This window comes from Pongo abelii, chromosome 2 (genome assembly GCF_028885655.2).
Source record: "Pongo abelii isolate AG06213 chromosome 2, NHGRI_mPonAbe1-v2.0_pri, whole genome shotgun sequence".
Classification (NCBI taxonomy): Eukaryota; Metazoa; Chordata; class Mammalia; order Primates; family Hominidae; genus Pongo; species Pongo abelii.
This window is the reverse complement of record NC_085928.1, coordinates 10,270,181-10,342,056: the sequence shown is the minus strand read 5'-3', so window position 1 is coordinate 10,342,056 and position 71,876 is coordinate 10,270,181. Positions and strand designations below refer to the sequence as shown.

The 71,876-nt window shown below is 47.0% G+C and overlaps 1 protein-coding gene across 22 annotated transcripts; it reads right to left on the bottom strand.

Moving 5' to 3' along the window:
• Nucleotides 1–30,421: 30,421 nt before the first annotated feature.
• On the bottom strand, nucleotides 30,422–59,982 carry LOC129058437 (uncharacterized). 22 transcript variants are annotated; one of them, XR_008523530.2, is made up of 6 exons: nucleotides 59,775–59,940; nucleotides 58,615–58,734; nucleotides 56,433–56,535; nucleotides 55,707–55,828; nucleotides 54,936–55,050; nucleotides 49,901–50,866 (listed from the first exon to the last, which is right to left on the bottom strand). XR_008523530.2 is itself a non-coding variant. In XM_054551303.2 (3 exons), the coding sequence occupies exons 1-3, from the start codon at nucleotides 59,426–59,428 to the stop codon at nucleotides 48,120–48,122; spliced, it is 1,017 nt and encodes a 338-aa protein (XP_054407278.2). In that variant the 5' UTR covers nucleotides 59,429–59,741; the 3' UTR covers nucleotides 46,754–48,119. The 22 variants fall into 22 exon arrangements, 2 of the variants coding, with proteins under 2 accessions (XP_054407278.2, XP_054407277.2); XR_010139121.1 differs by lacking the exon at nucleotides 58,615–58,734 and adding an exon at nucleotides 57,316–57,691; XR_008523527.2 differs by lacking the exons at nucleotides 49,901–50,866; nucleotides 54,936–55,050; nucleotides 55,707–55,828; nucleotides 58,615–58,734 and adding exons at nucleotides 30,422–30,842; nucleotides 46,523–46,747; nucleotides 48,017–48,219.
• Between the last annotated feature and the right edge of the window lie 11,894 nt (nucleotides 59,983–71,876).

Below are 71,876 nucleotides of genomic sequence, written 5' to 3'. Positions count from 1 at the left end.
TCCGGACCAGCGCAGCTTCACTGGAAAGGAGAAACGTCATGAAGATGAAGAAAAATAGCCTGAAACGGCATGTTTCAGCAAGGAATCAAAGGCAGAGAGAGCATGGAAGGTGCCTGGCGACACCACGCTGGTGCAGGGTGAGACGAGGAGCTGCCGGGGGCAGCTGGTGGGCCCGAGGGAGCCTTCTCCTGAGGTTAGGAGGGCGCAGGATGACAGAGCCCGACAGGGAGTTCAGAAGGGGAGCACGTAGCTCAGGCCTCCATGTCAAGTGGACAAAACATGAGAAAGGGAATGTGACAGTGGGAAGGACTCTGTGTGTGCATGCGTGTGCATGTGCGTGTGTGTGTGTGTTTAATTTAAACTTGAACAAAGGAAAGCAGGGATGGCAGCGCTAACATCAGACGAGGCCAACACAGTAAGTGTGGTCCAGGGGCTCACTGTATTATGACACCAACAAACACTAAAACAGCAGCACCAGTATTCAGCTCTCGAGCATTTTCTGCGAGCCAGGCACTGTGCTTCCTGTGCCCCACGTGTGCGCTTATCTCCTGACAAGAGCCCCCTTGGTGAACACGGCTCCAAGCCCCATTGTAGAGACAAGGAAACTGAGGCAGGGAAGCTCCACAGCAGCCCTGAGTGGGACGGGGGACCCCAGCAGCCCAGCTCCAGAGGCCACACTCAGGTCATCAAAGAAAGGCTCAGTGAATCCTGGTGTTCCTTTTCCTCACACTTCATAGACCAAAGCACAAAACTCATTTTTAAATGTTAGAGATAAAAGGAGAGAAGACATGACATTTTAATTTACTAATACTCATTTATGGAATATTAAGTAAGCAAAAAATAAGCACAGAGGATATGAACTACATCATTGAGAAGACAGAATTAATATGTGAGCATTTATCATTTTACCCAACAAACAGAGAATGTGCCATTCTCTGTTCAAGGAACAGAAGGTTCAGGGAACATCTTTAAAAGCTGATCATATCATCAGTCCCAGTGAATATGTCAAAAACATTTTTTGAACAGATCTTTTAGAGACCACAGTCTTGACCACAATATAATAAAGCTAGAAATACTTTCTAAAAATAGAAAGAAAAGTGGAGATTTAAAACTACTCTCCTAAATAACATCTAGGTCAAGGAGGGAATCAAGTACACAGTAACAGATAACCCAGAAACAATGAAAATCAAACCTACATATCAAAACCCGCAGGACGGTCCTCACCAGCCTCAGAGGCTCGCCCATAACTTTAAATGTGTTTATTGTCAAACCAGCTCACACACGCAAAGAGAACATGAACAGATGAGGCTTTCAACCTCGGATTTTTAAGAAAAGAACAAACCCAAAGGAAAATAGGAGAAAGAAAATCATAAAGATAAAAGCAGATAAATAAATTAGAGAACATGAAAGCAGTGAAAATAACAAATAAATAGCAGACCTGGTTCTTTGAAAAAAAACTAATAAAATAGAAAAACTTCCTGCAAATCTAATGAAAAAACTGTAAGTGTGAAGGTCTTTCCGCTTAAAATTCAGGGCTCTTTAATTTTTTAAACGCAGACAGACTATTATAATAAGAGAAAAAAATCTCCAGGTAGAACGTGGGGAGTGGAAGGGGGGCCAACCCACACCGCAGATGTACCTCTCCCTCTCCCTCTCCCGGTGGCATCTGCAGAACTGGGAACGTGAAGTTCTCAGATTCTCCTCTTTGGGATCTTAGGAGTCTGCTGCATGAAGGGGAGGGAGCACCCTTACTCTTAGGAGACATCTGGGGCTAGACCGTCCTTCAAGAGGTCCCGAGCATGTGGAATGGGCAGTCCTAGTGGCCTCCTGGGCCCATTTCACAGAAATGAATCTCAGGCTCAGCCAAGCTAAGGGCTACAGAAAGGCTCTCTGCGTTGGCCACCTGGTGGCCATGCTCACATGGTTCTCTCCCCCTAGAATGGCCTCCCACCCATCTTCCATGTCATCTCTGTTCTTAATTTTCTTTTCTGATGAATCTTTCTAAGCAGGGGGCAGAGGTCTTAGTGGATTCAGGTAAACCACCGGCAACTTTTATTATTGACAAAACACTCCAAGCTCCCTGGTGGCAACTTCCTTGGCAGTCGCGGAGGCCTGAATGTGAGGAGCCCCACCCAGGCCGCTGCCCTTGCCAGAGCCTGTACCCCGCTGACCCCTCAGAACTCCTGTCTCCACTGGGGCCACTTCCCCCCACATCCTCACCAACACAGCTCTTCTCACAAAGTAAATGAGGACTGTGTCATTCACCATCGGTGGGCTCTATAGATTAGGTGAGTTCACAGCCCATGGTTACCACAATAACATGCAAAGTAACTAAGTGGAGAGCTTACTCTAATGGCCAAGTTTGTTTTAATGCTTCCACAAATTACTTTAGTCTTGAACTGATCACCTCATTAATTTAACATTTTTACATAACTGAGGACATTATTCAGGGGAATCAGTTGCTAAGATCACGTCATTTACAACTTGCGAGCGACAAGAACCCAACTCAAACTGGTTTCGCAAAACAAAAAGTAGTGAATCCCTTCCCGTGGGGCCTGGCTGGCCCCGGCTGCCGCCAATTGGTTCTGCTTTCCTGAGTGTGGCCACAACCCCAGGCGGGTCCCCCTCACACTTGCAAGACAGGCAGCTCTGACCCACATGCAGCCAGCTGGGAACCTCGCCACTTCCAGCAGCGTCCTGAGGTCAGCTGGCACTGGGCCACTGAGCCTGCCAGGCCTAGGGGACGCAGGTGTCATCCCCCACACGCCACACAGACTGACTTTGTTCTCCAAAGGAAAGCTGAAGGGGATTGTGCTGCTGGCAAAACAACAGACGCCCAGGACAGCATGTTTGCAAAATTTGGAGATTCATGAAGGTCTCCGGGTGATCAAAACACGCTCTTCAAAGAAGCAGGCTGCAGGATTTAGGGTGTCCCCTTGTGATGTCTGTTACTTACTTTCAAAGAGTTCTGCACAGAGAAAATGCATAAAGAGAGGAAAAGAGATGAAGCAACTACACAAAAATTTTAACTATTATTGAATCCAGGTGCAAGTCATTCCGATTTCTTCCAATTAGTCCTTCCATTTTTCTCTGTTTTAAATGTTTTCATAAGCAAAATGGCAGAATAGTTACCAGCTAAATTGTTTTCGAACAATAAGAAAATAATGCACATTTTGCTGATAAATGTAAGATTTATTTGTGTCAACCCAAGGCCCCCTTCCCCTGGGTGGTGAGAAAGTGTCCTCTTGCTGGAGCTTGCTACACTGAGTGTCCTGGCAGATAGGCCCCTCAGAAGACAGCCCGGCTAAGAAATCCTCTGGGCTGGGCCCTGGGACCGTCCCCGAACTGGGAGATCTTTGTACACCAGCCAACCTCTGAATGGCATAGACTCAGCTCAGAGCAGACCCAGCCTGGTCTGGGGGCTCAAGGCATCTCCGCCTTCGGCCTGCAGCACCTGGTCCCCTGGAAGCCAGGCCTACACAAGAAGCATCTCCAGGAAGAGGACAAAGCCTCACAGCTGCCGTGCTCTACTCCCACTGTACCCGCCAGGGTCCAGGCCCGACTCTCCCACCCTCAATGGTCAGCCAGACAAGGGAGGAGTTCTCTTCTGGGTATTTACATCAGCCCGGGAAGCCGGAAGGAAAAGACCTCTTCACAATGAAACAAGCCCCTTCTAACAACAGAAAATGGGTGTGGAGGGGACTTCTACAGTCCAGGAAATGAAGAACAATATGAATGACATATAAAGTAGTATATTTTGAGCTGACCCATAAACACTCAGATTCTGCCAATGCTTCTTTTGATAAAGAAGGGCCAGGCATCAAAAGGAAGCAGCGTGCAGATAACACTGGGGACAACTCCCAGCCGCACAGTCTTCACTGGGTGATCTCAAATAATCATATAACTTCCTTTTGCCTCCATGTGCTCATCCATACAATGGGAATAATAGTATCTCCCAACAGGGTTGTTGTCATGATTCTACACTTCTTCAAGGGTCCGCAAGTTAGAGAATGGACTGTAGACCACAGTTCAATAAACTGCACCTCTGTTGGAAACCACGGGCCAACGGCATCCTATGCCAGTCCCAGCCCCTGTCCACTGGAACAATTCTGTATCCCCTCTGAGACTGAGGCTGTTCCCTGCAGCCTCACTCCTGGAACTCGCGGGTGTGTTTGTTGAGCGAGCTCTTTGGGGTTCCTGGGAAGAGACACATCCAGGTGACCTAGAGAGAGCTCTGTGCAGTGTCACATGGAGCCCCTTGGAGCCCAAGACATAATGACCCCAGGGTGCACGGTATGGCCAATGTCATGCAGAACCAGGCCTGGACTAACACCATTGCAGAATCATCTGCTGCTCAGAAAGCCCTAGTTAGGGCAGGCAAGTTCAAGCTAAAATTCCCTGCAGTGGGAAAGGACACACACACACACACACACACACGGACACACACACACACTCACACACACACACACACAGAGAGAAACAAAAACCACAGCGGAACTTTAAGAAACGTAATACCTGCTCATATCCATAAGGTATTTTACTGTCTTTCGAGCCCCTGCATGGCCATGGTCTTATCTGAGTCTCACACCAGTCCTGTGGGGCCTCCCCACTTTACCGCTGAGAAATGGGTCTAGCTCCAGCTCCCCACTGTCACCAGGAAGCACAAATGATTTCCGAATCTCCCCACACATGCTTTTCATCAGGGGACTTTTAATCAGTTCAGAAATGCCCTCCCCCTGCCACCCGCTGTGGCTGCTGTATCTTAGACCCTGCAGAGGCTCCCAGCTCTCTTCTGCAGGTATCTTGTGCCTCTGCCTGCAGCCTGGAGGCTCCAGGAAACTACAGGGTGGCCCGAGAGATGCTGAAGCTCTGAGCTCTATGTTTCAGGGGTCAGCAAACTGCCACCCACAGGCTAAATGCCCCACCACTGATTCCTGTACAGCATACAAGCTAAGAATGGGTTTTCCTTTTTTCTTTAAGTTGAAAAAAAGTCAGGCCGGGCACAATGGCTCATACCTGTAATCCCAGCACTTCGGGAGGCTGAGGCAGGTGGATCACGAGGTCAGGAGACGGAGATAATCATGGTGAAACCCGTCTCTACTAAAAATACAAAAAAATTCGCTGGGTGTGATAGCATGTGCCTGTAGTCCCAGCTACTCGGGAGGCTGAGGCAGGAGACTCGCTTTAACCCAGGAGGCGGAGGTTGCAGTGAGCTGAGATCACACCACTGCACTCCAGCCTGGGTGACAGAGTGAGACTCCGTCTCAAAAAAAAAAAAAAAAAATCAAAAAAAGAATAGTATTTTGTGGCCCAAGACAATTATATTGAATCCAAATTTTGATGTCCATAAATAAACTGTTCTTGGCACCCAGCCACACCTGTTTGCTCACATGATGTCTACAGTTGCTTCCACACTACCACTACCACAGCAGGGCTGAATCGCCGAGACAGCAACCATATGGCCTGCACCGCCAAAATTGCTATCTGTCCCTTTACGGAAAAGCTTGGCAGACCTCAGCTTTAGTGCCCCCGTCCTTCACCCCTCTTTATATCGCCTGGAGGCAGAGCACATTTTCTACCCACTCAAGGCTAGATTTGCCTTGCTTTGGCCAAAGGTGCATCAGCAGACATGAATGTGAGCAGAAGCCCTAAACATGCGTGTCTGGCTGACTCTGCTCTTATGCATGAGACAAACATGCCTCCGAAGCCACTGCTCTAAGGAAGATCAAAGACAGAAAGCTGCGGGTGCGGCCCCAAGCTCAAGTGTTGGGGTCCAGCCCCACCGAGCCCAGCCTCAGCCCCTGAACGCCTGCTGACCGGGCAAATGTGAGAGAAGAATAAACGCCATTGTTGTAGGCCACCGAGTCTCATGGTGTTTGTTAAACAGCGTTATTGTGGCAATAGCTTGCTGAGGCCATGTCCAACAAGGGTGACTCATAAACATTTGCAACATTTGTTAGTTTTCAAGACTTTTGCATCCATTTTATCAAGAGATCCCTGCTTTATGAATAACGAGACCACAAGAGACAGCAGCAATAGTGGCAGGCTCCCACCCAGGGCCCTGGCCCTGCAGCTCCCTTTGTCTGGAATGTTCTTCCCTAAGTATCCACAGAGCACTCCTCGGCTCTGGCGTCTCTGCTCAGCTCTTCCTGCTCAGCGAGGCCCTGCCCCACCACCTACTCTCCAGGGAAGCCCCCTCCCCCTGGGCACTCCCGACTCCCATTCCCTGCTTTATCACCTTTTTCCATGCTGTGTCATGTTCTTTTTATTTCATTTCTTCTCTCTCTTCCCCTCTAGACTGTGAACTCTATGGGCCAGGCATTTGTGTGTTCCGTTCACTGCCAAGCCGTTTCCCATCCTGTGTCTCCTGTCCTTCCCAGCACACTCAGTGCACTCAGCCCTGCCTGGCCTGTCCAGCCCCACCTGTGACCTCTCAGCCCTCCTGGCCCCACCCCGGCCCTGCTCCCTGTGCTTCTGCCACACTGGTCTCCTCGCTGTTCCTCAACAGGCGCGGCAGGCCCAGGCCTTTGCATCGGCGGTTCCCTTGGCTGAAATGCCTGAAACACCTTTCCCCTAGATTGCCCCAAGCCTCGACTCCTTACCTTCCTACCTTCCTCAGCACCTTATTTTAGACTGCAGCTCTTCCTGCCCCCACCCCATGGTGCCTGTCCCTCCCCAGCTCCATTTTTCTCCTTAGCTCTTGGTGCCTTCTCGCACACCCTGCATCCACCTGCGTCTGCCTTGGCCCTGGCATGCCAGCTCCTGAGGGCAGGGATTGTGTCTGCCTTATTCACTGCTGTGCCCCCAGACCTTGAACAATGCCTGACACACAGTAGGTGCTCAGTAAAAACTCACTGAGTCAAGAGGAGGGAGGGAGGAAGAGGGGCCCGGGAAAAGGTGCATGGATTGCTGGGAGCCTGCATGAAGAAGGTAAACACTCAGGAGCTGGGATTTAGGAAACTGCACCCCAGAGGCTCAGGCTCTTCTGGGCCCCTAACGAGCCTATGCTTCAGGATTCGGCTTTAGCACTCCACTGGGCCTTATCTCCCCACACGGAAACATTCTGAGGCCTCCACTGACTAAGCTCAGCTGCAGGGGCTTTTGTTCCACCAGAGCAGAAATGAGAAAGCTCTGTGGGTTTTGCACGCCAGTGACAGACTCCAGCACCTCAGGCCTGCGGTGTGCATGTGCTGGGGGAGGGAGGAGGCTAGGCCTTGTGGGGAAGTCAGGAACCGAGGTTGCTGGGGGGACCTTGCCACAGCCCACAGCCCGCAGCCCGCAAGGTGTGGTCCCTGAGACCCCCAAACCGCTCCCTATCAGAAACTCTCATGGAGATGAAAGGTGGAGTGGCAGGAGGGGCAGGCACCCGACTTTCCCTCTGAGCCTCCATTTCCTCATCTGTAACACAGGACAATGAAGAGCCAGGAGGACTCCGTGGGAGCGAAACCCAGCTAACACCCGGGGCTGCTGCCCTGCATGGCTCTGAATGCTTTCTGTACATCACTCGCCCAGGGCCCAGCAACCCTGTGAGGAAAGTAGTGTTAGTGCCCTCCACAGACAAGGAAGCTGAGGCACAGAGAGATCTAGTGACCTGCCCAAGGCCCCACAGTTAGGATGCAGAGCTGGTCCAGGGTCCTGTCTTCTCCAGTCTGCTGTGCACCATCCCTGCTATGTAAGTCGAGCCCCTAGAACACAGGGATGAAAGCAAGAGAAGGAGTATGGCCCAGTCACAGAGAGGATGCCAGGGGGACTTCCGCCCCTGCTGAGGACCAGCTCTGGCTTGTGCCTGGCTCAGCCAAGCTCTGACGCTATTCTGAGCACAGGCCTGGACTTCTGGACACCTGAGAAAACAAAGCAGGCACAGAGTCCCACTTCGCCCATCTGAGAGTCTTGTGGGTCAGTTCATCAGCCCCCTGAGCCCTGGTGGCAGAGATTAGCTAATTGTTCAGCAACTCACTGTCCTTTCCTCTGGGGCCAGGAGGAATACCTGGGCATCATTCCCAGCCCTCCTTGCCCTGGGGTATGGCCATGTGGCTGAGTTCTGTCCAGCCAATGAATGTGGTGAAAGTGATGCTCACACACTCGGAACTGGATCATGAAGCCTCCGGTGTGATCCTCCACACGTTTTCTTCCCATATCTGCCAGTCAGATGTTAATACCTAGAGTGACTTATAAGCCCCATGTTGACAGTGGCAAAACCTCCATCATCCTGGATCTCTGAATGACTGCATGGAGCCCCTATCTTAGTCACAATGAAACTACATGAGTGAGAAATAGCATCATCTATTGTGTGACGCCACTGAGATTTGGGGTTGTCTTTTTTCTGCAGCCACTAGGGCTGCTCTACCACACTTATGTTCCTTATCTTTAACATACGGATAATAATTTGGATCTTCAAGTTGTTAGGTGGGTTAAATTAAATGTGATAAAGTGTCGGGATACAGGGAATACTCAGCAACATTGACTTAGAGTTTGCTGAATGTTTGGGCGAGCCCATGGGTGTTTGGCTAGTGTATTAGGTAGGATTGCTTTTGGCTATAAATGACAAGATGCTGGGTGAACAGTTGTTTAAACCACAAGGATGTGTGTGGCTTACTCAGCAGGCCCTCTGGAAGTAGGCAGTCTGGAGTTCCTTCCTTGGCCCAGTAATGACAGGTCCTTCCCTCCAATGCCCTTGGCCACTTTCAGCATGCCAGCCTCTTACTCCTGCACTTGTCCCTCTGTGGTCCTTGAAGCTGCAGGCACAAAGAAGGGAAGCACCAGAGGGAAATGCTTTCTCCTTGAAAGGCTCCATCTCTTTCTCCATCTGAAAGCAAACTTTTCCCCAAAGCCCCCAGGCGAGACGGCCTTTCCTCGTATTAGCCAGCAGTAGGTCCCTTGTCCATTTCACCTGCAAGGGAACATGAATTCGCTCCTGGTGGGCAACTGAAGCATCTGCCAGAGTTGGGAAAGAACATGGAAGGTGGCCAGGGCCCAGATAGTAGCCGCAGACATCAGGGATAAAAAACTGAGCAACTCTGACTAGGAAGGGGCAGCAGCTACTGAGATAAGGGAGCCCTGGGCCCAGGAAAGACTGGGGCCGATGGAGGGGTGGGGACCAGGCAAGAGGCCAAGTTCACATGCATGGCCAGGGCACCCACAGCAGTGGCGGAGCTGCAGGAGGGGACGTCAGTGACCACGAAGGCCCCAGTTCATCCATCAAGCATGGTGCAGGGTTTTCTTTGTGCATCGGTCTGAATTATTTCCATTGCAAACAACAGACTCCCACTCAAACTGGTCTGAGCCTTAAAGATGATGAGTGGTCTCAAAAACTGAAAATCTGCAGCAGATCTGACAGAGCTGGACCCAGGGCTTGGGATGTCCTCAGGGCTCAGCCTCTCTGTGTGTCTGCTCTGATTTCCTCTAAGCTGGCACCACCTCATAAAAACCTTTCCCCTGGGGAGGGGGCAAAGACAACTTCCAGCAGCTCCAAGCTCCCTTCCTTAGCTTCGTGACCCCATGGGAAAAGAGGACTCTTCCCAGTGGTTTCAGCAAAAATCCTGGGGTTTACTCTGATTGGCCCATGTGGTCACGTGTGCAGCTCTGAGGTGTGGGCGGCATCAGTGTCTAGCTGGAAAATAACCATTTAATCACAGGCTTCGGGAGCCAGGACCCTGTGCCCATCCCGCCCATGCCAGGCCCCAGGGACCTCAGAGCCTCCACTGAGGCACCTCAGAGAGGTGAGTGTGCAGGGGACATTAAGGCCTCTCTTGAGCCAGGACTGGCTGGAGCTCACAGGCCAGTGGACTGAGTGGCAGGGAAGCCATGGCAAAGGGCTGGCTCCTGCCACAGGCAATAGCATCTGTGCAGGAGACGAGGTCAGACACAGTGGGGGCTATAGGCCAGCAGTTCTGGTCTGCAGACCCCACATGGAAGGATAAAAAGCTGGACCTCTCAGTATCCTGTCGTCAGACCTGCCTGGGAGCCCCTTGTGCAATGGATGACCACAGCCACCAGCCTTACCTTGATCTCTTCCAAAGGAGGGAGGCTCACTACCTCTTCTCTGCGTTACCATAACTACTGATTTAGATGGTATCTCAAGCAATGTGGAGACACTCAACGGCTGACCTTCCCCCAACATCAGCTCCTCTGAGACGTCCCCATTTCAGTATATACTAATTCCATTCTTCCAGCCGCTGAGATCAGTCTCTCTCTCTCTCTCTGTTTCTCTCTCACAAACACACACACACACCCCTAACCCATACACAAATCTTGTTGGCTCCACTTCCAGATCCATGCAGACTCCATCCAGAATTCTCCCCACCCTCCTGCTGCAACCGTGACTGCAGTCACCGCTCCTCCAGCCTGGACAATTGTAGCAGCCACCCCTCTGGTCTCCCTGCCGCCATTCCTGACCTTCCTACCAACAACCAGAGCGAGACTTCTACATGCCTGTCAGACGGTATCTCTGCTCAGCCCCCATCATGTCTCCCCATCTCACACGTAATTCAACAGCCAAAAGGATCCTATGTGACCTGAACCAAACCCCTCCATTGACCTCCTCCACACAGATTTCTGTGGTATTTCTCGAATGTGCCACAAACACTCTTTCCCCCAGGACCCTTGCACCTTCTGCCTGACTGCTCTGCCACGCCACTCCTTCACCTCTGCGTAGCTGGCTCCTTTTTGGCACCCAGTGCCCCCCGCTGCCCTCCCCTCACATCTCCCCTCGCTTGCCACCAGAGAGCACACAGGATTGACTTCCACAATCACAGGGACTTCAAGGAAGGGAATGAAAGGGGGAAATTGAAAGACTGAGCATGTACCCAATATAGTCAGACATACACACACCCATACACATGAGTACAAACACACACACACGAGTACACACACAGGAGTACACACACAAAGTACACACACAAACACACATGAGTACACACACACAAGTATACACACATGAGTATAAACACACACAAGTACACACTCACACAACACACATGAGTACACACACACACATAAGTATACACACACACAGCAGAGTAGGCACGTGTGGGGAAATCGGATCTGTTTTGGAGAAAGAAGGCTTGTGTGTCTGAGCTGTAATGCCAGTAAGTCTGTGATTTTGCTTCAAATGCTTCCATTTCCCTGGCCACCTACTCATGTGAGGGCACCGGGGTGTTGCAAGCAAGGCAATTGCGCAGGAGACCCAAGGCATGCTGCCTCCTTGCTCTGGCCTCAAGAGTCCTCAACTGCCCGCTCTGCTGTTGTCAGCAATTATGTGTCACATGCACTGTGCCAGAGATATCAGACAAGGTCCCTGTCCTCAGTGGGCTTACACTCCAAGTGATAAGTAAGTAGAAGTAGACACAAATAAAGAACTAGGGTGATTCAGGCCGTGGTAAGTGCTAAGTAGAAAATAAATCTGGGCAAGGGCTCCAGAGTGACAGGGAGGTGAGCCCCATCCGGGTGGTCAGGGAAGGCCTTTTGGACATGATGGCCTTTGAGCTGAGACCTGAATGGTGCAAGAGAGTGAGTGGGTGTGGAAAACTAAGGCCTACAGCCACCAGTCCCCTAGCTGACAACTGAGCCCCTGGGGCATCCCGGGGCCTGGGCTGCACACTGAAGACAGGGAAATGACGAATCCCCAATCCCACAGAAACACACTGGTGAGTGGACATTATATAAGCCCATTATTGAAAGTCACAGTCACAGAGCGTTGCTGTCATAGAGAAAGGGGCAGCAAGAGGCCCCACGGGCCAGTGGGAGCCCAGGGCAGGAGGAACCTCACCCGGTCTATCAGGGAGGGCTTCTTGGAGTAGGTGAGGAAGTATGCTCCGGAGGACAGAGGAAACGGCAGGAGCAAGAATCAGGAGATGACAACAGGAATAGCAAAATCCCTGGGCTCTTGAACTCCACAGGGACAGCCACATTCATCCCAGCTGTGGACTGAACTGTGTCCCCTTCAGATGTCATATGTTGAAGCCCTTGCCCCCACTGTGACTGCATTTGGAGACTGGGCCTATCAGGAGTTAATGAAGGTTAAATGAGGGCATGGGGTGAGCCCCTGATCCCATAGGATTCGTGTTCTCATAAGAAGAGGAACCATGGTGGTATGCGCCTGTGGTCCCGGCTACTCAGGAGTTTGAGGTGGGAGGATCCCTTGAGCCCAGGAGCTCAAGGTTGCAGTGAGCTATGATGATGCCACTGCACTCCAGCCTAAGCAACAGAGCAAGAGCTTGTCTCTAAACAAAAAAAGAATGAGAAGAAGAAACACCAGAAAACTCACTCTCTTGCTCTCCAAACATGCACAGATAAGAGGTCACGTGGAGACACAGCAAGAAGGCAGCTGTCTGCAGCCAGGAAGAGAGCCCTCAGCAGAACCTGCGCCTGCCAGCACCATGATCTTGGACTCCCAGTCTCCAGAACTATGAGAAAGTAAGTGTGTGTTGTTGAAGCCACCCAGTCTATGGCAGCCTGAGCAGACTGACATCTTCACACCACCACCCAGAAGGAGCAGCTATTTGTATCCCCAGTTTACAGATGGGGAAACCAAGGCCCAGAGATAATACATGACTTGCCTGTGATCCCACAGCTGTAAGTCAGAGTTAAGACTGGAGCCCAGGCCATCTCCCTCCACCACCCACACCTGACATCCGCACACTGTGCTTCCTGCATGGTGGACAGTGCCTGCCTGCTCACAACTGGGACCACTGCCTCCTCTGCTTCTCTGTAGCCCTGGCCCTAGCTCGTGGGAGGAGCAACAGGGCCATATTTGAGTTTCAGAGCACTGCTCAGGGGGGCAGAAGGCAGGGGCAGATTCTTCTGGAAGAGGTCAGAGGTTTCCCAGCCAGAACAAGACTGGAATGAGAAGCTGGGGTTCCTCCCACCTCTCTCCAGGACCTGTGAATGTCTCTCCCCTATGGAGCTGGAGAGCCAGCCTGAAGGCACCTGCCCCATGGGAGGACCTACCCCTGAGCCTGCATGCCTCATCTCCTGCAGCTTTGGAATTCTAGCCGCTACCCCCACCATGCCCATCCCCCCTTGCCTTCCTCTCATGGGTCCTCATCTCTCCCCAGCCCATCCAGCTCCTGACAGCCAGCCCTAAAATCTCCTTAACTGAGGGTCGATGCCTGCTGGGGTGTTTGGTTAGTAGGCATTTAAGCAAATCAGAGGGGATCCTCAAGGGAGCCTCAGCCCCTCCCCAGGGCCCCTCCTAGCCTATGCAGCAAAGGGGCATTAAAACAACTCTTTAAAAACTTAGCTGGTGCGGTGGCACACACCTGTGGTCCCACCTACTCAGGAGGCTGAGACAGGATGATGACTTGAGCCCAGGAGGTCAAGGCTACAATGAGCTAGGATTGCACCATTGCGCTCCAGCCTGGGCAACAGAGCAAGACCCTGTCTCTGAAAAGAAAAAGAAAAAATTTAATTGTAAAACTAAAACAACTCTGATGTCCACTGACAGATACATGGATAAACAAAATGTGGTGAGCCTGTGCGTGTGTGTGTGTGTCTACATACACACATATACAGTAGAATATGATTCAGCCTTAATAAGGAAGGAAATTCTGACCCATGCTACAACATGGATGAATACCACAGACACTAGTCTAGACGAAACTAGCCAGTCACAGAAGGACACATACTGTCCTTCCAGCACATGAGGTCCCTAGAGCAGTCACAATCCTGGAGATAGAGTAGAATGGGGGTCGCCAGGGGCTAGGCGTGGGGGATGGGGAATTAGTGTTTGATTGGGACAGAGGTTCAGTTTGGGAAGATGAAAGAGCTCTGGCTGGGCGCAGTGGCTCAGGCCTGTAATCCCAACACTTTGGGAAGCTGAGGCGGGTGGATCACTTTTTGGTCAGGAGTTTGAGACCAGTCTGGCCGACATGGCGAAAACCCATCTCTACTAAAAATACAAAAAATTAGCCAGGCGTGGTGGCGGGTGCCTGTAATCCTAGCTACTTGGAAGGCTGAGGCAGGAGAATTGCTTGAACCCAAGAGGCAGAGGTTGCAGTGAGCCGAGATTGCGCCACTGCACTCCAGCCTGGGTGACAGAACAAGGCTCTGTCTCAAAGAAAAAAAAGAAAAAAGTTCTGTGGATGAATGGTGGTGATGGTAGCACAACAACGGGAATATACTTAATGCTACTGAACTGTACATGTAAAACTGGTTAAGAATGCCAATTTTATGTTATGTATTTTTTTACCACAATAAAAAATGCAAAAGCAAAACGCAGCACTGACTCCAGGCAAGGGTGGGAGGGAAGGAACTGGGCTTATCAGAGCATTAGGGATAGTTGGGTCTGGGTGGGTGGTCCTAGGCCCAAACTAGCAAGGGGATCCCACTTCCCTGCTGAATGAAAAGGGTGAAGACTTGAGAGCACTGTGAGCTGCAAGGAGACTGGGTTCTAGAAGGGAGAAGAGTCTGTGCACACAGACCCCAGTGGGACCTCAACCTGTCACTTCTCCTCTGAGCCTCGTCAAACAGGGGAGCCAACATTTCCTAGGCAGCCTCCAAGGGCCAGACAGAGCACTCTGTGCTGTGATGCTCGGCGAATCTCATCCCCACAGGAGCCTGAGAGGTGGGACCTGTTACAATCCCCACTTCACAGAAGAGGAAGCCAAGGATCTGAGAGGTGAAATGACCTGCTCAGTTTACGCAGCAGAAATGTGGGAAGGCTGAGAGTTGATCTGGAATCCATATTGTTCACTGTTCTGCTCTGCCTCCCAGGCTGGAAGCTTCCAGCAGTGGAAGGGCCTGAAGACTGGTTCCAGGGCACAAACTGGCATGTAGCCTTCATGTCCCCTCAGAGATCTTGCCCACAGAGACACATGACTAGCTGAGCATGACTTGCTGCCACTGGGGAGTGGGCAGGGGACCTAGCCCATGCAGCAACCTTGCGGTGGAACTGCCCTGGGAGTGGCCCATGCTACCTGGGTGGCCCCAACTTTTCCATCTGTGCTTCTTGGCCTACCTCCCTGGCCACAGTTGATTGACCTATGGCCAACTGACTCATGTTGGACCAATCAGAGTCCTTCCCTGGGTTTTCACACTGTAGCTGGGGGAGCCATTCAACCATCTTTAATGGTGGGAGTCACGAACAATGGGAGACAGTAGAACCTGCATGAGGAGGCACTGAAGCTGGTGTTCAGGAAAGGCAAAGACAAAAAGAGCTAGTATTATTGGGGTTTGACTGTAGATAAATTGAAACCCCAAATTACATGGCTTGAACAAGATGGAATTAATTCTTCTCTGAGTAGATGGTCCCAGGCTGGTATGGCATCAGGACTGTGTTAGTCCATTTTGCATTGCTACAAAGGAATACCTGAGACTGGGTAATTTATAAAGAAAAGAGGTTTATTTGGCTCACCGTTCTGCAGGCTGTACAAGCATGGCACCAGCATATGCTCAGTTTCTGGTAAGGCCTCAGGGAACTTATAATCCTGGCAGAGGTGACAGGGAGCAGTGTTGTCACATGGCAAGAGAGGGAGCAAAAGAGACGCCAAGATCTTTTAAATAACCAGTTCTCACATGAACTAACAGAGTGAGAACTCACCACCAAGGAGACAGCACTAAGCCATTCATGAGGCATCCGCCCCCATTACCCGACACCTCTCTCTAAGCCCCACCTCCAACATTAAGGATCATATTTCAACATGAGATTTGGAGGGACACACATCCAAACCATATTATTTTGGCTGTGGCCCCCCAGATCTCATGTCATTCTCACACTGCAAAATACAATCATCCATTCTCAATAATTCCCAAAAGTCTTAACTCATTAAAGCATCAACTCAAAAGTCCAAAGTCTCATTTGAGATTCAAGGCAAGTTCCTTATACCTATGAACCTATAAAATCAAAACTAAGTTATTTACTTCCAAGATACAATGGTGGTACAGGCATTGGGTAAATATTTCCATTCCAAAAGGCAGAAATCAGCCAAAAGAAAGCAGCAACAGGTCCCATGCAAACCTGAAACCCAGAAGAGGAGACATTCAACCTTAAAGCTCCAAAATAATCCTGACTCCATATCCTGCATCCTGGGCACAGTGGTGCAAGGGATAGGCTCTCAAGGCCTTAGACTGCTCCACCCCTGTGGCTTTGTAGAGTACAGCTCCTATGGCTTCTCTCTTGAGTTGGAGTTGAGTATCTGTGGCTTTTCCATGCTCGGGGTGCAAGCTGCCAGTGGTTCTAGCATTTTCAGGTCTGGAGGGTGGTAGCCTCCTTCCCACAGCTCCACTAGATAGTCTCCACTGGGGACTCTGTGCAGGAGCTCCAACCCCACATTACCCCCTTGGTACTTGCCATGTAGGGGCTCTCTGCAGGGGCTCCCATATAGGGGCACTCCCATACAGGGGCTCCCTGCAATAGGCTTCTGTTTGGGCACCCAGGCTTTCTGATACATCCTCTGAAATCTAGGTGGAAGCTGCCAAGCTTTCTTCACTCTTGCATTCTGAAAGCCTGAAGACTTAACACACCATGTGGAAGTCACCAAGGCTACGGCTTGCACCCTCTGAAGAAGTGGCCCAAGCTGTACTTGGAGCCCTTTGAACCATGGCTTGAGCTGCAGCAGCTAGGATATGGCATGCAGTGACCCAGGCTGTGTGAAGCAGTAGGGCCCTGGGTCTAGCACTTGAAACTACTCTTTCCTCCTAGGCCTCTGGGCCTGTAATGGGCGAGGCTGCCTCAAAAATCTCCGGAATGCCTTAAAGGCCTTTTTCCCATTGTCTTGAATATTAGCACTTGGCTCCCTTTTAGTCATGCAAATCTCTCTAGCAAGTGGTTGCTCTTCAGCCCACTTCAATTCCTCTCCTTAAAAATGTGCTTTCCTTCTCTACTATATGGCCAGGCTACAAATCTTTCAATTTTTTATATTTTGCTTCCCTTTTAATTGTAAGTTCCTATCTTGAGTCATTCCTTTGCTCCCACATCTGATCATGTAGTTAGAAGTAGCCACACCACATCTTGAATGCCTTGATGTTTAGAAATTTATTCTGCCAGATACCCTAGGTCATCACTCTTAAGTTCAACCTTCCACAAACCCCTAGGACATGGACACAATGCAGCCAAGTTCTTTGCTAGGGAGTAACAAGAGTGACCTTTGCTCCAGTTCCCAATAACTTTCTCATTTCGGCCTGAGACCTCGTCAGCCTGGTCTTCACTGTTCATATTTCTATCAGCATTTTGGTCACAGCTATTTAACCAGTCTCTAAGAAATTCCAATGTTTCCTCAACTTCCTGTTTTCATCTGAGCCCTCCAAACTCTTCCAACCTCTGCCGGTTCCAAAGTTGCTTCCACATTTTCAAGTATTTTTATACCAATGCTTCACTCCTTGGTACCAATTTTCTGTGTTAGTCTGTTTTGAGTTGCTATAAAGAAATATCTGAGACTGGGTAATGTATAAAGAAAATAGATTTATTTGGCTCACAATTCTACAGGCTGTAAAAGCCTGGCACCAGCATCTGCTTGGCCTCTGATAAGGCCTCAGGAAGCTTATAATCATGGCAGAGGTGAAGGGGAAACAGGTGTGTCACACAGTAAGAGAAGGAGCAAGAGAGATGCCAGGTTCTTTTAAACAATCAGCTCTCATGTGAACTAATAGAGTTAGAACACACTTATCACCAAAGAGATGGTGCTAAGCCATTCATGACAGATCTGCCCCCATGTTGCAAGACCTCCCAACAGGCCCCACTTCCAACAATGAGAATCACATTTCAACATGAGATTTGGAGGGGACACACATCCAAACAATATCGAGGACCCAGCCTCTTTCTCTCTAATGTTGTACTCTTTGAATGTTGCATTCACCTCATGGTGCAAGCTTCACTCACATTCTGGCCACCTGGAAGGAAGAAAGAGAAGGAAGAGCACATCTTTTTCCTTTGAAAGCACTTCCCAGCAGCTGCACACACCACATCAGCCTCCATCTCATTGATCAGAACCTGCTTGTATGGCCACACTTAACTGCAAAGGAAGCCAGGAAGCATCTTTTTATTCTGAGAGACCTGTGCCCAGTCAACTCTCAGGATTTCTGTTTTTAAGCAGGAATGTGAGAACAGATACTGGGGACAAGTAACAATGTCTACCACAAAAACAGCACTTAAGACAGTGCATCATCCTCCTCTATGCCTATCTCCCCATCTAGACTATAAGCAACTTGAAGGCAAGGGCCAAGTCTTTTCATTGAGTGTCCACAGCACCCAACACAAATCTTGGAATACAAGAGCCACCCAGTAATATCCGTGGAATAGAATAACAATTTATAGTGTGTTACTGGTGATGGTGGCAGCCCATCTGGGACACCTGCTGCCATGATGCCAGCTGCAGTGGAGAAGGTGTGGCTGGACTGCATACTCCATGGAGCCAGCAGGAGCCAGGAATAGATGGAAGTCCTGCCCACTTCCAAGTTGGAGGGGCAGGAGCCCCACCCTCCTGGGTGCAGCTGCAGCCATCCAGGCACGGCTGTGGACCTAGGCATCTCTGTACTCTTGGGATCCCAGAAAGTAGTCTCCCTTCTACTGCAGCTTCAAAAGTACCTGTTCCTGCTGCTTGGCCTCTCCCCCTCCTGGCACCCACTCCAATTTCAGAGCAAAGTTGTGGCTGACCCCAGCACTGTCATGACCTAGCCAGGTGTGCACATACTCAAGACAGTGCTGACACACCAGCCCCCTCCCACCTCGGCCGCCTTCGGACTTTGGGCACTGATAAGCATGGCAGGGAGGCTGAGGCAGGGCTAAGGGTGGCTCAGCACAGGCCGGCAGGCACCCCTCAGCACAAACAGCCTGGGCATCATGGGCACTGTGGATGGCAGGTTAATGGTGTCAGGAGGCAAATAGGCTCCTGAGCAGAAAGGGACTGGTTCCCAGTGAAGCCCCACCTTCAAGTCAGGGACTGCCTGAAGTGTGGGGCCAGGCTGTTAGCTCCATGGACCAAGGTGAGAACTTACGGTGTTTTTTCTGCCCCCTACCACTGACCATGCCTGCCCATGGACTGGTCAGCATGTGCTTCCTCCCCTCTAAAGTCCGTAAAAACCCTGGACTCAGCCAGACTTGGGTAGATGACAGGACAACCTGCCCGCAAAGAGGATCTACCAACTGCTGGTCTCCTCTGAGCTGTTCTGTCACTCAGTAAAGCTCCTCTTCACCGTGCTCACCCTCTACTTGTCTGAGTACTTCATTCTTCCTGGATGCAGGACAAGGACTTGGGACCCACCAAATGGTGGGGCAGAAAGAACTGTAACACAAACAGGGCTGAAATATGCCCATTGCTCACCAGGTTTCAGGCAATGAGAAGGAGAAAAGAGAGAAGGAAAGAAGAGCTGTAGCCCTTTGGGGACCCCAGACCTAGGAGATCCCCAAGCCAGGGCTATGACACCCTCTTTGGGGCTCTGTGTTTCCTGGTATCTCTAAGCTTTCAGGCACCACTGCATTCCCTGATGCCAGCCATAGAAGCTTCTGGTCTATGGACCAGAAGCCTGGTCCAGCCACAGCTTCACAGGGAAGCAGTACTTGTACTAGCATCTGGAACTGCCCACCCCACCACAGCCAGCATGCCTGGCTGTGCACAGTGGCTGGACCCCATGCTTGCTCGCTCACACACCCCTCACCAATCCATGCCTGCCTCACCTTTGGCAGGCATGGGATCCAGGCTGGTAGCACAAGCCACGTACAGCCCATCAGGCTGAGTGAGCAGAATGAGCCCAGTGAGCCTGAGCAAAACTTGGGCAAAGGCACCACCAGCCACAGAGGTTTCTGGCCAGAAAAGTGACACCCCAAGGATCCTGTGATGTTACAGTTACTGTTGCCGCATAACAAAACACAATAAAACTTACGGCTTCAAACAACATTCATTTTGGTATGCGTGTAGAGTCTGAGGGCCAACAATTCTAGGAAGGGCTCTGCTAGGTGGTTCACATGGGGTCTTCCATGTAGTTGCAGACAGAGGTTAGCTGCAGCCACAGGCATCTGAAGTCCAGCTTGACATCCAAGTGGACATCCAAGTTGTTTCACCCACAGCTGGCAGTTGGTGTTGGCTGTATGCTGAGGGCTCAGCTGGGCTGTTGACTGGAGCATGTGCACATGACCTGTCTTTATGGAGCTTGGATGTCTTCCACAATGGCTCAGCAACCTCAGCACAAGTGTTATCTGAACAAGGCAGCAGCTGCCTGGTCACTCACAACCAAACCCCAGAAGTCACAGCATATCACTTTTGCCAAAGTTTATGGGTTGAAGAAGTCACAGATGAATCTAGCTTCAAGAGGAGGGAAGTTGGGCCCCACCTCTTGATGGAGGAGTGTCAGGGTCACATTGCAGAGGAGCATGCAGGAAGGGAGACATTGCTGAGGCCAGCTTTGGAAGGTTCAGGCTGCACACAGTGCAAAACCCAGATCTGAACGATTCAGAAACAAGGAAGACAAACTCAAAAATTCACTTGTGACTTCTGTCTCTGCCTCTTGTCCTCATCAATCAACTTTTTTCATTAAGATATTGTGCCTGAGCCACTGATAGTAATAATTTGGTGTTTCATCACATCTCACAAATAGATCTGAATGTGCTCAAGTGCCTTGTGGGGCTGAGAAAGAAGAGGCCCTCCACATCTGATGGAGGGGGTACATCTAGCACCATGAGTCTCAATCCCAGGTACATGTTAAAACCCCCTGAGGAGCTTTTATTAAAAAAAAAACCCAGGGCTGTGTCTTCTCTAAGACCAATTAAATCTGGGAACCTCTGGGAGTGTGGCCACAGCTTTAGAACTGCTTGAAACTTATATGACTGGGGAGTCCAGTAGATGCCCTCAAATCCCAGGGACAAGCAGGGAAGGTATCGGCATTCTCCTGGTGTTCTCCCATCCAGCATCTTTTCCATTACCTCAGGCCATGTGCTTCTGTCCAATCCCTACTCCTTCTTACCACATAGGAGAACCTATCTTTCTCCCCCAAGACACCACAAAAACAAAGGCATTGGGTAAAATAGATTTTACTAAAGGTTTTGGAGGGTGAGTTAAAAAAGGGTGGCTGGGCGCAGTGGCTCATGCCTGCAATCCCAGCACTTTGGGAGGCCAAGGCAAGTGGATCACCTGAGATTGGGAGTTTGAGACCAGCCTGACCAACAGGGAGAAACTCCATCTCTACTAAAAATACAAAATTAGCCAGGCATGTTAGCACATGCCTGTAATCCCAGCTACTCAGGAGGCTGAGGCAGGAGAATCACTTGAACCTGGGAGGCAGAGGTTGCCGTGAGCCGAGATTGCACCATTGCACTCCAGCCTGGGCAACAAGAGCAAAACTCCATCTCAAAAAAAAAGGTAGTTATCGCAATGAGCAGGAGACTGCCCGGAATTGAATATTATCACCTTTGTTTCTAACATGAAATGGCCATTCCCAAACACAGGGCATTTCTTAAGGAATGTTTCTCTTCTTCATCTCTTCCTAATTTCTGCTGCATCCTCTTCTTTAGGGCACCCATTCTATCTCTCACATTGCTGGGGTGAAACAAAAAAAAATCTTCCTAATATAAAAAGATATCCTAATATTAAAAGATATTTACTGCCCTCCTTTCTCACCCCAGCCCTTCACTGCAAGATCCTCCCATTCAGGCTTACCTAGGATCATCCCTTTCTTAACAAAAGAACTTATTTCTAAAGTAATGTATAATCCTAAACAAAAGCACAGTTTGGTTTACCCTGTCCCCCCACAACCACGGAATGAATACATTTCTGCAGGTTGAAATGACATCATCCCAAACTTTTGCTTCTGATGGTAGTAGGCAAGATGAGCTAACTCCTCTGTTAAGGACAGAAACACTGAACAACAGGTTTCTGTTAAAATCTTCTTTAAGAGCATAAGAGAGCTAATGAGATAGTGAAGAACCAGCAGGTTAGGTTGCAGAAGAAAAATAAAAGGAAAAAAAGATACTCACTTCAGCTGCTTCTCCCTGGTGGCATTTTCAGTTTCATCAGAGGTGTCTGAAAGACAGACTGAGAAGAATTTTGACAGCTTCATGGGATCCAGGATACAACAATGTTAGGGAGACTTAGAAAACATCCCTGTTCCTGAAGCCTAGGGTGGGGATCCTGAGGAAAGCATCTCACAATAAATGTGAACCAAAATTCGAGCAGCTCTCAGAGACTGAAGCACAGCTCTGAGGCATACCAGTCTCTGAGAGTGGAGTAAAATTGCTAGTGACACAAGGCACCTGTCAAGATCCAGTGTCAATCTTCTCTAGGAGAAGACAACGTCATCTAGGCCTCAAACTGTTCCACACATAGTTTTTCAAATGCAATGTCCAAGATGTCATCGACATCATCATCTCTGCCATCATCATCAATATGACCATCATCCTTATCATCACAATCAGGCACATAAAAAGACAGGATAATGACAACAGAAACAACTGCCAATAGAAACAGATCTGCAGATACACAGATATCGGGGTGACCACTTATAGACTTTAAAGTAACTATGGTTATTATGCTCAAGAAAACATTGAAAATTTAGGCAGGAAACTGAAAACAATCTCTAAATAAGATAGAGAATATTTGAAAAAAGAGTAATATAGACATTTTAGAACTAAAATGCAAACAATAATTGAAACTCAGTACTTAATGGGTATGTTTAACAAAAGAGTAGACCTGCTGTTCTCAAACCATGTGCCAAGGTGCCCCAGGTGCTCTTGTGCACCACAGGAGTGCTGCAAAATAGTTTATATATTGAAAGGAAACATATTGCTATCTGTTGGACACAACACAAACTATTAGCTCAAAGTAGTTCATAGTTTCAACATTAGATGGCTACCTTCCTTCTAATAACATCATATATTTGCAAAGCCAAGTTTTCAGAGATTGCTGTAATACAAAGAGATTATTGCATGAAAATCAATGTAAAGCAAGAAATTAAGGTAGCAATATTCAATGATTCCATAATTTGAGAAGCTGTGCAATGCCAAAAAGGTGGCTATTCTGTTATGACACAAATACTTATACTGTTAGGATCTAGCTACTTAAGAAAACTATTAGGTATTCCTTTTTACCAAGGAGCACCATGGTGGGGGAGGAAAGAGGAATGAGATATTAAGAATATTATGAGCCAAGAAAGCCTGGGAACCTCTGGATAGACATAACTGAAGAGATTTACTAAACTGGAAGAAAAGATGAGGGGAAACACCAGAGTAAAGCAGAGAAGGACAAAAGAATGGAAAACAGAAGAGAGTATAAGACAAAGAGAACAAAATGAGAAGATCTAACATATGTGTGCTTGAAGCACCAGGAAAAAAAGGACAAAGAAAATAGAACAGAAGACATAAATGATGAAAATATTCCAGGCCAGGCACAGTAGCTCACACCTGTAATCCCAACACTTTAGGAGGTTAAGGGAGGAGAATTGCTTGAGGCCAGGAGTTTGGGACCAGCTATAACCTAGTGAGACCATATCCCTACAAATAAATAAGTAAATAAATATTCCAAAAGTGATGGAAGCCATTTGTTTACATATTCAAGAAGCACTACAAACCCCAAACATAATGGTCAGAATAAATCTACACTTGGGCACATGAAAGTAATTGCTGAAGACAAAAACTAGAGAAAATCTTCAAAGCAGCTAGAGGAAACAACTTGTTTTACCTTCAAAGGAGCAACAAGTAGACTGGCAACTGATTTTTCAATAGAGAATATAAAAACCAGAAGACAATAGAATGATGTCTTGAAACTACTGAAAGAAAATAACTACCTACCTAGAAGTCTACCTTCAGAGAAAAATCATTCAAGAATGAAGGTGAGATAAAAATATTTTCAGCCAAAAAAAAATGGAAAGAAATAATAAAAAATACAAGCTAAAATAAAAATGATAGTGTTCGGACATAGAGTATATTTCAGATGGATAAACAGAAATGCAGAAAAAACATTAAAATAGCAAATACATATATAAAGCTAAATGAATATTAACTGTATAATGTAATAATACTGTCTTTGTGAGAGTTTTAATAGGTAAAGAATTAAAACCCACAAAAAACACCAAACAAGTCAAGAAGAAGCTAAATGAGTTGAAATGCTCTAAGTTTTTGCATTGTCCAGGAAATTGGTGATGTGCCAAGTAAACTTTGATTACTCAAGAATGTATGCTGCAGGAGATCAACTTCCAGCATGATGACATGAGGAGCTTTGCCAGCCCCTCCTCAGTGAACCTGGTAAAAAATTTTTTTAATTAAGGCCTCTGGAAATGGCCCAAAGGACAAAAAGAAAATTAAGAAGCATCTATTTAAGAAAAACCCATAGAATTTGGATAAGAAAGTTTAGAGTCTGTGGTATTTCATGACTTCCTCCATCCCAGCCCCATGAGGCAGAGAATCCAATCCAGATAGCTGCAACCAAGAAGACAAGGTATCACCCCAGCTTACAGTTGGAAGTCTTTCTTCCCAGAAGAAAGAGCACTTCAGTGTTTGTTGTCCTGTCCCCAGCTACCTGTTGCTGAGGCTAAGCTCCAAATGAGTGCAATCAAGCCATGGGAGTTCCCTTCCTCCAACCAGTCACTAAAAAACAAACAAGCAAATAATAACAACTATAAGCCCCATGGAGGAGGAGAGGAAACTAGTGCTCAGAGTTTCTACAATATATTATCTACAGTATTCTACAATGTATTATAATGAAATATATTACCTAAAATGTCCAGTTTCTAGTGAAATATCAAAACGCTTGTAAAGAAGTATGACCCATACACTGGTTTAAAAAAAAAAAAGGCAACATGAACTGCCTCTAAGAGCCACAAGATGTTGGATTTAACTGAAAAAGACTTCAAAGTACAACTTATAAATATGCTCACAGAGCTGAAAGAGAGGATTATTTTAAAAACGAAAGCAAGATATAATGGCAGTGTTGCATCAAACATCTTCTATCAATGAAGAGATTTAAGTTATTTTAAAAGAACCCCAAGAAAAGTCTAGAGTTGAAAAATACAGTAACTGAAATTAAAAACTCACTAGAGGGGTACAACAGTAGATTAGAACTATCAGAAGAAAGAATTAATAAACTTGAAGATAGGTCAATAGAAATTATGCAAATAAAAGAACAGAGAACAAAATGAAGACAAATAAACAGAGCCTCAAAGTCACAAACATAATGGGAGTGAAGGACAAAAGAAAGAAAAGAGAAGAAAAAATATTTGAATAAATAATGGCAGAAAACTTCCCAAATTTATTAAAAAGCAATATACATCCAGAAAGCACAAAGAATTACAAGTATGATAAATGCAAAGAGATTCACAGATACATCATAGTAAAAAATGCTGAAAGTCAAAGACAATAAGAAAATATTGAAACCAGCAAGAGAAAAATTACTTACAAAGAAACCTCGATAAGATTAATAGTTGACTTCTCAACAGGACAATAGAGGCAAGGATGCAGTAGAATAACATATTCAAAGTACTCAAGGGGAAAAAAAGCTGTCCACCAAGAATTCTGTATCCAACAAAACTAAATGTATATTTTGAAACAGTCTGGCTCTGTCACCCAGGCTGGAGTGCAGTGGCATGATCTCAGCTCACTGCAACTTCTGCCTCCTGGGTTCAACCAATTTTCAGTTCTCAGTCTCCCAAGTAGCTGAGATTACAGGTGTGCACCAATGTGCCCAGCTGATTTTTGTATTTTTAGTACAGACAGGATTTTGCCATATTGGCCAGGCTGGTCTCAAACTCCTGGCCTCAAGCAATCCACCTGCCTTAGCCTCCAAAAGGGCTGGGATTACAGGCGTGAGCAACCATGCCCAGCCCAAACCATATTTTTTTTTAATAAAGGGGAAATAAAGATTGACCCAGATAAAAAAATAAATAAAAGAATGTATTGCTAGCAGATCTATCTTCCAAGAAATACTAAATGAAACTCTTCAGACTGAAAGCATGTAACTCCAGATGATAATATGAATACAAACATATAAAAATAAAGAGCACTAGAAAAGATAATTATTTAATTATAAAAATCAGTATAAGTCTATTTTCTTCTGCTTTCTTTTCATAAGTGATTTAAGAAGCAAATACAGCCAGGTGTGGTAGCTCATGCCCATAACCTCAGCAACTCAGAGGCTAAGGCAGGAGGATCACTTGAGACCAGGAATTTGAGGCTGCAGTCAGCCACGATCATGCCACTGTACTCCAGCCTGGGTGACAGAGCAAGACCCTAACTCAAAAAAAAAACCAGAAGCATGTGTATATAATAAAAATAATGTGTATATAATGTAATTTTGGGCCTATGACATAGAGAAATGTAATATTATGTGTAATGTATTTGTCTATAATGACACAAAAGAGGTGGGTAGAAGCAGAGCTGTATTGAACTAAGGATGTGATGACAGATGGTAAAGTAATAATCAACAATTTATCATTAAGTTTATAACATTGATAGATGTAACATGCGTAACAATAATACCACAAGAAAAGGGAAAAGTGAATAGAGCTACATAGTAGTAAGGCTTCTATATATCACCATAAGTTAGTATAAATCTAAAGCTGAATCTGATAAGATGTACACTAAACCCAAAAGCAATCAATAAAAAAACTCAGAAAAATAAATTAGAAAATACACTAAAGAAACTAAAATCCTAAGTAGAAAGTATTCACTTAGTGTAAAAAAGCAAGAAAGAAGTAATAAAGAAACAAAATGACATGAGACATATAGAAATATAAAGCAAAATGGCAGATGTAAATCCAACAATATCAATAGCAACATTAAATGTGAATGAATTAAAAAATCCAATAAAAATGCAGAGATTGTTGGACTTGGTTAAAAAAACATGATACAACTATATGTTGTGTATAAGAGGGCAAGATTAGATTCAGATTAGATTCAAAGATACAAATACGTTGAAAGTAAAGTATGGAAAAAGAAATATAGAAACAGCACAAGAAAGCTGGAGTGGCTGTACTGATATCAAACAAAATAGAATTTAAAACAAAAAAAGGGCCGGGCGCAGTGGCTCACACCTGTAATCCCAGCACTCTGGGAGGCCGAGGCGGATGGATCACAAGGTCAGGAGATTGAGACCATCCTGGCTAACACGGTGAAACCTCATCTCTACTAAAAATACAAAAAAATAGCCGGGCGTGGTGGCGGGCGCCTGTAGTTCCAGCTACTGGGGAGACTGAGGCAGTAGAATGGCATGAACACGGCAGGCGGAGCTTGCAGTGAGCCGAGATGGTGCCACTGCACTCCAGCCTGGGCGACAGAGCAAGACTCTGTCTCAAAAAAATAAAAATAAATAAATAAATAAGTAAATAAATAAATAATAAAAAAAATAGAAAACAAAAAAAGTTGTTACTAGAGAGACAGAGAGACATTTCATGCTGATAAAAGAGTCAATCAATCAGGAAGATATAACAATTATAAACACGTATGCATTTTATAACAGAGCATCAATAGACATGAAGTGAAATTGACAGAAACTAAGGGAGAAATATACAATTCAGCAATAACAGTTGAAGACTTTAAAACCTCACTTTCAATAATGGATAGAAAGACTAGACAGAAGATTAATAATGAAATATTAGACTTGAACAGCACTATAAACCAACGAGACCTAACAGACGTCTATAGAACACTCCACTCAACAACAACAGAATATACATTCTTCTCAGGAGCACAAGAAACATTCCCCAGGACAGACCATATATTAGGCCATAAAACAAACCTTAACAAATTTAAAAGAATAGAACTAGCACAAAGTATGTTCTCTGACCACAATTGGGATAAAATTTGAAATCAACAATGGAAAATTTGGGGAAACTCAGAAATATGTGGAAATTAAACACACCCTTATATAACCAATAGGTCAAAAAGAAATAAAAGGACAAATTTAAAAATACATTGACAAGAATGAAAATGAAAACACACCATACCAAAACTTATAGGATAAAGCTAAAGCAGTGCTTAGACAGAAATTTATAGCTGCAGTGCCTATATTAAGAAGGAATGATCTCAAATCAATAACCTAATCTTCCACCTTAAGACACTGGAGAAAGAAGAGCAAACTAAACCTAAAGCAATCAAAGAAAGGGAATAATAAAGGCTAGAGCAGAAATTAATGAAACAAAGAATAGAAAAACAATAAAGAAAAGAAGTTAATTCAAGGCCAGTTTGTTGTAAAGATCAACAAAATTAACAAACCTTTAGCTAGATTGTTCAATAAGAAAAGAAAGAAGAGTCAAATTACTAGAATCAGAAATTAAAGAGAAGACATTACTACTACCCTTACAGAAATAAAAAGATTATAAGGAAATATTATGAACAATTGTATCCAAAAAACTCAATAAATTAGAAGAAATGTCCTTCCATAGAAGGACAAAAACAAAACTACAGGAACTGACTCAAAAGTAAATAGACAATCTGAAAAGACTTATAACAAGTAAAGAGATCGAATTAGTAATCAAAAACTACCCATAAAGAAAAGCTTAGGTCCAAATGGCTTAATCACTGAATTTTATCAAATACTTAAAGAAGAATTAATACAAATTCTTCACAAACTCTTCCAAATAGTAAAAGAGGAGGAAACACTTTCCAATTCATTTTATGAGGCCAATATTATCTTACTATCCAAACCAGGTGAAGATAGCACAAGAAATGAAAATTACAGACCAATACCTCTTATGCAAAAATCCTCAACAAAATACTAGCAAATCAAATTCAATAACGTATAAAATAAATCAAACTCCATGACCAAGTTCAATTTATCCTAAGACTGCAAGCTTGGTTTCAACATCTAAAAATCAATTAAATCACCATACCAATAGAATAGCAGCTAAATGAGCTAAAATTATACTCGATGGTAAAAAACTGGATACTTTCCTCCTAAGACCAGAAAAAAACAAGGATGTATGCTCTCACCATTTCTATTCAACATTGTACTGGAGGTTCCGGTTGGGGTAATTAGGCAAGAAAAAAGAACAGGCAGCATTCAGATCACAAAGAAAGAAGTAAAACTCTATCTATTGAAGATGACATGATCTCGTACATAGAAAACCCTAAGGGGCCAGGCATGGTGGCTCACACCTGTAATCCCAGGACTTTGGGAGGCCGAGGCAGGCGGATCACTTGAGGTCAGGATTTTGAGACCATCGTGGCCAACATGACAAAACCATGTCTCCACTAAAAATACCAAAATTAGCCAGCGTGGTGGCACACACCTGTACTCCTAGCTACTGGGGAGGCTGAGGCACAAGAATCGCTTGAACCTGGGAGGCAGAGGTTGCAGTGAGTCAAGACTGTGCCACTGCACTCCAGCCTGTGTGACAGAGTGAGACGCTGTCTCAAAAAAAAAAAAGAAAAAAGAAAAAAGAAAATTCTAAGGAATCCATTAAAAAACTATTAGAACTAATAAATGAGATGAGCGAGGTTGCAGAACACAAAATTAATACACAAAAATCAATTGTATTTTTGCTGGGTGCAGTGGCTTATGTCTGTAATCCCAGCACTTCGGGAGGTGGAGACAGGCAGATCACTTGAGGTCAGGAGTTCAAGACCTGTCTAGCCAACATGGTGAAACCCAGTCTCTACTAAAAATACACAAATTAGCCAGGTGTGGTGGTACAGGCCTGTAGTCCCAGCTACTTGGGAGGCTGAAGCAGGAGAATTGCTTGAACCTGAGAGGCACAGGTTGCAGTAAGCCAAGATTGCCCCACTGCACTCCAACTTGGGTGACAGAGTGAGGCTCTGTCAAAAAATAATCAATTGTATTTTTAAATAAACCTTTAATTTTAGAATAGTTTTAAATTTTAAAAAGAGTTGCAAAGATAGTACAAAGAGTTCTTTATATCCTACACCCAGTACCCTCTAACCTCTAATATTAACATCTTCTATTACTATAGTACATTTATTTTAATTACTGAACCAAAATATACGAGTAACAAATCAATAAACATTTGATTGCAAGTAAGAGAAGACTAAATCAAAATAGTAATAGTAGTAATTTCAATAGTGGTAGTAGTGATAACTGGTCGAGGAATAATATACACTTTAGTTGAAACCAGGCCTCAAACATTGTCATCAAGATTACCTTCCTCTCTTATTTTTTCCTTTGCACTATATCAATTATATGTTTACACAATTTCAATGAACAATCCAAAATAAAATTAAGAAAACAATTTCATTTACATTGAAAACAATTTCATTTACAATTCAAAAAGAATAAAATGCTTAGGAATAAATTTAACAAAAGAAGAGCAAAACTTATACTCTAAAAACTGTAAAATATTGCTCAAAGAAATTTTAAATATCTAAATAAATGGGAAAAATCCCATGTTTGTGGACTGAAAGACTAAACATTGCTAAAATAGCACTATTCACCAATCTGATGTACAGAGTCAGTGCAATTCCTATCAGCATCCCAGCTGACTTTTTTGTAGGAATGGACAACCTGATTCTAAAATTCATATGGAATAGCAAGAGACTCAGAATGGCCAAAAAGATCTTGAAAAAAAGAACAAAGTAGGAAGAGTCAAGGTTCTTGATTTCAAAACTTACTACAAAACAAGAAAATAGAAAAATAAATAGGAGCAGAAATAAAAACAAAGTAGAAAACAAGCATACAATAGAAAGAAGCAACATAACCAAAAGCTTTTTTAATAAACCCTTAGCCAGGCACAGTGGCTCACACCTGTAATCTCAACACTTTGGGAGGCCAAGGGAGGTGGATCACAAGGTCAGGAGTTTGAGACCAGCATGGCCAACATGGTGAAACCCCGTCTCTACTAAAAATACAAAAATCAGCCAAGCATGGTGGCAGGCGTCTGTAATCCCAGCTACTCAGGAGGCTGAGGCAGGAGAATCGCTTGAACCTGGGAGGCAGAGGCTGCAGTAAGCCGAGATCGCGCCATTGCACTCCAGCCTGGGTAACAAAAAAAGAAATCAAAATTAATAAATCCTTGACGAGTTTGGTAAAGTAAAATGAAAAAAGGTACAAATAACCAAATGCCAAGAATAAAGAAAAGAACATTGTTACAAATCCTGAAGATAATAAAATGATGAGGCTTTGTGAATACATTTTTATGCCAATATATCTGAAAATTTCTATGAAATAAAAAATTATGAAAATACAGCTTACCATATCTGAAACAAGAATATAAAATATTAAAGCTATTAGAACTATTAAACTACTAGAAAAACTAAAAATACTATTAAAAATATTTTCACAAAGGAAAATCTAGATCCAAATGTCTTCACCAGCAAATTCTACTAGAAATTTCAACCCAGAGAAGAGAAAAAGGGGAAACATTTTACAAATTGCTTTGTGAGGCAAGAGTACACTTGATACCAAAACCCAATAAAGGCAGTATGAGAAAGGAAATATCACTCAAGAAAATAAATGGAAAAATTCTGAGTGAAATATTAGCCAATTAAATCCAGAGATATATCACACCAAATAAAATTTATTTCAAAAAGTATAAGTTAAGTATAAGTTGGTTTAATATCTGGAAATCATCATATTAGTAGAATTAAGTTCTTTAAAAAGCATATAAATGTCTTAAAAGATGAAGGGAAAAAATTGATAAAATTTAATATACATTCACAATATTTTTATATCCTCAGGAAGTAGGAATAGAAGCAAACTTTCTTGATCTGAAAAAGGATATATATGAGAAATACACAACAAGTGGCATACTTAGTGATGAAATGTTAAACTTTTTCCCCTTTGAGATCAGGAATCAGTCAAGGGTGCTCGCCATCCCCACTTATTTGCCATTTTATGAGAGTTGCTAGTCAGGCAAGGCAAGAAAAAGAAATAAAAGATATGAAGAGTAGAAAACTACTCCTAAAACTGGAATTATTTGTAGGTTATATGATAATGTACAGCTAAAATTCAAAAGATTCTTAACATAATTTATGTCATATTCTTAGAATTAATATAAGGTCAATATACAAAAATCAACGGAACTTCTATATATCAGTAAGAAACCAAAAATAAATTGTTTTAAAAGATGCCACTTGTGCTTGTATCAATATATATTAAGTACTTAGGAATAAAACTAAAGAAAATCTAAGTAAATTAATGTTCATGACTTATAGGACTCAATATTATAAAGATGTAAATTATTTCTAATTAATGTATAGTTTCAAGGCAATCCTAATCAAAAATTCTAGCAGGATTTTTTTTAGAAATTAACAAGCTGATCCAAATATTATATGAAAGAATAAACAACCAGATATAGCCAAGTCAATCTTGAAAAAGAAGAACAAAGTAGGAGAATTTGCTCTACCAGACATCAAAACCCATTATAAAACTACAATACTTAAGAAAACATAATGTTGAGGCAAGAATAATCAAATAGATCAATGGAGCAGAAAGGGGAGCCCAGAAACACACCCACATATATTCAGATACTTGATTTATTTTTTAAAAAAAAGATTACACTTCAGAACAGAGTGTAGGAAATTATTTTTAACAAATATTGCTAAAACTATTGGTTATTCATATGAGGAAAAGAGTAAACTTGATACCTGCCTCACACCACATTAAAAAGTCAGTTGCAGGTGGAATTGTACATCTAAAAGTGAAAGGTAAAACAACAAAACTTCTGCAAGATAACATAGGAGAATATATAATCTCAGGGTAAGAAACAACTTTTAACTAAGATACCAAAAAACCTAACCATAAAGGAAAGCACTGACATATTTGAATGCATGAAAATATATATGGAATGCATTTTATGTATGTAGAAAACACATATGTAAGTGCTATCACTTGAATATTTGTCCCCTCCAAAACTCATGTTGAAATTTAATCCCCAATGTGGCAGTTGTAGGGAAGTTTAAGTTTTCCCCGAAGATTCGATAATTTGAGTCTATAGAACTTACAATAGAAAGAGTAACAGAAAAAATGGCATACAAATTTTATTATGTGCACATGTGTGCACAGGAGTCATAAAAAATATAAACACTCAAAGAAAGGCAAGATGGTTGTTTTTGTGCTGTCTTGGGGTTACAGAAAGAATAGGGGCTTGGATGGTGGCAAAGACAGGTTGTGGGAGAGAGAAGAGGAAAGACCTGGGGAAAAGGCAGTCTTGTTATGCAGGAGAAACCTCACAGGTAGCAGCCCTCAGAAAGAACAAATGAGTGGCAAATCCAGACAAGGGGACAAATATTCAAGTGATAGCACTTACGTATGTATTGTTTAATTCACTTTATTTCCTCTGTAGATGCAAATCTCCCCACAAAAGACAGCTTTGTAGGGCTACTTCTGTCTGCAGGCCCTCTGAACTGAACAGGCATCTCAAAATATGTCAAAGAAGTATATTTTAGGGTAAACCATTTTGGTTTCCTTCACAGTTGAGAGATGAGGCCTTCAAGAAGTGATTGGTTCATGAGAGCAGTGCCCTCATGAATGGATTAATTTATTCATGGACTAATGGATGAATAGATTAATGGGCTAAGGGGTTAATGAGTTATCATTGGAGTGGGACTGGTGGCTTTCTATTAGGTCGATGCAAAAGTAATTGCGGTTTTTGCCACTGAACTGCAACTACTTTTGCACTTACCTAAATAAGAAGAGGAAGAGAGACCTGAACTGGCATGCTCAGCTCCCTTGCCATGTGATGCCCTGTGCTACCTCAGGACTCTGCAGAGTCCCCTCCAGCAAGAAAACCCTCACCAGATGTGGCCCCTGGACCTTGGACTTCTCAGCTTCCATAACTGTGAGAAATAATTTTCTACACTTTATAAATTACCCAGTTTCAGGTGCTCTGTTATGAGCAACAGAAAATGGAGTAATGCAATATGAGATAATATTGGACTTTAAAAGTAAATTACATTTAAGAAAAGTTAAAATTAGGAAAGTCTATATATCAAAAGACCCCATTAAGAAAGTTAAAAGGTAAGCCACAGAATGGAAGAAAATATTAGTACCATATATAACAGACAAAATGTTTATATACAGTCTATTTTTAAAACTCCTACATATCAATTAGAAAAAGAAAACAGAAAACTAAGCAGGAGACTTCGACAAGCACTTCACAAAAGAGGATATACAAATGGTCATTGAACACATGAAAAGGTGCTCAGTCTCATTAGTAATTATGGGAATGCAAATTCAAGCCACAATGAGATATCTTTACACACTCATGAGAATGGGCTAAAATTAAAATGTCTGACAATACAAGGTGTTGGTAACAATGTAGAGGAAGAGGAGTTCTCACATACTACTGATAAACATGTAAACTGGCACAACTATTTTGGAAATCGGTTTTGCATTATGTTCTAAAGTTAAGATATGCATGCCTCATAACTCAGCAATTCCACTCCTAGATTTTTTCCCAAGAGAAATGTGTGCACAGGTACAAAATAGTCCCAGGTAGCATGCACACCTCATTTGAGACAAGTGAAAAATGGTCATAGCCACATTGTTTATAATAGCCCCAAACTTGAAACGAACCACACATCCACAAACAGAAAAATCGAAATATAAATTGTGTTATATTTACCCAGTGAAATACCAAACATCAATGAAAACAAGCAAATTGCAACTACACACAACAATATGGATGAATCTCATGAACAAAATATTAAAAGATGCAAGCAAAAAAAAAGACAAACTATACAATTCCAACCTGTATTTTTTAAATAGGCAAAACTAAACAATATGTTTTAGGAATGCATGCTTGGTATAGTGATAAAACAATAAAGAAGAGAGGAACTGATTACCATACAAGTCAGGAGAGTGGTCATGTTGCGGGAGGAGGGAGGTGGGAAGGATTAGGAGGAACACAATATGAACTTCCTGCAGTGTTCAATTTTGTGACCTGGTTGGTGGCTTCGTGGGAATTTGCTTGGCAGTAATTTACTAAGCTGCACATTTCTGTTTGGTGGAATTTGTGAGCTCATAATTTACAATGGAAACATCATTTTAACCACCCTGTTTCTTTGGCTTCAATATATTCATAGTCACATAGATTCTAACCCTTACACTCTTACTCTTTGGCAGCACAACCTGAGGTAGGAGGCGAGGCTCAACTCCAGAGGTGGGGTTCAGACTCCAGACCAGATTGAGGACTAGCTGAAACAGGAGAGAGGCAAAAGCACCTTTCCATAAGACATGCCTACCAGTGCCATATTAGTCTACAATTGCATGGCAGTACCCAGAAGTTGCCACCCCTTTCCATGGCAATGACCCAGAAGTTACCACCCTTTTTCTAGAAAATTCTGAATAACCCACCCCTTAATTTGCATGTAATTAAACATAGGTATAAATATGACTGCAGAATTGCCCCTGAGCTGCTGCTCTCCATACACTGCCTAGGGGCAGCCCTGCTCTTCAGGAGCAGTCACAGAGCTCTAATACTGCCACCTCAATAAAGCTGTTTTCTTCTCCCACTGGCTCACTCTTGAATTCTCTCCAAGCAAAGCCAGGAACCTTCTCAGGCTAAGCCCCAATTCTAGGGCTTGCCTGCCTTACATCAAGCCTACACTTGCTAAAAGTTTTTCACAAACATTAAAGTACCCTGAGAGCAGGTGACTATTATTCCCCTTTTTAGTTAAAGAAACTCATCATGGCCAGGCGCAATGGCTCATGCCTGTAATCCCAGCACTTTGGTAGGCCGAGGCGGGTGGATCACCTGAGGTCAGGAGTTCGAGACCAGCCTGGCCAACATGATGAAACCCTGTCTCTACTAAAAATACAAAAATTAGCCAGATGTGGTGGCAGGTGCCTGTAATCCCAGCTACTTGGGAGGCTGATGCAGGACAATCACTTGAACCTGGGAGGCGAAGGTTGCAGTGAGCCGAGACTGCACCATTGCACTCCAGCCTGGGGGACAAGAGCAAGACTTCATTTCAAAAAAAAAAAAAAAGAAACTGATCATGAAGGCCAGGCACAGGGGAAAGGGCCAGGACTATAACCAGGGGCAGAACAGAAACCAGAACCCTTCCTTTCATCTGATCATCTCCTTTACACAATGGATAGTGTATAGTGTTCCGGGGAAATGTGCAAATCATGTTTTTGTAAATTGATTTCACCTGAAATACCCTGGGGAGCCTGCCACGTAAAGAAAACCCCAGAGCAAATTCATTTATTAATTGATTCAGCAAATATTTATCAAGTTCCTATTTTATTCACAGAACTGAGAACCCCCTGAAATCTAAAATTCTCTCTCATAAAGTGAATAAATCCTTCCTTAATTTATTGGTGTACAGGTCTACATTTTCAGATATTGATAATTCCTAAATGGTTTTTATTTTTTTTTCTTATTGCAAAAGCAGTACAAGTTCACTGTAAGCATTTAGAAAACAGGAGAGAAACAAAATAAAATCATGGGTATTCTGCCACCCAGAGATAACCATTGTTAACATTTTGGTATATATCCTTCTAATAGTTTTTTTCTATGCATGTGTTCACTTTTTTTAACCAAAATAAAATCACACTGTACATCTTGGGTGTTTTGGGGTTTTTTTTACTATATATATATATATATATTTTTTTTTTTTTTTTGAGACAAAGTCTCACTCTGTCACCCAGGCTGGAGTGCAGTGGTGCCATCATAGTTCCTGAAGCCTCAACCTCCTGGACTCAAGTGATCCTCCCAACTCAACCTCCCAAGTAGCTAGGACCACAGGTATGTGCCACCACACCCTGCTAAATTTTTTATTTTTGTAAAAACAGGGTCTCACTATGTTGCCCAGGCTGGCCTCAAACTCCTGGGCTCAAGCAATCCTCCCACCTTTACCTCCCAAAGTGCTTGGATTACAGGCATAAGCCACCACGCCAAGCCCAAATTTTATATTTAAAAAACACAGTTGGATTTATAGCACTAAAGGCCCACAAGAGAAAGCAGGAAAGATCTAAAATTGACACCCTAACATCACAATTAAAATAACTAGAGAAGCAACAGCAAACACATTCAAAAGCTAGCAGAAGGCAAGAAATAACTAAGATCGGAGCAGAACTGAAGGAGATAGAGACACAAAAAACCCTTCAAAAAAATCAGTGAATCCAGGAGCTGCTTTTTTGAAAAGATCAACAAAATTGATAGACCGCTAGCAAGACTAATAAAGAAGAAAAGAGAGAAGAATCAAATAGATGGAATAAAAAATGATAAAGGGGATATCACCACCAATCCCACAGAAATACAAACTACTATCAGAGACTACTATAAACACCTCTAAGCAAATAAACTAGAAAATCTAGAAGAAATGGATAAATTCCTGGACACATACACCCTCCCAAGACTAAACCAGGAAGAAGTTGAATCCCTGAATAGACCAATAACAGGTTCTGAAATTAAGGCAATACTTAATAGCCTACCAACCAAAAAAATTCCAGGACCAGACGGATTCACAGCCGAATTCTACCAGAGGCACAAAGAGGAGCTGGTACCATTCCTTCTGAAACTATTCCAATCAATAGAAAAAGCGGGAATCCTCCCTAACTCATTTTATGAGGCCAGCATCATCCTGATACCAAAGCCTGGCAGAGACACAACAAAAAAAGAGAATTTTAGACCAATATCCCTGATGAACATCAATGCAAAAATCCTCAATAAAATACTGGCAAACCAGATCTAGCAGCACATCAAAAAGCTTATCCACCACAATCAAGTTGGCTTCATCCGTGGGATGCAAGGCTGGCTCAACATATGCAAATCAATAAATGTAATCCATCATATAAACAGAACCAAAGACAAAAACCACATGATTATCTCAATAGATGCAGAAAAGACCTTTGATAAAATTCAACAGCCCTTCATGCTAAAAACTCTCAATAAACTAGGTATTGATGGGACGTATCTCAAAATAATAAGAGCTATTTATGACAAACCCACAGCCAATATCATACTGAATGGGAAAAAACTGGAAGCATTCCCTTTGAAAACTGGCACAAGACAAGGATGCCCTCTCTCACCACTCCTATTCAACATAGTGTTGGAAGTTCTGGCCAGGGCAATCAGGCAAGAGAAAGAAATAAAGGGTATTCAATTAGGAAAAGAGGAAGTCAAATTGTCCCTGTTTGCAGATGACATGATGGTATATTTACAAAACCCCATCGTCTCAGCCCAAAATCTCCTTAAGCTGAAAAGCAACTTCAGCAAAGTCTCAGGGTACAAAATCAATGTGCAAAAATCACAAGCATTCCTATACATCAATAACAGACAAACAGAGAGCCAAATCATGAGTGAACTCCCATTCACAATAGCTTCAAAGAGAATAAAATACCTAGGAATCCAACTTACAAGGGATGTGTAGTTCTCTTCAAGGAGAACTACAAACCACTGCTCAATGAAATAAAAGAGGACACAAACAAATGGAAGAATATTCCGTGCTCATGGATAGGAAGAATCAATATTCTGAAAATTGCCATACTGCTCAAGGTAATTTATAGATTCAATGCCATCCCCATCAAGCTACCAATGACTTTCTTCACAGAATTGGAAAAACTACTTTAAAGTTCATATGGAACCAAAAAAGAACCCGCATTGCCAAGACAATCCTAAGCCAAAAGAACAAAGCTGGAGTCATCATGCTACCTGACTTCAAACTATACTACAAGGCTACAGTAACCAAAACAGCATGGTACTGGTACCAAAACAGAGATATAGACCAATGGAACAGAATAGAGCCCTCGGAAATAATACCACACATCTACAACCATCTGATCTTTGACAAACCTGACCAAAACAAGAAATGGGGAAAGGATTCCCTATTTAATAAATGGTGCTGGAAAAACTGGCTAGCCATATGTAGAAAGCTGAAACTGGATCCCTTCCTTACACCTTATACAAAAATTAATTCAAGATGGATTAAAGACTAAAATGTTAGACCTAAAACCATAAAAACCCTAGAAGAAAACTTGGCAATACCATTCAGGCCATAGGCATGGGCAAGGACTTCATGACTAAAACACAAAAAACAATGGCAACAAAAGCCAAAATTGACAAATGGGATCTAATTAAACTAAAGAGCTTCTGCACAGCAAAATAAACTACCATCAGAGTGAACAGGCAACCTACAGAATGGGAGAAAATTTTTACAATCTACCCATCTGACAAAGGGCTAATATCCGGAATCTACAAAGAACTCCAACAAATTTACAAGAAAAAAACAAACAACCCCATCAAAAAGTGGGTGAAGGATATGAACAGACACTTCTCAAAAGAAGACATTTATGCAGTCAACAGACACATGAAAAAATGCTCATCATCACGGGCCATCAGAGAAATGCAAATCAAAACCACAATGAGATACCATCTCACACCAGTTAGAATGGCAATCATTAAAAAGTCAGGAAACAACAGGTGCTGGAGAAGATGTGGAGAAATAGGAACACTTTTACACTGTTGGTGGGACTGTAAACTAGTTCAACCATTGTAGAAGACAGTGTGGTGATTCCTTAAGGATCTACAACTAGAAATAACATTTGACCCAGCCATCCCATTACTGGGCATATACCCAAAGGATTATAAATCATGCTGCTATAAAGACACATGCACACGTATGTTTATTGCGGCACTGTTCACAATAGCAAAGACTTGGAACCAACCCAAATGCCCATCAACGATAGGCTGGATTAAGAAAATGTGGCACATATACACCATGGAATACTATGCAGACATAAAAAAGGATGAGTTCACGTCCTTTGTAGGGACATGGGTGAAGCTAGAAACCATCATTCTGAGCAAATTATTCCAACGACAGAAAACCAAACACTGCATATTCTCACTCATAGGTGGGAAATGAACAATGAGAACACTTGGACACAGGGTGGGGAATATCACACACCGGAGCCTGTCATGGGGTGAGGGGAAGGGAGAGGGATAGCATTAGGAGATATACCTAATGTAAATGATGAGTTAACAGGTGCAGCACACCAACATGGCACATGTATACATATGTAACAAACCTGCATGTTGTGCACATGTACCCTAGAACTTAAAGTATAAAAAAAAAAAGAATTGGAAAAAAAAAACACACAGTTGGATTCTACCCAGCAAAACAAAGAGAAGTATTCCAAATACAAGTCACCCCAGCTTCCCACCTGGGTGGTAGAACCCCAAGTAGATGTCAGATGCTGATGGAGAACGCACTGCATGGGATGCTACAGGGACTGAGCGTCGCTTTTCTCAGGGACGTGCCTTGGAGGTGGCTGCATTGCTCACAGGCCCAGGTGATCTCCACTGTCGCCATTACCTGAGCACAGCCCCAGGTCTGCACAAGGAAATACACGAGAAGACTGCCATGTAAGAGAACACAGCAGCTTTCTCCAAATCACCTTTGAGAGTTCACCAAAATTTCCCTCCAGCCTCTAGGTAAGTTTAGTTCCTTGTTGTTGACTCAAGTCTCACTACTAGAATTTCAGCACATCCCACTTACAAGCCTATAATATAACCCATATCATATTTTATAAAAGAGTACACTACCAACCCAGGTTGTTGGCAAGACCTCAACATTTTCCCAGAGCAGTAGAGTCAGTAAGTTACCCCTATCAAAAGTAGCATATGTTCAGAAAGTGACTATCAGGAGTAGTGCTGTCCTTGTCCTCTCAGAAGGAATGGCATGAGGTGGTGGCGGGCAAGTGGGTACAGCCCAAGCGCAGTGCATGAGGGAGAGAGAAGATGGCTGATGGTCAGATGCCAGCCATATCTACCATGACCACTGGGACCTCCGGGCACTTGGCCTCCCAGATATCAACAGACTGAGACTAAGTCAACACCATCAGAGCGTGAACTTATACCACCTGGGAAAAGAAGGAGAAGCCAAGGGGATGGCCAAGTTTCAAGAACTTGACCTAACATCTGGGTCCCAGGAATTATCACTGGGGGAGGGAAGCAGCCATCACAGAGAACTTCATGCCTAGAGTGAATATTCAGGAAAACAAAGCACATGTTAAGACGAAAGAACAGGTGACTCAGCTACCTTAAACACCGTCATGACTGTAGTCACACCCCCAGTGGGTTACAGGTTCATCTGTCTTTTTGCCATAACATGAGCTATTCCATCTTATTCTTACAGCACCAAAAACTTCTAGGAAAAGTCAAATGATGGTTTTTATGGAACAAAATAATTATTATAGCAAAGACAAAGTTGCCGATTATGTCAGATGCAAAACAAAATACAAGCAAGGATGAAAATCATCTAAGCCAGTGAACAATTTACTCCTTCACCAACTTGCTTACAGTTTATAACAACTCTTTTAAAGAAAGTATCCAAAAAAACATGCTAGAAAGGCCCACCCAAAGCCTTGCCTTCAGACTGGTAATGAGACCTGGTTTTATGACTCTTCCATTCTTTTTGGATACTCAGCATCTGAATCTTTTTTCTGTGTTTGAAGAAATTTCACCGTAGAACGGATTGGCATGTTTTTGAGATGCAGACCTTGGACACAGACTCTCACCTTTTGAAACTTTGGGAGACCTTCTTTTTAAAGGGACAGTCAGTTCAGTAATAAGGAAGTTGTACTGCATTAGCAGCGCACCCACATGTATATTTAAATGTGTGAAAGTTTGAAAAGAACGTGCATGCTGTCTATTTGTTCGTTTGTTTTGCTGCTTAGCAAATAAATCACCCTCCTATGAGTGGCAAGTCACCACCCCATGGGTTTTGGTTGGGAGGCAGAGCCGGCTCACTGCTTTGGAAGCAGCTGAGAACCCTGGGATCTCACTTGGTGACCTCCTTCCAGCAAGGGCACATGATCCAGGCTCTGCCAGACCCACATGCACAGATTGGGGGCCAAGGCACAGTCCCAGGTTCCACAGCAGGATTCTGGGAGTGATGTCCAAAGGTTTGGCCCTGAAAATGAAAATGATTATGTGGATTTTTTTGTAAATCTCTGAGGTACCCAGTATCCTTTTAACAAGTTCTATTTCTGAGCATATCTGCTGAAGTTGGTTCCTGAGCTTTCGAACTAAGAAGCCAGATTGCTGGAGTATGAAAATAGTAACATGCTATGCAGTGATGAAATCACCCAGTCTTCTAAGGTGAAACAGTACCATTTACATTTAACCTCAATGAACAACCTGGAATTTTTTTCTTGGAATTTATATTTTCTTGTTTTTGGTGGGGGGCAGGTGGCGGGGACAGAATTTCACTCTTGTTGCCCAGGCTGGAGTGCAATGGCGTGATCTCAGCTCACTGCAACCTCCACCTCCTGGGTTCAAGTGATTCTCCTGCCTCAGCCTCCTGAGTAGCTGGGATTACAGACATGCACCACCATGCCCAGCTAAATTTTTTATATTTTAAGTAAAGATGGGGTTTCGCCATGTTGGCCAGGCTGGTCTCAAACTCTCCTGACCTCAGGTGATCTGCCTGCCTCTGACTCCCAAAGTGCTGGGATTACAGGCATGGGCCACCACACCTGGCTGAAATTAATATTTTCTAAAGATGTAGGTATGAATGTGTCACCTATGCCAAATAAGATATATGGACTGGATGACAATGATTTGAAGCAAAATTGTTATCAAATTTTAAAATGCTAACAAGACTTTTGAAAACAGCCCCATTAAGCTGATGTTCTTCCCTTCTCACCGAAATCTCTCAGAAATAGCAAGAAAATCAAACTTCTCCTTGCTCAGAGCTATGATTTAGCTGAAACGCCAAACCAAAAAATAGGTGAAGTATAAAAAGCAGAAAAATTTAGCAGGAGCGTAGGCGAAAACATAAAGTGCCCATGGCTATGGGGACCAGAAAGAGTTGACAAGGTACGTGTATCCAAGACAGAACCAAAAGCCTTAACCGTAAGACCAAATCCCTTTTGAATGTAGAAAGAAATGCATTATCTTCCTTGTACTTAGTTTGTGTCTGAGAAACAGTGGGTTGGCCAACCTCAAAGGAAGGGAAAACACATTTGCAACAAGCACCCCAGGCCATATGGCTGGGTGGGAAAGACCAGAACCTCAGGTGGCTGCTCTGCTAGATGGAAGGAGTCGGCTCTGAGGACTGCACACACATTGACGACAGCAGTCCTGGGTGCAACACTGGCTCTCCACCATCGAACCTCCAACAACCACTACTCCATGGAAAATGGCCTTACGCAGAGATAAGTAATCAAAAATACAGTCAGGTGCCACATAATTCCAGCTGCTCAGGAGGCTGAGCCCAGGAGATCGAGGCTGCAGTGAGCCATGATTGCATCACTGCACTCCAGTCTGGAGAGAAGAGCAAGACCTTCTCTCTAAAAAGAAAATAAAAATTAAGAAATAAAATATTTTTGTACAGCTGTACAATGTGTTTGTTTTAAGCTGTGTTATCACAAAAAAGTCAAAAAGTTAAATTTAAAAGTTTATAAAGTAAAAGGGTTATAGTGAGCTAAAGTTAATTTATTACTGAAGAAAGAAAATATTTGTTATAAATTTAGTGTAGCCTAAGTGTCCAGTGTTTACAAAGTCTACAGTAGTGCACAGTAATTCCCCAGGCCTTCATGTTTACTCACCACTCACTCACTGACGCACCCAGAGCAACTTCCAGTCCTGCAAGATCCATTCATGGTAACTGCCCTATACAGGTATTCGCATTTTTATCTTTTATACTATATTTATTTTTACTGTTTTCTTTTTTCTTTTTTTTTTTAATAGACAGGGTCTCATACTGTTGCCCATCTCAGCTCACTGCAACCTCTGCCTCCCAGGTTCAAGCAATTATTTTGTCTCAGCCTCCCGAGTAGCTGGGACTATGGGACTGTAGCCGCCTGCCACCACACCAGGTTAATTTTCGTAGTTTTAGTAGAAATGGAGTTTCACCATATTGGTCAGGCTGGTCTCAAACTCCTGATCTCAGGTGATCCACCCATCTTGGCTTCCTAAAGTGCTGGGATTACAGGCGTGAGCCACCAGGCCCAGCCTACTCTCTGTTTTGTATGTTTAGCCATGTTTAGGTAAACAAAAGCTGCTATGTTACAATTTCCCACAGTACTCAGTACAGTCACATGCTGTACAGGTTTGTAGCCTGGGAGCAACAGGCTATCCCATATAGCCTAGCTGTGTAGTAGTCTATGCCATCTAAGTTGTGTAAGGACACTCTTTGCACAATGATGAAATTGCCTAAGGATGCATTTCTGAGAACATATCCCCATTGTTAAGTGACACATGACTGCACTTGGGTACTAGATAAGGTATTAAAGTTATCTCATGTTTTAGTTATTTTAATACAGGTATTGAAATAGCTAAAAAATGAAAAATGTCACAGAAAAACAAATGGCAGATACGTATCATTCATTAGAAAATATATCACTCCTGAGCAGCGGAATACAGATACCAAATTTTACTTTATAAATTACTAAAGCGTAATGAAGTCCCTGCCAGTATAAAACAAGAGTAGAAAGTAGATACAAGAGCTCAACACAAATAGAGATAGAGGAGATAACCCATGAGCTAGCAGGAGCCAGAAAAGTGTGTACATACAAACATGAAGATAGTAGTACAAAAGTAGTACAAAAGACTTCACATATCATGCACCTAGACTTTCTTCCACACAAATTCTCTGGCATCCACTGAGGGGTATACCGCAGCTCCACACTTGCCCACAGACTCTGCATGCAATATTTTCCCTCCCTAAGAACTGTCTCATGCATGTGTGTACTGTGGCTGCCAAATTGAACACTGTCTGTAAAATCCACAGGGTTTGTCTTCTATTTGAGTTCTTTTATGCAAATAAAGTGAATGCTCTGAGAGGTTTCTCACTCTCATTATTTCTACATGGCTTCTCACTCTTTACTTTTCTGATAACTGTTTAAGTTATGTTCCAATCTGTGAACACACTGAGTATGTGAGTAGGAAGACAAGATGCACAAAACTCTTTTCCTCCACCTCGCTGTCTTCCCAGCTCTCTGGTGAGTTGGCGCTTCCATCCGGATGAATGCTATTTCCTTCATGTGTGTCTCTTGGTTTGCCTTGCTCTTCTCCAACCGATCCTTACATCAACAACTTCTCCACATGGAGATAGAAAATCCCATCCCTGACAGCCTCTCTAGCTTCACTCCACGGGATGGATCTTCATCAGAAAAGTCTTACATTGAGTCTCAAAGAGATAATTGCACACCCACGTTCACAGCAGCAATCTTCACAACAGCAAAAAGATGGAAGCAATCCAAGTGTCCATTGTCAGAGGAATGGATTAACAAAATATAGTATATGAACACAACAGAATGTTAAATATTCAGCCTTAAAAGGGATGGAAACTCTGACACATGCTACAACATGGATGAACCCTGAAAACTGTGCTAAGTGAATAAACCAGTCACTGAAGGGCAAACAGTATATGATTCCACTTATATGAGGTCCTTAGAGTGGTCAGATTCAGAAAGTAAAATGGTGGTTGCTAGGGGGACTGGTGGGAGGAGAAATGGGAGTTAGTGTTTAATAGGTACAGAGTTTCAGTTTGGGAAGAGAAAAAAGTTCTGGAGACAGATGGTGATGATGGTTGCACACTGAGTTGTACACTTAACAATGGTCAAAATGAAAAATTTTGTTGAGTGTATTTTACTACAACTGAAAAGTTTTTGAATTTTTAAAAATTGCCTTATGGTGAAGTTGATTTTCCTCATGCAGGCAAGGCTCCAAATCTGTTGCCTAGAAAACATTATTTGATTCTTCATGGTTTATCCTCTTGACCCAACTAAGAGATGGTATTTGGCTTGGGAATACCCTGGGATGGGATGGCCAGTGCAGCAATGACTACCTCAATCTGACAAGCTCTCCAGGAAGGGCTGTCCATGAGTCACACAATTAGGTGGTGTCAGGAGACAACCTGGGTTTCCCAGGCCTGCAGCTCTGGACTGTGCTTCTCCCCAAGATGTACACTCAGACATGTGTTCATGTGCACAGAAACTTCTGGTCGCTCTCTCTAGGAACCCTGGGCAGTGTTCTGCTGAGTCTTGACACCCTCCCCTGGGTGCAGAGGGTGCTGAGGACTGAAGGTGTTGGTAGGAGGGCCCTGAGCAGCACTATACATCTGTTTTATAATCTGTTGTTTTTCTGCTTAATATGCTATTGTAACTATCGTTCTGCGCCTCTAAGTAGTCTTCTATAACATTTCTTAATGGTTGCATAGCATTCCCTTGTATGAATGCAAAATAGATGACTTAATCAATTCTTTTTTTTTTTTCAGATCATGGTTGTTTCAAAGTTTTTGCTATTGTAATTGCCCCTACAGGGAACACACTTGGAGCTGAATCTTTACTCACTTAATTATTACCCTGGAATAAATTACTACAACTAGAATTGTTGGTTCAAAAGGTATGTGCATTTTAAAGGCTTTTGATACAGATTGCAAATTGCCTTCTCAGAAATGTTCCACGAATGTGCACTCAGACCAGCAGGGTGTTAGAGTACCCATTCCCTACAACCCCCCCAACACTGGGTCCTATCTCTTTTGTGCCTCATCTCTTGCCAATTGCACTAGTTGTTGTTGTTTTTCTTTAAGTATCTTATTGTTGTTTGCATTTGCATTTCTATGATCGCTGGTAATGTTGGGCACTTGTCATAGATTTATTAGCCACTTGCGGTTCCAAGTCTTTTGTCTGCATCCTTTGTCCTTTCTCCCCATAGAGGCTCCCAGCTTCTCCTTAATGACTGATAAAAGCTTTGAGTGTACCTGCTTTCCTGAGCGGGGCCCAGCTGCGCTCGGCACCCTCTCTGGTTGCTATGCAGATGTGCCAGTGGCGGGCCCAGTCGCCATGGCCACAGATGCCCGGGTCTCAGCGAGGAGCGGCGTGGGGAGAGGTTGCCATGGCAATGCTACCCAAGCGGGGCCTGGCTCCCCTCCCACTCCACAGAGGCTGGGCTGTGGGGCTGCGCACCCAGGCAGAGGCTTCTCAAGCTGCAGAAAAGGAGGTGAGCAGAAGTTTAAATATTTCATCCCTGAATGTGGAGATGCATGATAAGATTAAAAGACAAAGCCGCTCATCACAAAACTGAAAAGTTATGTCCCATGGCCAGACCAGACAATGCACTAAATGAACACTTTTGTTAATAATATTGCAATTATCTTGTGATTTGTACAATTGTGGTGTGTTATTTGTTTAAAGTACTAACTTGTTAAAGTAACCACTTAAAATATAGGCCAATTTCTTAAAACCATTGAGACATGCATTTATTTTTTAGTATGCCAAGATCCTCCAAATAAATAAATACGTGGGAAGTGCCAGGGCTTCCTGCTTTTCCCAGTCTTGGGGATGGTCTGGCACCCCATCTCGCAGGCTGCATGGTGGCCCCCAAATTTACACACTGAACTCTATGCCCAGTACCTCAGAATGGGACTGCACTTGGAGATGCAGTAGTTCCCACTTCTCTGCTGTTTTGCTTTCTGATAGTTACCTACAGTCAATCATGTCTGAAAACATTAAATGGAAAATGCCACAGCCTGGGCTGTGAGACCCCATCTCTACAAAAAGTTTAAAATCTAAAAACTAGCCCAGCGTGGTGGCGTGTGCCTGTGGTCCCAGCTACTCAGAAGACAGAGGCGGGAGTATTGCTTGAGCCCAGGAGGATCACTTAAGCCTGGGTGACAGAGCAAGACCCTGTCTCAAACAAAAAGGAAAAAAAAAGGAAGAAAGAAAATTCCAGAAACAAACAATTCATAAGTTTTAAATTGCACACCATTCGGAGTAGACTGAAAAATCCCACTGAGTGCAGCCCCATCCAGCTTGGGTGTGAATCATCCCCCTGTCCAGCGTCTTTATGCTGTACCTGCAACTCCCCCACCTGTGAGTCATCAGCATCGTCTGCTCCTGACATCCAGCCTGCAGTGTCATCATGGCTCAATGGCCCAGGGTAACCACAGCAGGTGACCCTCCCTCTGACGTACGTATCATCAGAAGGTCGGCAGCAGCCTGACACTATGTCGCAGTGCCCGTGTCTCACTCACTCACAAAGGCATTGTGTCATCTCACAGCCTCACAGAAAGAGTGAGTGCGGCACAATCGGGCGTTTGGAGTAAGAGAAGCCACACTCCCATAACCCTTATGACAGTATGTCCTGATTATTGCTCTATTGTATTCGTGGTTGCTATTGTTAATCTCTCACTGTGCCTAATTCATAAATTAAACTTTATCATAGGTTTGTACGTGTGGGAAAAGTTCAGTACTACCCACGGTCTCCAACATCCACTGGGGGTCTTGGAGCACACCCTTGCAGATCAGGGGGACTCCTGCAGAGTCAATAAAGAAGGTACTTAAGTTAAAACCAGTGGCTCATAACCCAATATAACTGGTGTTCTTGTAAGAAGAGATCTGGACACAGATGCACAAAGGGGAATGACAAGGTGAAGACCCAGGAGGAGGAGACAGCCACCTGCAAGCCAAGGAGAGAGAGGCGTCAGGAGAAACCACATTGACACGCTGCCCCACTGCACACACCACCCAAGGAAGAACCCCAGATGGGGCTGACTTCCTAGGAGGTGGGAAGCCAGCCCCATCCCCTTGATTACAGCTGGGCAAACTGAGGCTGACACTGCTCTATCTCCTTGGGGCAGCTGGAAGGAAGGAATCACTCCCTTCAAACACCCCCCCCCCACCCAGCTCTGGGCCATCCCTCGCAGGCCCAAGTTCTTTCTGCCCTGGATTAGGATGATTTATATCTTTTTCATGCATTTATTTATTCATTCCATTATCTAACTCATATTTATTGAACACCTACTATGTGCCAGGCACTGGGCTAGGTGCTGGGGAGATCGTGGTGAGCAGGACAGACAAGATCGCTGCCCTCACAGAGCTCATGTGCTAGCGGGGACGGAGTGTGCACATGAAATCTAATGAAAGAAGATCATTTTAGAGAGGGGCTCTGAAATGCTGGGGGCTAGCATGACAGTTACTAGGGACCACAGGGACTGAGGCAGGGAGACAATGTCGAAAGGGTGATCCGGGAAGGTGACATTTCAGTGGGACTCAAGTGACAGGGAGCAGCCCATGTGTGAATGCTGGAGGAGGTGTGCTCCCAGGGAAAGGAGCTGCGCGTGGACATACCTGCATCTGGAGAGAGCGTGGGCTATCAGAGGAGCAGTGAAGAGCGCAGTGTGGCCGGAGCACACTGAGCAGAGTGAAGAGGAGGGTGAGATAGGGCCCCGGAGCTGTGAAGGAGGACCTTGTCTTGAACCATCCTCAGGGGCAATGTGCCAGAGGAGGGTCCAGCCTCCAGGCTCCTCCTCTGCCAGCCCCATCTGCCCCTGGGCAGTTGCCTGGGAGGCAGCAAGGAACATGAAGAGTCACATGTACTCTGAAGACAAAACTAAACTGGAATCTCAGCTCTGAACCCCAAGCTATGTGACCTTGATTGTGTCATTTTCTAGAAGACACTGTCCTTTGCAGCCCAGACCCCTCCTTCTGGACCAAGGTATTTGGGAGTGTTGAAGGCTGAAGCCTGGCAGCTGCGTCCCTAGGCAGTGCCCTTGGATAGCAGCAGCCACTTCGCCCAAGGTCATACCCCTCCTGGGGAGGAAGGGGGCTTTGGTAGGCATCCCACATCCAATGTCTGGCTGATGAGGGGGTACAGAGTCCTGGCCCCTTAATTAGAAGTTAAGAACCACTCTGAAGGGCCATTCAGGTAGGAATGGCTGAGGCTTCTGTTGCCCGCAATCAACTTCTCCCTCTGCCCAGTCCTCCTTCCCTCACTCCCTCACCAGTGTCGAGCCTTAGCCTACTCCCTAATAAACTTCCTGAATGCAAATCTTCATCTCACAGTTTGTTTCCCTGGAAAACAGACCTAAGACACACTTCGTTTCTCTGAAACTCAGTTTCTGCAGATGCACAACTCAGTTTCTGCAGATTTACTGAGTTGTAAAGATTAAAAACAATGATGTATGCAAAGCTCCTGGCCCAGGACATGACAAGTCTTCAATAAATGTCACTTGTTCTCTTTTCTGGCCTCTCTGTGCCCTTTGGTCTCACACATATGTGTATCTCCCATTGAGCTGAAGCCAAGGCCTTATATGGGGTAGATGCCCAGTGTGTTCTGAATTGAGTCAATACACAACATATGATAAGCATTGCACTTGTCACATTTATTAGAAGATGAAGTGGAAATGGTTCATTGTCCCCCAGTATCCATGCTCAACTTCTCTCATAGAAATAAAACTCTAGACTTTTAGCTGGGTACACTTCATCCCAGAATGAAGACTACAGCCTTCCCTGCAGCTAGGTACGCCCATCCGTTTAAATGCTGGCCAGTGAAACATGAGCAGAAATGATGTGTGCAACTTCAAACGTGTTCTTAAAAAGAAAGGTCATGCTTTGCCCTTCCCACTGGCAAGAATGCAGACATGATGACTGGAGCTAGAGCAGCCACATTGGACCACAGAATAGCAGGGCAACTGTGAAGCCAGCAGATGTACCCTGGGCTGAATGCTCACTGGCTGTGCCTTTCAGGGCCTAGTGCAGCAAATCTCTCACCTCACAGAGCCTCAGTGTTTGCATATGTGAAATGAGACAGAAATTCTAAGTGAGACCATATACAATGGAATCTCATTGTACCCAACAGTTCTATTTTACAGGGGAGAAAAATTCCCTTAGAACTGAAGGGCTTGGGCTCTTAGGAATATTGAATTTCAGACTAACTCCTTCTTAATTAACTCATTTTGTTCATATTTATCTTTGTAGTGTGACCTTCCTTTCCTGGGGATGGTCCAGATCTAGCAGGTCCAGGGGAAAGGCTAACAAATAAAGAAGCAGCTCTCTCCCTGTCAAAGAGGGCATCGAGTTCATGTAAATTAAAATGTGGGCCTGGCAGGCCTCCACAAGGCACGTCAGAGGTCCAGAGGCACTCATGATGCTTATATGCTTGTTGTTCTGTGATGATTTAAAATGCCCTCAGAGCTGCAGGCACCATGGTGGTCTGGAGAGGTGCAGGTGAACCAGGAGCCGTGGAGCCTTTGCATATAGAAGAAGAGGAGGGTTTTCCTATAGATCCTGGCCAACGATGGAGAGGTTTCCATGAGCTCGCTTGTCTTTGAAGTTAAGAAAAAAAAGAAGTTTCCATGAGCACAGCAAAGGGGCATAGGGCGGACCCTGGCCTAGATGAAATGGAGGGTTTTGGAGGAAATTGGGAAGAAGAGTTTTAGAGGACAACTCATGAATGCGTAGAAGTAGCATGGATTGGCTGTGGGTGTTGGTGGATTCAAGGACTGGCTTTCCTCTGGCCTGGACCCAGGCCTCTCCAGACCTCAGCCCAGCCCCATCCCAGCTGCCCTGCCTCCAGACCCTGCCCACCCTCTGAGATCCAAGGAACCTCTCATTAGAGCTTGGCTTTCTGCTCTATGCACCCCAGGGTATCACCCAAGGTCACGTTTAGACTTTTCACAAGAATTGGACAATCAGAGCAGACAAACAGTATGAATAGCAGCAGTGCACAGCTCGGAATCTTGAAGGAGGCTGGGGTAGAGGATGGTGTATGTGTGCAATTTCAAAGCGCTTTACCCACTGGAACTTCTGCAACCAGAAAGATGGAAGAAGTCAAGGTACTTTTTCTTTTTTCCCCCCACCATATACAGCTGAAAGTCATAGGTATTCTGTGTAGAATGAATACAAGAAGGCCCTAACAGGTGCAGAGAAGCACCAGCCGGGAGCCTCAGGACCTGGCAACAGCATGGTGGTGAGTTCCATCTTTTTGCTTCATGTTTGCCAAACTGGGTACTAGAGGGTCTGCAACCTAGAAACACCAACAGGCTCAGAAAACAATCCCCCAGAAAAACCCACTCCCTCTAGCCAGGCAAGGGGCATTCTGGAAAACTTTAGAAGATAACTGACCTACGCCATCAGACCACACAGGAAAAGACGAGTCCCCACACCACCCTGGCCAGCAGAGACTGAGGAGGGAGCCTAGACCTCCACCCTCACCCAGATGTACTGACTGAGGTGCCACCCCTCCTTGGGAAGGTATTGGAGAAGCCCAGCTGGGGGCGGGGAAGTCCACCACAGCCGGGCCTCAAAGGAGGCTGTTGAGACAGAGGTTTAAATAAGGCCAGGAGCCCCACCACATAACCCCCAATATCCAGGCTTCAATCACAAATCACTCCACACCAGGATCCAGGAAAACACCAACCCTGAGGAGAAGAGATGCAGAGACTAACCCAGGATGACACCAACGGCAGCATCATCTGAACAGTTTGAAGCCACCATCACAAAAATGCTCAACGGCAAACACAATGGAATCAAGTGAGAAAATAGAAAATCTCTGCAGAGAAACAAGCCACAAAGAGGAACAAAATGGGAACTCAGGGTTGAAAACGCAACAGCCAAAATTAACTCAGTGGATGGCTCAATGCCAGAACAGAGAGGCTGGAGGGAAGAGTCAGTGAACCTAAAGATAAAATAATAGAAATTACTCAATTTGAACAACAAAGCAAAAAATAGACTTCGATAAAAATGAGCAGAATCTCGGGTATGTATATTTTGGCCTATATACATTTTGGTCTATATTTTGGTCTTTCTATAACAAAAGGCCTAGCATTCGTGTCATGAGAGATCCAGAAAGAAAGAAAGATGAGGGTGGAGCTGAAAAGATTTTCAAGGAAATAATGGTTAGAAATTTCCTAAATTTGTCAAAAGACATAAATTTACAGATTCAAGAACCTGAGCAAACCCCAGATGGCATCAATTAAAGCAAACCTATGCCAAGACAACTTCTATTGAGACTTCAGAAAACTAAAGACAAAGACAAAAATCTTGAAAGTGGCAAGAAAGAAACAACATCTTGGCCAGGCACCATGGCTCACGCCTGTAATCCCAGCACTTTGGGAGGCCGAGGAGGGCAGATCACTTGAGGTCAGGAGTTCAAGACCAGTCTGGCCAACATGGCAAAACCCCGTCTCTATTAAAAATACAAAAATTAGCCAGGTGTGATGGTGCATGCCTGTAATCCCAGCTACTAGGGAGGCTGAGGCAAGAGAATCATTTGAACCTAAGAGGCAGAGGTTGCAGTGAGCCAAGATCGCACCACTGCCCTCCAGCCTGGGCGACAGAGAGAGACTCCACCTCAAAAAAAAAAAAGAAACAGGCTGGGCGTGGTGGCTCATGCCTGTAATCCCAACACTTTGGGAGGCTAAGGCAGGCAGATCATGAGGTCGGGAGATCAAGACCATCCTGGCTAACACGGTGAAACCCCATCTCTACTAAAAATACAAAAAATTAGCCGGGCATGGTGCCATGCGCCTGTAGTCCCAGCCACTAGGGAGGCTGAAGCAGGAGAATCGCTTGAACCCAGGAGGCGGAAGTTGCAGTAAGCCGAGATCGTGCCACTGCACTCCAGCCTGGGCGACAGAGAGAGAAAAAAAAGAAACAGCATCTTACCTGTGAGGGAAAACCATTTTAATGACAGCAGATTTCTCACTGAAACCATGGAGACCAAAAGGAAGTGGCACAGCAATTTTCAAGAGCTGAAAGAAAAGAACTCTCAGCCCAGAATCTTACATCCAGTGAAAATACCCTTCAGAAATCAAGAGGAAATCAAGACATCTTCAGAAGAAAAAAAAAACAGAGACTTTGTCACCAGCAGACCTACCCAAATGGAGTGATTAAAGGAAGTTTGCCAAACAAATGACAAAAGAAGGAATCTCAAAGTGTAAGGAAGGAAGAACACAGTCAACAAAATATAGATAGATACAATAGACCTCATCTCTTGAGTTTTCTAAATTATGCTTGACAATTGGAGCAAAAATTATAACACTGAATGATGTGATTGCCAATGTATGTAGAGGAAATATTAAAGAGAATTGTTATACAGGGGGAGAGAACAGGGAATGTGAAGGACTTAGGTTTCTCCACTTCACCCCAACTGATAAAATGTCAACATCAGCTAACTGTGATAAGTTATATATGTATGATCTAATACCTGGAACGACCACTAAAAAATCTGCACAAAGAGATGCTCTCAAACACACTATATGCAAACCGAAATAGAATTTGGCAGGCCTGGGTTCAGGGCTGAGACAGAGCCTAGTGAGGTGTCAGAGTGGGGCATAAGCCTAGGGCTGGCCTGTCCACCCAGTTTCAGCCAAGGGTGGCATGGGGGTATGGAGAGGGAGGGCGCTGTGCAGGCTGGGACAAGGGGGAGGCAAAAGAGGCATCCTCCATAAAAAATGCAGGGAAGCACTCACTGCCAGGCCTGCGGGTGGCCTCCGAGAGGCTGAGCCTCATGGAGGAGAGGCAGCCAGTTCCAGGCAGTGTGGCAGGCCAGGGGCAAACTGGAACTGGAACTTGGGGAACAGATTCTGAGGTCACCCTCTCAGGGGGTAGGAGTTTGCATGTCCCTAGTTGAATACAGAGACCCAGCCAGGGGCAGGGTCTGGCCTTTAGGTCACTGTGGGGAACTGAATGGGGAAACCAAGGCTGGAGCACAAAGTAATGGATTAGACCAGCACTGCACAGTGGTGGTGGGTGTAGGGGAGATGCGGTAGCTTTGTGGCGCTGGGTGCAGGGACCTCCAGGGTCACACCAGACACAGGGCTGAAGGACCATGGGGCAGATCACATTTCCAGAGGCGACCACACAGCACCTCCCATCCTGCAGACTCTTTTGCAATGTGACTGTCTTAGTCCGTTTTGTGCTGCTACGAAAGAGTACCTGAGGCTGGATCATTGATAGAGAAAAGAGGGTCCTTTAGCTCGCCATTGTGCAGACTAGGAAGTTCGAGGACATGGCCCTGGCTTCTGTTGAGGGCTGTCATGCAGCTTCATAACATGGCCAGGGTCACAGAGAAAGTGGGCAAGTGTGAAGGGTGGTAAACTGAGAGGTGTCTGGCTTTATAACCACCCGCTCTCGAGGGAACTAACTTATTCCCATGAGAACTCATCCAGCCTCACCAGAGTGAGAACTTGCTCACGGCCTAGAACAGCACCAACCACTCATGAGGGAAGACCTCATGACATAAACACCCCCCGCTAGGCCCCACCTACCACCACCACCACATTTCAACACAAGCTTTAGGGACAAACAGACCATGGCATTGACCTTGTCTTGTCCCTGCCAAAGGGTGGCCTCTAACTTCCCCACCCCCATGCCCCTGGCCTTGAACCTGACCTGGCCTTGGTGATTTCCTTTGCAGTGACAAAATGTTGTAGGAATGAGGTCAGAAGAATGAGGTCCCTAGGAACACTGGTCCTCAGGATGCTTCTCCGGAGCCCGGCCTGCCGTGCTGTGAGGAGGGCCGAGCCACCCAGAGAGGCTATGTCAGCTTTCACTCAAGCCCTGGTGCCAGGCTTGGGTGTGAGGAAGCCTCTAGGTCCCTGCAGCCCCCAGTAGCCTGAGTCACCAGGGTCACCACCCAGCCTTCAGTCTCCCCAGCTTTCTGGGACATGTGGAACAGAGGGGAAGCACCCTGATGCACTCTGGCTGAATTCCTGACCTACAGACTTAGAGAGCAGGAGAAAATGGCTGCTGTTTTAGGCCTCTAGGCTTGGAGTGGTTTGTCACCCAGGCACCTAGAACAGAGCTCCCCTCCTGTTCACGCCATCCCCACCTGGGCCAAAAGACTTCCCTACTTTTTTTTTTTTTTTTGAGACAAAGTCTCATTCTGTCACCCAGGCTGGAGTACAGCGGCGTGACCTCGGCTCACTGCAACCTCCGCCTCCCGGATTCATGTGATTCTCGTGCCTCAGCCTCCTGAGTAGCTAAGGCTCCCCTACTTTTAAGTGGGCAGGGGGCTGGAGGGGTTGGAGGCCCAGGACAGAGGAGGCAGCTTGGCTGCCTTGGCACAGGGCCTGCAGGATCTGGGGAAAAGGCTCGGGCTCGAGGGCCCTCCACCACAACTGCCACCTGGGCCAGTGTCCTCCCATCCCTGGCCCCCTGTACCTTCATCTGTTGCACAGGGATGGCGAGGCAGAGAACATGCCCAGCACACACTTGAGTCCACTGTGCACGAGCTGGCTCCTGCTTTTCCTTATGCAGCTGCTATCAGGCGTGTGCTGCCTGGTCTGTAGACAGCCCGCAGGGGCACCTCAGAAGAGGTAGGGCCATGCACCTTCTAAGCCTCGACTTTCTGCTTCTCCAAGTGAGAGAAGCACTGCGTGGGGTGCCTGACGCCGATCCCTCTGGGTCTCACCTCCTCCCTTGCCCTTGAATTGTCTTCCTCCCCATCACCTGACAACACTACTCTTGCCTGGCTGGACCCCAGCTTCCTCCCTTGCCCCGGCAACCCTCTCCCAAAGACACCACTGAGACTTTAGAACTTTACAGCTGACCTCACCGCATCTGCCTAGCACTCTTCACATGCCACGGTCAAGGTCTCCTGTGACCTGGCCTGGCTGCCTCTCTCCCTGTCTCCTGATCCCTGCCCTGTGAAACCTTCCCCTGCTCAAACTCCAGATACAACTCGACGGACAGTGGAGAATCCTGGCAGACGCCGCCTCCACCTGTGATGGAGGTGAAGGGCCCTGGAAAGCAGTGGCGCTGGTGCATAGACCCCCATGTGGTGTGATGAGGGGCACCTCCTCTCTGTGGTCCTCCCCCTCAGGATGCCAGTGCCATCATAAGGAAGCATCAGAAAAGCCCCAGGGGAGGCCCATCCTGTGGACTAACCGGCCAGCGCCCTTCCAGAGTGACCAGGTCACAAAAGATGAGGAAAGGCTGGAGGGGACCAGGGAGACAAGATGACCACACAAAATGGATCCTGGATTATTTCCTGAAACAGAAAAAGGACATCAGTGGAAATGCTGGAGACATCTGAACTCTAGTTGATGGTGGCATAGCAACAGTTATTCCTTAGTTCTGACAGTTATACCCCGGTTACGTGATGTGTTAACATACGGGACAGGAATTCTCTGCACCACCTTTCAGTTCTTCAGTAAATCTAAAATTATTTCAAAATAAAAGGTTTAAAAACCCTAGATGCTTAAAAATTCCTTATCATTTCTCTCACTGTAACTGTGTGCATAATCACTGTAATAACTCAAATCAGCCGAGACACACAATGGTGACAGTGCCGGCCTCCCTTCAAAGAGAAGCTGGCGTAATGCGCGTGCCTCCAGGTCCCGTGCATGTGTTAACACATATCATAACTCGATTTTGTTTTTCTCATAAATGGGATATAAAGCACACTGTGTCCTGCCACTTGCTTTTTCTCCTGTTACTCCCCCTGGGGTGTCTTCCAGGTGGGGCCTGTGTTCACGGCCGTGGATGTAAAACCACATTTCAAGCAGGCTTCTCCGTGAGTTGTAATTTCTGTGTCCGACTCCTCATCAGGGCCGATTCCATAGATGCTGTATTTACCTAGTACTGTGCACCGTGAGTGGCTCCTTCCAGGAGTGAAGAAAAGTGCCGAGTTACCATTTCTTGTTCTAAGCTCTTGCTTCCATTATCTTCAAAACACATTTCCTTCACATGAAACTTCTTAAGCCACTTGCTCATTTTGTTAGGGTTAGTTTAATTAAAACCAGAGACTATAATCCACAAATCCACTTACCCAGGCAATTCACTGAAACAGAATAGACCTGTGTGGGCCCCTCTATGCTTCAGGCCTCCCCCTGCCGCGAGGGGATGCGGCTGTCCCAGCACCAGGGCTGAGAGAGGGCCTCCGGAGGGCGGTGCCGTCTTTACAGTAGGCATTGATCAAGCTGATTTCTTTCTTGTTGTGAAGTAACACAGGTACAAAATAGAAGTTCTAATGTTTTCTTCTCACACCCTGTGGTATTCACAGAAGTTCCAGCATATTTTTTGCAGCATATTCACCAGTGGCTTGGCCTGCATGGAGGGTTGGTGCTCCATTTTGGGGACCCCTGGGCCGGGTCCTCCGCTATCCTTCGCAAGGCTAACTTGTCCTCCAGGCTCTGGAGACTTGCCTGCCCCCCAGAAAGAGAGGCAGAGAACATGCACAGCATACACTCGAGCCTGACTCCCCAGCTGCATCAGGAGCCCCCCTCGCTCTGGTCACAGCCACCTTCCTCCCTTTGGTCGAACATGATGCTGACCATACCAGTGGGTGCAAGCGACCCCCTGAAGCCTCTGAGGGCAAGCTCCTGCTCTCTGTGCTCACGCTGCCCACACAGGCCAGTGCTGAGGGGTGCTGAGGATGCACGGCGGAGGAAGGAATGGGAGAAGAGTTTGGATCTGCTCTGAACACGGGGGGAGAAGACCTGCTCCTCTCTCTCACCACAGCCCACCACGCCCCAGCACACAGCTGTGCCTGCTGTGCATCTCACACCTGCCCCTCCTGTCTTCCCCACACTCAGCCACCAGTCAGAAAGCTGTGGCCCCTGCTTCCCAGCTTCCCCTCTAGACACCCCTGCACCCCCAGGACTCAACGGCACGCCCCTACTTAGATGCTGTCCGTGGTTCCCCCACTGCATTTAAAGGCTACTCCTGCCCAGGCACGAGGCTCACTGTTGGCCCTGGCTAGCCGCTCCCCCACCACCCCGCACTGGGCCTCCTCGCCCTTTTTGTCCTTGGAACCTTGGCACAGGCCTGGGATGCTCCCCAGCTCTACACAGCCACCTTGCTCCGTGTCCCCTGGAAACTAGGCAGGGCCTCCTGCTGTGAGCCTCATGTGTTTCTCTTCTCTTTAAAGGCTGCAGTGTACCCACACACCCAGTGGGTGTTTGCTAAAGGCAGGCACACATGAGCAAAGAAAGGGAAGGAGAAAGGACCAGCATGCCCCACCCCGGGAGGTGAGGCAGTGGGCAAGGCCCCAGGCTCTGGGCTGAAGGCGGCCTCTGCAATCCTAGGTGACACCAAGGTCCAGGTGGGGTGGGGGTGAGCGGCATACCTGGTGGGCACGAGGGTGTGGACAGGGCTGGAAGCAACTGTCCGTGTGTGTCCTGCTTTCCCTCCCTGGGGGGTCCCTTGGGCATCTCAGCCTGGTGAGGCACTTTCCTCCCTCCGAGTGCTGGCACGTGACCAAGAGAGGGTGGTGTCGGGAGGCACCTGTACCTCTGTCTGTGTGAATCAGATCTGCCTGTCGCCGTGAGCTTTGTGTCTGCCTGGATTGGTGCGGGGGTGTGTGTGTTTGTGTACCGGAGTGTGATTGTTTTGGTTTGCTGTGATGAGTGTGGGTGTATTTCTGTGGGGGCCATGAGTGCTCTGTAGGGGTGTCTGCTGTGGGGGTGGGTCCGTGTCCCCACGTGCCTGCGGAGCTGAGTGTAGGTGTCTGTGTGCTCCACGAGCCTGCATGCTCCAGCTCCCACCACTACAGCCCCGCCAGACCCTGCCCAGTTCCCCACTCTTTGCTCCCCACAGTTCCCATCACCTAGCAACAACAGAATCAGAGCAGTGGCCTCTGCAGACAAAGAAGGTGTCTCTAGGAGGGAAGAGCTGGGAGGTGGGAAGTGGGGGAGGGGCCCCAGACCAGGCTCAGAGCATATCGTTGCTCCTGGCCTCCACCGCAGAAGGTGGCTCACCCTCCACATGGAACAGTCTCTCTCCATTCCCTCTACCCTGGCCTTCCTCTTCCTTGCAGGCCCCAGAAGCTGAAGGGGGCTGCTCGGGGTTGGGCTCACAGACACAGTGGTGGAGCTCACAGAAGTGCCCGCACCCACCAGGAGCCCAGGGTGGGCCTCAGCCAGCCGGGGGTAATGAGGCATGGGATGGGCTCTGCGGGCACGAGGCCTGACCCTGAGTGCACCCAGGCAAGGGCGGGGGACACTCAGATCTGCCCCTCTCTGCAGGAACCTGGTTTCCCCACCCTGGAGGCCAGCGCCAAAGGACGTTCATGTGTAGCTGTGGGTAATGGGTGGGCCATCCTGAGGGTTGGGAAGGGAACAGGCCCAGGTGCCTCCTCTGGCCCTCAATGCCCTGCAACCTGGCCTCTCCTGGGACTCCAGTCTCCCCCGCACACCCCTGCCCTGTCCCCACACTCCAGCCATGCTGGCCAATGGGCCAGACTGTCTTTCTTAGGGTCTTTGCACCACCCTCCCCTGCCCAGCACACCCTTCCTCCAGGTTGCCATGGGGCTCACGCCATCGTTCCTGTGGTCATGCGGTTGCCACCACTTGGGCAAAGCTGGTCTTGGCCACTGTATGGCGGCTCCCCTCCCCACCCACTCTGTCTCCCACCTCTGCGTTATCTCGCCTGAGGCACTTAGCTCGCTCTAAGATGGTCCTAGTTACTCCCTGATTGTCTATCCTCTGACTCACCCGTGATCTAATAATAAGCTCCATGATCTAATAATAGCCAGATTCATTTAGCGCTTACTATGTGCCAGGCACCGTTCTAAGCCCTTGCTGTCTTCTAACTCATTTTACCTTTGCAGCAACCATAAAATATAAGGGCTACTGTCTCCAGTTAACACTTGGGGACACTGAGGCAAAGAGCCTGGCTGAATATTGTGCCCGTGATGACAGAGGGACAGCCCATTTTGTTTGCTGCTGTATCCTTAGCACCCAGCACAGGAAAGGGGTCCTGGTACATTTCTAGAAAGAATGGAGGGGAGCAGAGTCCCCCCCGAGCACCTGGGGTTTGATGCCTCCCTGCCCAGAGCCCTTGCTATAGCATCTGTTGGTGAGGGCCGAGGCTCTAGCTCACACCCCAGACCAGGGTAGGGATCCAATCTGGCTTTGAAGACATCATGCGGAGCCTCTGCTCTGGAGATGGGAACCTGCAGACAAAAGCCTCCTTATCTCAATCCTCTGAAAACAGTTTGACCGGGGAGACAGCATTCACTCATGAATTTAAGAAAGAAAAATCCCTGATCCCTACTTTTTGCCAACTTCAATGCTGATTTCTAGTGGTACCAAGAAAAATACAACTAAGCCTCCATCCTCAAGGGGCTCACAGTCTTGTGGGGAGATAGAAAGTTAGTGGTCATTCAGATTGCGGTGAAATCTCTCAACAACTGTCTTCTATTCACAGTTATCAATGTCCTGGAGCGGAGCTGCTGGGGAGGAGGTATGGAGAGTGGCAGGAGATGAGATTGGACAGGGAGGGACATCTCTGAGTTCCTGGCCAGAGAACTAGAGGGCAAACAGAGGCCATTCATGGTCCCACGCAAGAGGAGTGACACATTCGCCTTTGTGCTTTCTAGCTGACTCCCGTGCAGGTGCAGGTGCAGGTGCACACACACACACACGCCGTGTTAGTGGGGCTAGGTGCCACCTTACGAGGCCCCCAATGGAAAAAGGTTTAGGGCAGGGAGTCAGGGGTTTATACAACCATTGGAAGGGTTGGAACATCAAAAGTTGGGACTTGGGGTTTACTGCCAGCTTTCAGGGAAGTAGGATGTTACCGTTGCCTCCCAGGTCAGGAAACTGCTGAAAATTGCTGAAGATGTTCAAAGCTTTCTGTTGTTATTGTACTCAATAAATATTTATAGAATGAATGAGTGAGTGTTCACAGACTCTCATATATATTTATATCACATAGAACTAGTTTTCCCCCAAATTTAATAATTATTTATTAGAAAGGTGAATAAAATTATAAATAACAAAAACAATACCTTCACCATTAACTTAAAAAAATTCTAAATACAATTCTTTTGACTCTCTTGATCATTATTTTTATGAATACATAGGGATGCAATCAAAATAAAGAATATAATTTTGCATCCTAACCTTCTTTGCTTAATTTTTAAATTTTGAAATAACCACAGATTTATAGGAAGTTGCAATGATAATATAAAGAAGTCCTTTGATGTCTTCATCCAGTCTCCCCCAATGGTAACATCTTATGTAGCTATTCAATACTGAAACCAGGACATTGACATTGATACAAGACGCATGTTGAATTTTATGTCATTTTATCATGTGTGTAGATGCAGGCCTGCTGCAGATCCGAGTCCTGTGACCAGGGTCCTGCCCAAGGGTCCTGCTTCCCTAGGCATCCCAGAAGTACAGCCTGCATCTCGACCAGAGCCTGAGAGCAGACACCTGCTAGTTTATCTTTCCCTTCCTGTAGCATGTGACAGAGGTGCCAAGGGCATGGCAGGGGTACTCTGACATGCCACTGCCCCACAGAGCCCATGTCCCAGGGCAGAAGACCCACGACACACAGCCAGCCAGGTGAGAGAAGAAATGTCAGGTACAGAACACAATGAAGAAGAAAGCCGGCTATGAAGGTGGTCCCATTGCAGGCTAGGGTTGGGAAGAGACCCTGAGATGGAGGTGAACGTGCAGGATGTTACTTAGGGAGGGCTCTTGGGTTGATACTGTGAACAGAAAGGGCAAGAGGAGGCAGGGCCCGGGGGGAGCTGTGATCAGCTGCAACAGAAGCCCCAGCAATGCAGGCAGAGATTCTGAAGATCGATGGCCCTCCAGAGGGCCCCAGGGGAGCTGCACCGGTTACTCATAGGGAGGGGAGTGACCTCAGTTGAGGCAGCTCTTTGCAGCTGCGCATGCTGGCTCCTGGCGGATGGGGCAGTGGAGGGGGGGGTCCGAGCACCCCCACAGATGCTGTCCAATTAGGAAGGCCTCTGTGATGCCTCATCTTGTGCATCAACTTGGCCAGGCCACGCTGCCCAGTTTCAGGTCAAACTCCGGTCTAGACATTTTCACGAATGTATTTTTTAGATGGAAAAAATATTTAAGTCAATGGACCTTGAATAAAGCAGATTACCCTCCATCATGTAGGTGGCCTCATCTGATCAGTCAAAGGCCTCAATAGAACCAAGACTGATCACTGCCAAAGAGAGAATTCTTTCAGCAGACGGCCTTCGGACTTGAGCTACGACGGCAACTCTTCCCCGGGCCTACTTGACAGACTTTGGGTTTCTCAGCCTCCACAGTCGTGTGAGCCAATTTCGTAAGATAAATCTCTCTCTCCTCTCTCTCAATCTCCCTCTCAATCTCTCTCTCTCTCCAGGAAAGAACTCCAGGGTAGCTGGGAGCTTGGTATGTTCCAGGACAGCAGGGAGACCAGAGCCGCTGTCAGTGTGAGAGGGTTGGAGTGTAGTGGGGCCCTCCGTGCATGTGGGGCCTCATAAGGTGGCATAGACGCACACTTCTTCTGTGTGGACAGGGTTTGGGTGGGGGTGATACTTCCTCTGTTCCCTGGGTAGAGACTTGATGGCTGGTGGCCTGGGGAAGGCAAGGAGGCCATGAGGAGGCTGCTGCTGTGGTCCAGGTGAGAGGTGACGCCACTGTAGGGCAGCTGGTGGCATGCATAATTCAAAACAAGCATATTGACCAGATGCAGTGGCTCATGCCTGTGATCCCAGCACTTTGGGAGGCCAAGGCAGGAGGATTGCTTGAGCCCAGGAGTTTGAGAGCAGTCTGGGCAACATAGGGAGGCCCTGTCTCTACAAAACATTAAAAAAAAAATTAGCCAGCATAGTGGTGTGCACCTGTGGTCCCAGCTACTTGGGTGGCTGAGGTGGGAGGATCACTTAAGACCAGGAGTTGGAGGCTGCAGAGTCGTGCTCACACCACTGCATTCCAGCCTGGGCGACAGAGTGAGACCCCATCTCAAAAAACAAAAAACAGGGATATTTTGCGGGCAGCATCTGAAGGCCCAGCTGCTGGCTTGGCTGTGGCCTTTGAGGAAATCAGCACAGTCAAGATGGAAGTACAGATGTGGGCAGGCCCTGTGCCAGCCTCCAGATGTTTCCATCCTAGCACTGGTAAGGATGAGCTTATTTGTTGAAGGGGGAAGTCATGTGCTCCAGGAGGGCAAGGGGATGGGGCATTGTTGAATCCTGCCTTATCCCTGAGCCCCCACAACTAGAGAAATATGTGTAACACCAATCGAAAGGCTGCCTTCCTTCCATACCTGTGGCCAGTAGGTGCTCTCAGCCCTACTGCAGGCTAAGGGCGTGGCCACCCCCTGCCCAGGTAGCCTACAAGGAGGTCTGTGCCAAGCCCAGAGCCAGAGCAAGAGCTGGCTCTGCCTGGAGGAGCTCATGCGAGTTGAGGAGATAAGGCACAAAATAATTAGTGAGCAGAGTATATAATTAAGCGCTAAATTGTGTGTTTCAGACTCACTGAGCTGTGGGAGTGTGAGGTGGGGGAGTCACACCAGGCTAGAGTGGCTGGGTGAGGCAGTTTCTGCAGGTTTGGGGCATGACTAAGGGGGGCAGCCCAGAGAAGGGACAAGGTTCCAGATGGGGGCAAGGCAATGGGGCGAGGGGTGGCAGGAGCACAGTGAGGTGCAGAGAAAGGGAAGAGAGCGGCCATCAGTGTGATGGGGTCTGCAGGTTGGGGCCCCAAGACTGCATTGGATAAGCAGTGGATCCCAGCACCTTGTGACATGCTGGGCCTCACGTACCACATCTGTGAAATGGGGATGCTGGATGTATTCAATGGGCAAGTCTGTGTACAGGTCCAGCCCAGGGTCTGGTACATGGGGACACCCAAGCAGACAGACAGGCAGGCACATAGACAGAAGGGACAGGCAGACAGATGGGAGGAGCCAGGTGGTCAGACAGATGTTCAGACATAGATGGGCCAGAGAGACAAGCAAGAGAAGTTCAAATAGACAGCTGGATTCCTGTGTCCCAGCACCTGGCCCTTCCACAGCCCTGACCAGAGCAGGTCCTACCCACCCTCATCCTGCTCTGAGAGGCGGGAAGCCTGGGGCTACCAGGTGGCCCCAAGCCTGAGGGCCCTGCGTGGCAGGGTGTCCTTGCTGCAGCATTCAGGAGCTGGGATTCTGGGAGAGCTGGGCTGACTTCAGGCTTTGGGGGCCAGGGCCCACAAATTCAAAAGGGCCCAAGAAGATGGAAGGCAGGGATGAGCACAGGTGGCCCTGGGCTGGAAGGAAACCAGGAGGCAGAACCATGAGGGACACATGCAGCCTGGCCAGGCTGGGCCCCGGGCGGTCAGGCCAGACACAGGAGAAGGGCAGCATGTTGCTAGCATGGCAAAGGATCCCAGCGGCACAGGAGGCTTCCCCTTGGCAGTGCTGTGTTTGCTGCCTGGCTTAGTGTGCCGTCGCCTGTTAAACAAATATTGTGACAGGCCCACCCCATGCACTCAGGAATGGCAGCGGCACTGGCTGTCACCAAGGGCGGCCAGTAATGGGGGCACTCTGCACCACGCAACCTCTCCTTCCAACTCAGAGCAAGCCTGCTGCCTAAACAAACACAGTGCTTGGCCGCCACCAAACACACCCAGAGGAGACACGGGAGTGGGGCCCAGCCTGACTCCAGCACTCCTGCCCCACACACGCAGGCAGGAGGAGGCAGCCCCACAGGCCCCTCTGCCCCACCTGGCATGGACACATCCAGCCAGCAAACACTGAGCATCTATCACGTGTGCAGCACTGTCCTGGAAACAGGGTAAAGGGTGGAGCTCCTGCCTAACGGAAGAGGCTGGCCACGGACAAATGGAAATACAGCATGCTTGGCGACAATACACAGTCAGGAGAAAAGCCACAGGTAGAGCATGACAGGTGTTAAAGCAAACTAAAAATGGCCTGAGAAGGACTTCATACTTCTATATGTTAGTCCTTGTGGATGAACTGTAACCTAACTTAATAGGTAGACAAAATTGGAAAAACTGTGTTCAAATAAGGCAAACGCCAACCTATAACCAATCCAGCTGTTTCTTTACCTGACTGCCGATTTCTGTACGTCATTTTCCTGTTTTCATCTATAAATCTTCTTCCGCCGTGTGTCTGCACTGGAGTCTCTGTGACTCTTCTGTGATTCTGGGGGCTGCCCGATTCCCGAATTGTTCATTGCTCAATTAAACTCCTTTAAATTTAATTCAACTAAAGTTTTTCTTTTATCACAGGGCAGTCAGGGAAGGCTTCCGGGAGACTTGGGCAGAGACCCAAAGGAAGTGAAGGGGTGGGCAGGATGGGAGAACAGCATCTGGAACAGCATGTGCAGAGGCCCAGGGCCAGGGCTGTCACTGGCATGTTCCGGGGCTGGTAAGGAGCTGGGTGTGGTGGAAGCGGACTGTGCACCAGGAAAGGGAACCATGAGGCAGAGATGTCCCCGGCACTCCGTGCAGGCCTCTAGGCCGTTGTTGGACTGTTTCCTCTGAGCAGGTCATGGAGTGCGTGGAACAGAGGAGGGAGGGACGGGACCTGACTTTGGGTTTAGGAGGGGGGTCCCTCTGGCTGCTATGGGGCAGGAGCAGAAGCAGCAAGGCCAGCAAGGAGGCTGCGGCAACAGCTCAGGAGAGGCGGGGCAGGTGGCCCACACCATGGTGTGAACAGAGCCGGAGCGGGAGGTCAGATTCTGGGTGTATTTTGGAGGTGGAGGTGGCAGGGTTTCCTCACAGGCCGTATGTGAGGCGTGAGGGAAAGAGAAGAGATGGGGCAGAATGTGCTCATTCACTCATTTGTTCATTCATCCTACATTCACTTTGTCTTTTTGACTAGGTGGACAGGGAGTGTGGCAGCATTGATGAGAGTAGCTTTGTGGTAACACTCCTCTTAAACATCAAATACGCAGCCTCAGCCACACAGCCAAGGAGGAAGCTGCTCTTCCAAGAGTCTCCCATCCTCCCGTTCCTCCTCCTCCAGCCTGAACCCCTGCCCAGCCCACAGGGACAGCAGGGCTGCAGAGCTTCTGACCTGCCTGGGGTGGGGGCAGGCCAGGGAAGGGTTGTGGACCATGGCAACCTGTGAACCCAGTCCTGGAGGGATGCTGGGCAAAGATGAGGCACAGGGCGAAGGTCGGAGGCAGCGGCGTGCTGGCCCTTGTGCAGCGGGGCAAGGTCTGGGGCCCCGAGCGGCCTCACGCACCTGGCTGGAGGCTCAACTGTCCTGAGGCCAGGCAGCCATTGCAGGATTGTAAGCAGGAGCAATTTTGTTTAAGACGTCGCCCTCTGGTGGCCATGTGCAAGGTGGCCTGGAGAGACAGTCCTGGGAGGGGTGTGGCCCCAGCTAAGGCAGGAGGAGGGCTCAATCAGCCGTCTGTCACCTCACCACAAAGAGGACAGAAGGCCCTGTGCCCCCTCCCACCCAGACCCTCACACTGCCACTGTGTGCTGAGCCTGTCCCTGCCCCACTGTTCCCTCAGCCCTGGTCCCAACCTCACTGTGACCTTGGGCAAGTTCCAACCCTCACAGCATTCATGGAAGAGCGGGGCCTCAGGGTCTCTCAGCCAGAGGATCTACCAGTCCTAAATCCACACTTCTTTTTGCAGAGCCCAGCAAAACTGGGCAAGACAGGCTGCAGCCCTCAGGAGGGCTGTGTCCACCGTGGTAGCACAGCTGAGCGGCCTGATTTCAGCATTTTTAAACAAAGCCTCCAGATGGACCTCGTCTCCCTGCTGGGGAGGGCTGGGCAGTTGCTGCACTCAGGGACTTTCCTCTAATTGGATCCCCTGGAAAGAACAGCCTCAATCCCAGCCAGCCCATCCATCCATCCATCCATCCATCCATCCATCCATCCATTCATTCATTCCTTGAGAACCCATCATGTGAACCAGGGCCCTGAGCTGGGGTCTGGGTGAGCAGGAAGAGGAAGGGCTGCACAGATGGAGCACACACTTGGGCGGGGAGACCCACGGTCCTAGGCAGGCAGGGATCCGAAGCATCACGCGGGAGGCAGAGATCCAAAGCATCATGCGGGAGGCAGAGTTAAGCAGGGTGGAGTGACCGAGCAAGTGCTTCTCCGAGGAGGTAACATTTAAGCTGAGGCCTGAATGGAAAAATGCAGCCAGCCACACGACAGTCTGGGGAGGTGCTCCCAGAGGAGGGGACTGCAAGTGCAAAGGCCAAGAGACCAGTAGGAATGGGGGCTGTTTAAGGACCAGCACGGGAGAAGGGGGAGGTCAGGATTTCAGCAGGTACCTCTCAGGCAGGGCCTGGTCTGTGGCAGGAATAATCTATATTTTACACCATGTGTGCTCGGAGGAGGCTGCTTCAAGCCTGCTGGAGCCGCTCCCTCTGCTGTGGTGGGGACTAATGATACCACTCGTCTGTGCACAGCCGCTTTATTATTACTTATTGGCCCACATGATCCTCCACCAGGAGGAACTGTTAGGCTTATTTAAGGGATCAGGAAACTGAGGTTCCGAACAACAAGCAGAGCTGGATTTGAGCAGAAACAGCCATTCCAGCTGAATTCAGCCCTTAGAACTAGTTTGTTTTACTTGTATAGCTTTGAAAATTTGAATCCGTTGCCAACTCTACAACATTGGGAGTCTTCACGTCAAAGATGTTTTGGCTTTCGGCATCTCTTCAACAGTCTGTGGCACTGGCTATGGCAATGTGAGCCCTGGCTCTGCACAGGGTTGTCTGCAGATGCCCCTTCAAACCAGAGGTCACAATCCCCACTCTCCCAATCCCATGCCCCTCTGGTGTCCTGCCCTGCTCCCCAGCACCTGAGTTTGCCACCTGAGCCACCTCTGCTTGAGGTGGGCTTGAGCCCACCTGGTGTGGTGAGCCCCTGTCTTGCTCAGCTGACAAGGGACACATACACTAGAGATTCTCTGAGGGAACAAACAATCCTCCCGCACCACCCCCAACCCCGATTCCATGACTGTCTCCTCACTTTCCTGCCACCAGACCTGAGACTCCCAACTGCAACTTTCAAGATGTGAATGAATTCAGAGACCCTAAGAGCCAGAGACCATGGATGGGGCTATCCTCCAAGGGGAAACTGAGGTCAGTGGGGTTTGGGGCCGGCCAGCTAGTCACTCCTGGGGCTTCTGGAGACACGCTGTGAAGAAACACATTCTTCCCTTCACCTTGGGGCTCAGAGCCCCAGCTCTGCCTCCATTTAGCTGTGATGCTTGGGCAACAGGCCTCAGTTTCCCCAGCTGTTCACTGACGGAATCACTGTGAAGTTTGTGGGGGCTTCTCGGCTCATGTACCCATTGTCTCAGGAGAGGAGCAGCTTGTCTCTCTGGGTTCAAACTCAGCCTCTACTTTTAGCTATGTAACCTTGGGCAGGTAGCTTAATCTCTCTGAAGCTTGGTTTCTTCATCCAAAAAAGGAGATACATTATTGGGATTATTATGAGATTCCAGGAGATGATTCAAGAAAAGCCCTTAGCACAGAGCAAGTGCTCAGCAAATGTGAGCAAGAGCAGGGAGCTGTAAGCTGACCCGTGTCCCCTCCCCAAAGGCTTAGGCCAAGGTCACAACCAACAGGCCAGCGTCCCAGAGAAGGCCAGGTTCCATGCCTCGTCATCCAGAGTCCACTTGCCTGAGTGGTATAGTCCCAGACTGAGGTCACCCTCCACTCCCATGTCACTGAGTCCCTGCCACGTGCCAGGCAGCCCTGTCAGTGCTGGAGGGAGGTCCAGTGGAGACAGAGACTGGGGGGGGGGGGGGTGCTGCCCTGAAGTTCTAGGGGGAACAGGGAAGGAATAAATGGGGGAGTGGAACAGAAACATCCAGGCAGGAATTGGAACTACTTGGTCCAGCCGGGGGAGAGAGAATTTTGGTCCATCGTGGGGAGAGAGAATTTGGGGCCATCAGGAGAGGTGGAGGAGCATTGCCAGGGAAGGGCTTTCCAGGCAAGGGAGCCACACGCGCTGGGGCATGAGGCAGGCACAACCCTAAGGCCTTGTGGATAGCAGGAAGGCTGCTGTGCCCGCTGCAAGAGGAGAGGAGGGGAGAGGGGAGCCGCGGTGTCAGCTGGGCGGCAGGGCATTCATGTGAGCGGAAGGCCTCCTGGGGATTCTATTTTAAGGTGACAGGAGCCCTGGAGGGTTTGAAGCCAGCTCGGTGGTGGGCTTTCCGTTCCACACCGAGGCCAGTGGCAGGCTCAGCTCAAACCCTGAGAGTCTGGCTCCAAGCCCACAGCTCCAGGCAAGAAAATGAAGCTCGGAGGGGAACTCAGGAGGGAGGGATTGGGGTTGGGAAGGTGGTGCGACTGGGGAGGGAGGGGCACAGGCTGTGGTCAATGGGTGCGGTCTGAGGCTGGCGATGCGAGCTGGGGTCTGGAGGTGAGACACGGACTGGGTGCTGGAGAGGGGACATAAGCTGGGGTACTGAGGAGGGGTCAAGGGAGGAGGGACGGGGCTGGGGCAAGGGCTGGGTCCCGGGGAGGGGTAGGGGAGTAAGCCAGGCGGTGTTGGCGCAGCTCAGAGCAGACGCACAGCCCGGGGCTGGGCAGCAGGGCACGCGCTGCCCAGCCCCTCCGAAAGGCGCAACCGAGAGGGGCCTGCGGCAGTCCCGAGGCCCCCCGCTCCTCTTCCCCTTCTCCTCCTTCCCCTCCCCTCCTCCTCCGTCCCCTCCCCTCCTACTCCAACCCCTCCTCTCCCCTCCTCTCGCCGCCTTCCCCTTTCTTTTACTCTCCCCTCTCCTCCCCTCTTTCTCCTTCCTCTCCCCTCGCTGTCCTCCCCTTCCCTCCGCCCCCCTCCCCTCCGCCCCCCTCCCCTCCGCCCCCCTCCCTTCCGCCCCCCTCCCCTCCCCTCCCCTCCTCCCCCCTCCCCTTCCGGAGCCCGGCCTCGCGCGCCGCCATGCCTGGTGCCGCACCGCCCCCTGGTGCCCACGGCAAGTATGGCGCGGAGCGACTGCAGTGCGCCCGGGCTGCACTGGGGGCGAGAGGCCGGGGAGCCCCTACGGCCTCCAGAGGCCGGGCGTTGGGGGGCCGCAGAACGTCGGGGACTCCCTTGGGACCCACGCTCAGCTCCGCCATGCCCGCACTCGGCTGGGTCCTTGGGCCCCCTCCCCTCTCTGGATCTCGCTTCACAGCCAAGATCACCGGCTGGGAGTGGCCAAGGTCACCGGCTGGGAGTGGCCGACCCAGCGCCAGGCGCCGTCCCGCAGCGTTGTCCCCGTCCCCGCAGGCCAGCAGGCTGCACGACTGTCTGAGCCTCAGTGTCCTCATCTGTAACACGGGCATCATCATACCCCCAGCTTCAATCTTCACGTCTCAAACCATTGAAATCTCAGCAGTAAGAATCCAAGTATCCAAGTGCTAAATTCTCCATCAATGTCTACATAGTTTTGGTTTAAGTCTGTCTTTTCATGCATTTCCTTTTAGCACTGGAATGAAATTCAAGCAACAGGCCGGGCACGGTGGCTCATGCCTGTATTTCCACCACTTTGGGAAGCCGAGAAGGGCGGATCACTTGAGCCCAGAAGTTCGAGACCAGCCTGGGTAACACAGGGAAACCCCGTCTCTACAAAAAAAAATTTTAAATTAGCCTGACTTGGTGGCATGCGCCTGTAGTTCCAGCTACTGAGGAGGCTGAGGCGGGAGGATCTGGAGGATCGCTTGAGCACAGGAGGTCGAGGCTGCAGTGAGCCGTGATCACACCACTGCACTCCAGCCGGGGCAGCAGAGCAAGACCCTGTCTCAAAGAAAAAAAAAAAAAAAAAACCAGACACACAAGCGGCATTGAACTTCAGAGACTGGCATATAAAAAGGGTGGTTTTTGAGAAGCAAGACCCTCCAGAAGTCAAGCTTTAGCCCTATCAAAAGATGTCCAAGAAACTGTCTTTTTTTTTTTTTTTTTTTTTTTTGAGACGGAGTCTTGCTCTGTACCCAGGCTGGAGTGCAGTGGCACGATCTCAGCTCACTGCAACCTCCGCCTCCTGGGTTCAGGCAGTTCCCCCGCCTCAGCCTCCCAAGTAGCTGGAACTACAGGCATGTGCCACCATGCCCAGCTAACCACACCTGGCTAATTTTTTGTATTTTAGTAGAGACGGGGTTTCACCATGTTGACCAAGATGGTCTCAAGCTCCTGACCTCGTGATCCACCCACCTCGGCCTCCCAAAGTGCTGGGATTACAGGAGTGAGACAGCGTGCCCGGCCAGAAACTATCTTTAAGCTAAAAATGCACTTAAAGAAAAAGGAAAAGTCAAGAGACAAATGAGAAACTGGGGAAAATGTTTGGAACTCATCACAAAAATCTAGCACAGGATCAGCAGGCTGTTTGTGTAAAGGGCTGTGTAGTGAGTACTTTCAGCTTTGCAGACCATGAGGGTATCTGTGGCAACTGTTCAGCTCTGCTGTGGTGGCAGAAAGCAACCACAGACAGTGAGTGCAGCTCTGTTCCAGTAGAATTTTATTTACAAAAAAATTTAAAAGGCAGTGGGCCCAATTTATCCCACAGGCAACAGTTTGCCAATCCCTGGTCTAATCTAATACATTAAAAGCGTCTAGAAATCTAGAAAAGACAACCCCCCTAAAATTGGCAGAAAACATGAATAGACAGTTTACAGAAAACTCAAAACGCCCCTAAAT

Coding starts and splice junctions, on each gene's coding strand:
- LOC129058437 (XM_054551302.2), bottom strand. CDS start 59,428: ATGCCTCATTACCCCCGGCTGGCTGAGGCCCACCCTGGGCTCCTGGTG. Junction 56,536..58,614: donor CACACCCTCGTGCCCACCAG/GTATGCCGCTCA, acceptor TTTCTGTTTCAG/GAAATAATCCAGGATCCATT. Junction 50,867..56,432: donor CTCTGGAAGGGCGCTGGCCG/GTTAGTCCACAG, acceptor TTAACTTCAAAG/ACAAGCGAGCTCATGGAAAC.